Source organism: Hyperoodon ampullatus, assembly GCF_949752795.1.
Source record: "Hyperoodon ampullatus genome assembly, chromosome: X".
NCBI classification, from domain to species: Eukaryota; Metazoa; Chordata; class Mammalia; order Artiodactyla; family Ziphiidae; genus Hyperoodon; species Hyperoodon ampullatus.
The window spans coordinates 132,028,026-132,080,108 of record NC_136913.1 but is presented as its reverse complement, the minus strand read 5'-3'; the positions used below and the strand labels follow the sequence as shown (position 1 = coordinate 132,080,108).

Sequence of the window (52,083 nt, the reverse complement as noted above, 5' to 3'; positions counted from 1 at the left end):
AAGTAGCAGACAGTGCTGGGCAGACCTAGGTCCACCCCTACCTTGACCCCCACCCTGTGCTGGAGCTAGAGATGGTGGCTACTGGTCTGGTCCCCGCACTGCAGAGGACAGTCCATCCAAGAGAACAGACCAAGGGGGGCACAGCCTGTGGATCCACGACGATGGACCACCCCAGGCCCCAAGGGTCTAAAGGACAGGAAAGTGCCACTGTTACTACCCCGGGGGTTGGCCAGTTGCCCTAGGTTCAGGGTGGCCATCGCTGGAGACTCTACCCCTCCCCCCAGGGCAGGCAGGACTCAGTGAAAAAAGTCAGGTCCTGCCCCCTGGCCCACCACTTCTGAGGCCATGCCTGCTGCATGGGGGGTGAGGGGGGTAAGCACACTCTGGAGGCTTCTGGCAGCTGCTCAGCTGGAGAAGTCCAGCCCCAGTTGGGGGGATAGAGGTCCCCCCCAGGCACCGCCTTCTCCCCTCGGCCCACCAGGCACCCCTCCCGCCGACTCACCCAGAGCCTCCTGCCTGCTCCCCGTACCAGTCCGCCAGGAGGAGACAGTCCTGTCTCCCATCCTTTCCGAACCCTGCCTGCTGGACGGGCCCCCATGGGAGAATGGCCCCAGAGCCAGGCTGAGCTTAACCAGGAGGCTCCGTCCCCGCCCCGGACTCCTCATCACACCCAGGCAGCCATGAGGCACGCTAGGCGGCAGCGGGGGGAAAAGATGCACCCTGGAGGGGGGAAACAGGACCCTGACGACAGCCCTGAGGACAGAGGCCGCAGGACAGACCAGGCCTGAGCCTGAGGCCCGCCCAGGGAGGGGTCAGGAGGGAGCGAGACTGGGGCGCCATCCCTGCCAGGGCTTCTCGGGGGGGGGGAAGAGGCAGACGGCACCAGGAAAAGGATCACCGAGACCCCATCCTGCTGGGGGCAAATGGCTTGGGACCTGGCCCCACTGAGCAAATCCCCCAGAGGACGCCCCAGCTGCTAGGAGACAGGGAAGTGCGAGGCCTGGGCCTCAGCCAGGTTCACACGCAGGATGTCCAGCCCAGGCCACCCACCCAGAGCCAGCAGGGGTGGTGGCCCAGCTCCAACAGGCCCCACGCCCACGCCCGAGCCCCGCTCACCAGCAGGTGCCAGGAGCAGAGATGAGGTCCCAGCCACACGCCTTCCCCCTGGCTGGCCCCATCTCACCTACTAAGTCTGGGGAGGGGGTGGCTGGTCGCCCCAGTTGGGAGCAGCCCCCCATCCTGCAGGTCCAGCTGCGGGCAGGGCAGGGCAGGGGGATGGTGGAGCTGACCACCCACACCCCACGGCCAGCCTCCACCCCTGCTCTGGCCACACCTCTGCACCCAACCCTCCCTGCTGCCCGCTCCCCCAGGAGGATGGGAGGGACCCGGCTGAGGAAAGGGGAGCACCGGCCCCTCAGGATGGGACTGCCGCCCACCCGACAGTGAGGGAGCCCCAGCACTTCAACAAGGGAGACAGTAGTCTGAAGACCCTTGGAATTCCCGTGCAGGCCCCCAGCACAGGCGGCCTCACCCAACTCCAGGGCACAGGGCCAGGGCCCTCCAGGGCAGCCACCTCCACACCCCCCAGGAACCCTGATGAAGGCAGTGATGGGAGTGTGTGTGTGTGTGGAAGGTCCCCACAAGCCCAGCGAGGCCTCAGCCAGGGGAGCAGGACCGAGGAAAGCGCTAAACAATGGGCGGGGCTGGGGGACTGCCCTTGGGTCAGAGCACCTACTGAGGACGGGCCAGGTACAGACGCCCGTGCTCAGCGGGGGAGGCACCCAAGTCCTCGGGCGGGCGGAGAGGGTGAGGGCCAAGGGTGAGCACTGCAGGTGGCGGTGGCTGGATGGGGACAGGGCCTGGCTGCTGCCCTGATTATGCCCATCACAGAGCGGGCTGCTAGGAAGAGCCCCCCCGGGCAAGGGAGGACCAGCGCCCACGCAGTGCCCTGGGCCCCCGTGGGCAGGCCGCCTCAGAGGGGAGACTGCAGGGAAGCCGGGCCCGCCTTGTCGTGCCTTCGGCCCAGGGCTGAGGGACTGGAAGGTGGCTCTACTTAGGGGGACAGTCAGATGGCCCAGGAGTGTGGGGCTGCAGCGGGCCCGAGCATTTCCCGGAGCCCCAGGACCCTGCGGCCCCACATCCCAGCCCGAGGGTGTCCCTGGCAGCCACCACCACAGCCACGAGGCCGGGCCCAGCAAGCACGGCCTCGGCCTCGGCCTCTGCTCCTGGGACGGAGACAGAGAGCCCGGCTCTCCCGACACCCACGGTCCTGGGGTTCAAGAAGTGCATGGCGGCCTCGGACGGGGCCAGGGAGCTGTCGCCAAGGGCCCCGGCGTTGCCCAGCAGCGAGACCCAACAGGAAAGGCACTCACCGCCCCCAGAACCTGCGTGACGACTTCAGAGCCACCAAGCGTGTCATCAGGGAGTCACGTCCGAGTCCCAGGCAAGAAGGATGCGGCGGGCACCTCTCCCTTGGCCACAGTGGGAGCCCCTTCCTGGGACCAAAGGGACACTCGGCTGCCACCCCGGGCTGGCACCTGCCACTGCTGAGCCATCACAGCCCAGCCCGGGGCTACCTGGCATGGTCACTGAGGACAAGGGGCTCGCCAGCCTGCACCCTCACAATGGGGCCCACCCCTCTCTGCTCCCTGCCCCTACCCACTTCCCAGCTGCATGGTGGGAGGCTGGCGGGGTGGGGAGGGGAGCGGGGAGAGGAGGGCCTGCACCTATGGGCACAGAGAGGCCACCCCAGCAAGGTAGCTGCCCCCACCCCCACCCCACTGAGAAGGAGAAGGGGTGGGGACCTTGGAGGTCGGAGAGCACTGGGGCCCAGGCCTGGGTGAGCACTTGCATGGCCCTGGCAGTGGATGGGCTGCTGTGATGAGAAAGCGCTTCCGGCCCCCGTGCCTACGGCAGCGCAACTAGCCGGGACTCCCACCAGGGCTGCAAACTGCTGGGCAGAGGGCACGCACTGCTGGCTTTGTGGGCCACGCTGGGGTCCTGTCACATGTTCTTTCTTTCCTCTGGCTTTTTTTAAAAATTTTTTTAAAAATTTTATTTATTTTTGGCTGTGGTGGGTCTACGTCGCTGTGCGTGGGCTTTCTCTACTTGCGGTGCGCGGGCTTCCGATTGCGGTGGCTTCTCTCGTTGCAGAACACGGGCTCTAGGTGCGCAGGCTTCACTAGTTCAGGCTCGCGGGCTCAGTAGTTGTGGGTCCTGGGCTCAGTAGTTGTGGGTCGTGGACTCAAGAGCGCAGGCTCAGTAGTTGTGGCGCATGGGATTCGCTGCTCCGCGGCACGTGGGATCTTCCTGGACCAGGCTCGAACCCGTGTCCCCTGCATTGGCAGGCAGATTCTTAACCACTGCGCCACCAGGGAAGTCCCTCTTTCTCTGGCTTTTTGTGTGTTTTGTCTGCAACTGTTTAAAGGTGAAAAGCCACTCTGCCCTTACAAACACAGCCCTGCCTATCTCGGTCCTGGGCAGGAGCCTGTCACCCCCCGCTCAGACAAAGGACGCATTCCCAAGGGGCCTGTGCGGACCAGGAGTCCCGCCCCCAGATTCAGGAGTGAGGACACTCCTTGGAGCCTTCCCATCCACCATGAATGCGAACAAGCTACGCCCTAGCGGGTACCGTCCCCTCCTCCACTGTTCCTGGGTTGACCCGTGTGAGCCATAAAAATACAGCAGAGGTGAGGGTTGTCACTTCGAGGTGAAGTTCTTAGAGAAACACTGCGGCCTTGATCTCGGGGCTGCTCTGTCCTAGGTCATGGGCTCTGGTGAAGCCCCTCCCTGAGCGGCCCTAGGGACAGGCCTGGTGGGGAGGCCCGAGGCCCCACCACAGCCAGGAGCCATGTTGGAAGCAGAGCTGCCCCCGCCCATCCCCACACCCTAGGCAGACCAGGGGGCTGTGGCCCCAGCGGAGGCCTCGACTGCAGCCTGTGATGGACCCCAACCCAGAAGCCCCCAGACAAGCCTTCTAGAATCCTGTCCTTCACACATGCAGGAGATTACGACGGTTGGCTGCGTTAAGGTGCTACGATTGGGGTAATCTGTTATGCAGCAACGGGTAACTAAATACACGATGATTTTAAATGGAGAACACCACTCCAAGTCAGTCTGAAGCAAACAAACCGGCGAGCATCCCCAGAAGCCATTAGGAGAAGCCTGGAAAGTCTGATGACACAAACCTTAAAATTGTATGCCTGGCCAAACACAAAGCCCAAACCACAAAGTCAAGACACAAGTGACAAAGCGGGGCAAAAAAACAGTAGCAAGACGTGAGTGACCCAGGGCTCATACCGTTAACGCATAGAGAGCTTGAACCTGTCAACAAGGAAAAAAGCCCAACGACGCAAGGGAAAAGGGGGTGCAGGAGGGGACCGCGGAAAATGCAGGCCAAAGGTTACCACCCCCCCCCATCTGATCCCACAGCCAGAACGTGCTCGGGTGTTGGGGTCCCAGAGCTGCTGGTTCCGGGCACACATGGTGGCTGGTGACTGGCACTGCATTTGCTCTGCGGCTCCAACTAGAAGGCGGGCCGTCCTGGAGCCGAACCAAGACCAGCCACCGCAAAGACTGGCCAAAACGGTGGGTGGTGGCGCTGGGAGTTGAGCCGGTCTGGGCAGCATCACCCAGGAACTGGGAGACCCTCTTGGTGAGGAACGTTTGGCAGGAAAGGCGGCGGCGGCGGCTGGAGAGGGCTGGCCACGCCCACAGACCAGACAACTGTCAGGGCAGTTCCCCGGGCAGACAACCCCCTTTCTGGCCTCCACGCTCCCCCAAATCCACACTCTTGGTCTCAGGGCCCGTGCTCCTTTCCCACCTCTGAGCTCGGCGGTCAGGTCTTTTTCCTCTGCCTCATCAGAGAGTTCTTCCCATCCCCACGCCCAGGCCTCCGCCCCTCCCTCCTAAGTGTCCAGATGTTATCAGCCCCAGTCGGGGAACTGCTGAGCACCTGTACAAACCTGACAGCTGATCCTGCCGGGGGCGCGGGGGGCGCGGGGCGGGGCGCTGTGGACTACATCCTCAGGCAGGGAAGGGTGAAGGCTGCTCAACGGGAAGCCCCAGATCTCGCGAGAGACAGCACCCTCCGGGCGCTTCCCAGGCCCGTGGGGACCCTGCAGAGGAGCCAGTCTGGGGTAGGGCAGGGGGCACACACCTAGGAGTCTCAGCCCTCTAGAGCAGTGCTTCTCACAGTGGGGTCCCTGGCCAGCAGCGGCATCGCCCAGGATTGCCGGACTAGCAAATTCGCAGGCCCCGCCCCAGGTGTGCAAGATCAGAGCCTCTGGGGTGGGGCCCTGCAACCCAGGTTTGAACGCGCCCTCCAGGTGTTCTTACGCGCCTCTCAGCGTGAGAACCACCACCGGGATGGACGGTTCCTGATCGCACCCTCTTCTAGAGAAGCCGTGTGCTTTCTCTCTCTGCGGGGCTCACCTTGACCTCCCAGGTGAGAGGCAGGCAGGCAGGCACCCACAGGTTGTCCTGTTGAACAGCCATGCTTGGGCAGGACTCCTTCCCAGCAGGCAACACGTGTCAAGTGACATGGGGAAGACTTTGTTACTTCGTGCCGTCCCCCGCCTCCAGCAGCATGGACAGACACCCCTGGCCGACACCAAGTTTCCGCACACGGCCGCAGCTCTGCCCACCTCTCCCTGGATACCACGTGTGTGTGGAGGGGGGCGGATCCGTGCTTCACAGGGAACCGTCCGAATCACACTCAGGGGCGCTGCAACACAGTGGGCCAGGCAAGGGGTGGGGTGGCGGGAGGGTGGAAGTTCCCAGGATCGCGGAGCCAAGGCCGCCCTCAGAGGCCAGGACTGGGGGGAGGGGCCGCAGACGGAGTGACCGTGCCCTTTGCCATCCCGGTGGGGTCACCGCCCTCCCTTCCCCCCCACCAGGCCCCTGGGGACCCCCAATACACTGTCCCTGGCCATCTCGAGCGCCAGACGCCCTCAGGACAGTGCGGGGAATCCTGGCGGGAGGGGCGCCCGACGGAGCCCCCGAGGTCTCCAGGGGCCTGGACTCGGTGGAGGCCTCTCCTCGGCCTCTCCCCGGGAGAGGGCGTAGGTCCCCGGGGACTGTGGGAACGGGGACTCTGGCCAGGCCCAGGACCCAGAGGGGCGGGGGACGGAGTCCGGGGAAGGTGGGCGGTGACCACAGGCCGGGGCGTTGTCCCGGCGCGTCGAGCCCCGCCCTGACCGCCCCCGCACCGGTCTCCTCACTTCTCCTCAGCGCGCCCACCGTAAGCCGCGGAGCACCGCCTCTCTGCCCACCCCTTCCAGCTGGCTCCGCCAGTCACCAAGCTTGACTCGTGACGAGACCCGCCCCCAGGATGCCCGGTCCGTCTTGTGTGACGGGCACCTCCGTTGCCCAATCAAAACAAGCCGAACCCCTGCGCGCCCCTCTCGGATCTGCCCCGCAGCGGTGTTTCCTCAGGCGCCGATCGTGTCGGCTGCGGGTCTCTAGGTGTCCCTGCCGGGAGAGTAGGGACTCTCCGTGCAGAGTCGCGCGAGTGGTCCGATGTGTACACGCTAAGCCCTGCTTGTGTGCTTTTGGTGTGAACTTGTATTCTGAAGGAATTAAGTTCACAGGAAGTTACACGGAAACGTCCAAGAAGCCGGAGCACCTCCCGCAGTTCCCCCAGCGTCAGCCTGTTGCACAGCTAGTGGGACCGCACACCAGGAAAGGGCATTGGTGCCAGCGGAGAGCTGCTCCGGGTTTTATCCCCGTGTGTGTGTGTGGACTCAGGTGACCGCCACTGCCATCAGTATCCAGCCCGTCCCCTCACAAGGACCCCTCCTGTAGACCTTTCGTAGCCACAGCCCCTTCCCTCCTGCTCCCAACCCATGGCAACCGGATTGTATTCTCAGCTCTGTAATTTTGTCATTTGAAGACATTACATAAGGACTTCCCTGGCGGTCCAGTGGTTAGGAGTCCCCACTCTCACTGCCAAGGGCGGAGGTTCCATCCCTGCTCCGGGCCGGAGCTAGGATCCCGCGAGCCACCCAGGGCTTTTTTTCACTCACACACTGCTCTGGAGATCCATCCATCGGAATGGTTGCAGGTATCAATAGTTAGTTCTTCCTTTGTATTGCCAGCTGTCGTCCTTGGTGTGGATCAGCCACAGTTTGTTCAGGCCTTCACCCACTGAGGGACATGTTGCCGATTCCCACTTTTAGGCTTCCACAAATAAATCTGCTATGAATATTCGTGTACAGGCTTTCCTGTGGTCAGAAGTTTCCATTTCTTTGGCATGCCTGCCCAACAGTGCAACTGCTGGGTTCTAAGGAGGTGGAAGTTTAGCCTTGGAAGGAACTGCCAATTTGCATTCCACGGTGGCTGGACCATTTTACACGTTAGCAACCCACATATATTTAAAGCACATAACTGAAAATGTTTACAAAACATTATCTTAAGCAAGACTGTTAACAGTTCTGTTTCTCACTTCTAACTATGTTCTTGTATGCAATCACCAACATGGTTATACTCACACAGTTTTAAAAAACACAAACCCTGTACATTCAATTGTGAGTTTCTTTTAACTAGCAATAATATAGCTTCGAAATTCTTCCATGTCAGTACAGAAACATCTAGCTCATTTCTTCTCTGGCCACTCGGTATTTGATAGAGTACACGTCCTATAATTTACATAACAAATCCCCAACTGATAAACTTTTACCTTTTCCCTTCTTCTTCTTCTTCTTCTCCTTTTTCTTTGTTTTTGCTACCTGCTCTGAACATGTGTCAATGTCACCCTAGAATAATTACCTCTAGGTGGACCTGCCAGGTCAAAGCCTATGGGCATTTACAGTTTTAATGGACACTACATAATTGCCTCCCCAAAAGACCCTGCTTGTCATACACTAGGGCTGTTAGTCCTTTGTTCCATGTGTTGTAAATATTTTCCCTCAGTCTGTCTCTTGTCCTGAAAGACTAGGCTGGCTGGTTTGGGCTGTCAAGAAGTGATACAATTTTATATGACCAAATTTATTAAACTCTCAGTTGATGATTTCTGGGTTATGTATCTTGGGCACAAAGGCCTCCTCCCATGTGTGAGGAGAGTGATGCGACTGCCGGGGGTTGGGGGGGGATTTCTGAGTCCCTACGGCAAATTCCTCATTGACCCTGGCTGGCAGGTCGGCCTGCTGGCCAATCACTCTGGGGGGGGGTGGGGTATGCGCGCGCGCGCGCGGGGACAAATTGGGGGGAGGTGGTGTTTGTCACATGACCCCACGCTGTGTAGACCGGGATTGGGGACAGTGCCTCTCAGACACCCAGCCCCTGCCCTCCAGGGGTGCCATTCCACTTGGGGAGAAGACAAGGAAATGTGTAACAAGAAGAGTTTAGCTGTATTATTTAAATGCATAGGTGGCCCGCAGGGGAGCGAGGGAGATCCGTGGGGGAAACCGCAAATGGAACCAGTGGGGTGGCTGGGGCCGAGGCTGGGGCTGCAAGAGGAGCTGCGGGCGGGCTTTCCGAGGGACTCAGAGTTAATGGGCCTCAGAAGGTGAGACAGCAGAACTGAGAATCCGCCTGAAACCAGCGCTCCTGAAAGGTCACCTGCGCAGTGACAAGGAAGGACAGGGCTGTAAGACGCAGTGGGTCCATCCCAGCACGGGTCTGAGTGAGCAGGAGAGGAGCCCCCTGCCCCCATCATCCACAAGCTGGGGCTGCCTCCCCTTCCCCCGCCGCAGACAGAGGGGCTTCAGAGAACCGCAGGCTGAGAGAGAGGACGCCCACCGCCCCCCATCGTGGTAGTACTGCTGGGCTCCCCGAAGAGCAGCCGCTCCCTGGAAGGGGACACCTCACCCCCGGCTTCCCCCTCGGGACTCCCAGAGGCCCAGCCGAAGATGGGTCTGCCATCTCAAATTGAAGACACCGCCCACCCTCATGAAACATCGGACGACTGGCCCTGTCAACGTCCTGTCCCCAGGGCATCCCTGTCAGAGGCCAGGTAATATAGTTTTCGGTGAGGGCTGCGAGTGTCGGCTCCGTGCCTGGACTCGTCCATCCCACCCTCGCGGTGGCCCTAGGAAGTTGGGAGCGTGTCATCCCCATTCTCCAGATGAGCAAATGAGGACAACACGACACAGAAGGGTTGAGTAGCTCGTTCTGAATCACTAGCTAGCAGGTGGCCGAGGCGAGGTGTGGATCAAGGACACTGGCCTCTAAGCCTGACCTCCTTTTGCGGGCTAGGTGCTACATCTGGATCGCTCCCTCGCAGGGAGGCTCCTGGGCCCTGGTGCGTGTGGCACATCAGCTTGTCCTGAAGGCATCAGAGGTGAGTCCTGGTGACTATCCCCGCCCTGGCCTTGGGCCAGCCCATAAAGGGAGGAGGGTGGGAAAGAGAAACCCCTTCTACTCTTGTGCTTAATGCGGGGGGGGGGGGGCTTTGAAACACAGACTGACATTAGCTTTGGATTCTCCTGAGATCAGAGAGCAGTTCTCATGGGTATTTACAAGTCGTTTGCATTATTGTGCTAGAAGGCTACTCCAACTCCCCAAATCTTCAGCAGCCTCCAAGACACAAAACAAAGATACCAAGGAAGGAATCACAAAGATAAGACTAATTTTAAAAGCCCAGGCCGAGTTGAAAAAGAACTTTAGAAGTTAAAAACAAAGCCACAGTCCTTGAAATAAAAATCTCAACAGATGAATCAAACCACAGATCGGATGCCACCGAAGAAGGAACCAGTGACCTGGGAGATAGGTGGTGCCTCGGAAATCACCTCCTGCCCCTCCTGCCCCGTTCCCCCTCTTAGCCGATGCTGTTGCTTTCTCCTTCCCTGAGAAACTGCAGCAGCCCCTCCTCAGAGATCCAGCCTCTGTTCTTCAAGGCCCCTTATCCTGGCTTCTAGGCTTCAGATGACGTCAACACCCTCCCTTTTTCCCAGGCTCTGGGGGTGGGGGGCAGCTTCTTCCTGTACCATCTCTGTTCCTCCAGCCCTCCGATCCCTCAGTAACCAAGTGGGGCTCGAGGCACCCGTGACCTGCGGGGGCCTCACTACTCATCAAGCTCTCCCCTGCGGTTGACTGGGATGAAGGGCCAAGTGCAGCAAGTGCCCGGGGGAGCCGCAGCGGCTGCTGCCCTGAACTGTCATGGAGGGGACGCTGGGGATCAAGGCTGTGCTGTGGGGTGACTCCAGAGTGTCCCCGGGAGTGCACAGAGAAAAAACTGACAAGGTCAGATTCCTTACCTCTCAGCTCAAGGCACAGTACACAGCCAGAGCACTTCCATGGCAGCCCTAAAAATTCTCTTCCTCCTGTACCTGCAGGGCTGACGGTGCTGGAAATCAAACACTACAAACACAAACAAAACCTGCATCATTGTGCGGGTTGCAGAATCCCAAAGTCACCTGAATTCCCAGCCTCTCCATGTTTCTCGTGTGAAAGGTACGGCACTGGCTGGAGGGGCGGGACCCTGAAGCCTAGAATCGGGGCATCTGGCTGCCCTCGGTAGAGGCTGACAATGGGGAAGCCCCGGTCCCCTAGAACCTCCCTTGCGGGTGGAGGTAGCCTGCCCTCCCATCTCTGGCAGGCAGCTGTTCTCTCCCTTGAGGACTGTGTCATCACCTCACCTGGCACAGATGCCTTGCAAGGGGACACCCACTGTCCTCCACACCCTCTGCCACCACACCCTGTTGCCATCAGACCCATAACTGAGGCCCAATCACAGCATGATCCGGGGGGACAGACCAAAGCCTGACCCTATAGGAAACAGCTCATACGTCAATAAATATTTTCCATAAGGATATTAAAAAAATATTTTCCAGACTTCACTGATATCTACCAAGTGAACTGTATTTGAACATTTGTGGTAGTAGGTTCTCAGGGTGTGCGACTCAGTAGGTGAGGTGGGCCACTCGATGGGGTGGATTAACTGATAGTGTATTTACTAGAGGTTCCAGATTAAAAGTATTAGGACAGGGACTTCCCTGGTGGCACAGTGGTTAAGAATCTGCCTGCCTAGGGACTTCCCTGGTGGCGCAGTGGTTAAGAGTCCACCTGCCAATGCAGGGGACACGGGTTCGAGCCCCGGTCCGGGAAGATCCCACAGGCCACGGAGCAACTAAGCCCGTGCGCCACAACTACTGAGCCTGAACTCTAGAGCCCGCGAGCCTGCGCTCTAGAGCCCGCAAACCACAACTACTGAAGCCCGCATGCCTAGAGCCCGTGCTGCGCAACAAGAGAAGCCACCGCAATGAGAGGCCCGTGCACCGCAATGAAGAGTAGCCCCCGCTCGCCGCAACTAGAGAAAGGCCGCGCGCAGCAACGAAGACCCAATGCAGCCAAAAATAAATAAATAAATAAATTTAAAAATAAAAAAGTATTAGGACATACAGCTGGTGTGTAGTCTAGCACCTCACATGCTTGGCTTGGACCTACTACTGACCTGCATTTCACGGGTTTTGATGCCAGAAATGCCCTGACAGGAGGTGCAGGACAGAATCCATAAGCTTAGGGAGAGAGGAATTTGAGAGTAGATTCATCATATCTAGCCTGAACACTCCATCCCCCAACTGTGTTCCAGGGATCGGTCCAGAAGCAGCTCTTTTCAGCGAGGCGCTGAGAGAGCCATTAGAGCAGGAACACTAGCGTAAGGACTAAGGACCAGCAAAAGCGAAGGCCCCGACCCAAGGAGCAGTCTGGCACGTTCCAGGAAAAGCAAGAATGGTGGGCTGGAGCCAAGTGAGCAAGGCGCAGAAAACGAGCCTCTAGGAGGGAAATCGTTGGGCAGCCTGCTACAGGACTGCTTCATGCGTATAACCCTAAATCCTCTAGTTCTGGGAGCAAAAACCTGACTTGAGTTGCCCCCGTGGAGAGTCACACCTTCTCACCCAGTTTGCAGACCCAGAGCCCCCTGATGGAAGGGGAGGCCGTGTTCCCTGGGAAGGACCTTGTTGCAGCATTGCTGGAAGTGCACACCGCAGATCTTCCCAAGCCTTCCTAAAGGACCCATTCACTAAAGTGAAAGGTCGTCCTGGAGAAGAACAGGTGTGTCACACCTGTCAAGTGACATGGGGAAGACTTTGTTACCTTCTTGCTCTCCCCACCTCTAGAAGCGTGGGCACCTCGGGCGGATACGTAGATCCCTGGTGGTATGGGTACTAGCTCTGGACACTTCTCTGGATGCTATTCTCGGGCGGGCAGGGGAAGGATCCGTGCTTTATCTTAGAACATCTCAGAGACACACTCAGGAGGCCTGGAATTGAGTGGGCGGGGAAAGAACTGTGTGCGGGGGTGGGTGCCACACTCTGGGCCCTGGGAGGGTGGAAGCTCCCAGGAGTACAGATCAAGGCAGCTCTCAGAGGCCAGGACTGGGGCCCAGCCGGACAAGGAGTGACAGTGCTCGTTTGCCCTCTGGGTGGGGTCGCCACCTTCCTCTTCCCCTTCTCCAAGTCACCCTGGGGAGCACAACGTCTCTTTTCTCTGCCGGGTCAGGGTGGGCCCAACGGTGCTCACGGGATCTCCTGAGCCCTGGATCTTGGGGGCGGCTTTTTCTTGGCCTTTCTTGCGGGAGGGCGCAGACCGCCTGGGGCCGATGCAGGCCCCAGGTCTCCAGGAAAGGAGGACTTCGCGTACAGCTCGCAAACAAGAGGACTCAGGACTCTTCGGTTATGGCCGGGGTGGGGGGGGTGGTGGTGGTGGTGGTGGCCTGCGGAGGCGGGGCCTATCTTTAATTTAATTTACCTGGCAGGTATTTTCTTCTTGTATTCCAGCCACATGGTTTACATTCTCAGAGTGAAATTAAGGAGTCAGCTCAGGGCTGGCTTTTCAGGCTGTATACTGTCCTCTAGTGGTGCATCTCCTGCCCGGTACCATTTCCAGGGCTTGTTAGGGGACATGGCTCTCTGCTGGTTTAGATAACAGCTCCTTCCTCATTTAGGATTTTATCAAGGAGAAACCAAATTACAGACACAAGGCACAAATGCAATAAAGCAGGTAGCCGGTTTTTAATTGCTTTATTAACATTAACCCTAACTAGCATGCTTAGCAGATGAGTACAGCTGAGATAACAGTTTGGTTTGGTCACTAGGCAAATGAGACATTTCTGAGATCTCATAGGAGAGTGCAGTGTGGAGACTAGAACGAGTTGTGTCCTCTCTTCACAGAACTGTCACCGCAAGCAGCACAGGACATACTAGGAGCTTTCCCTGCTGCTCCACAGCCTCCTCACAGAATAGGGGAGATGAAGGCAAACACCAGAGGAAATTTCAGGGCAACTGCAGTCACACAGTACCTGGGAGGCCACAGGCAGGACGGCAGCAGGTGAACTGGACTGGGACAGCAGTGCGCAGCGTGGTGTATAGTGCTGCCAAACCTGGGCAATGGCGGGCTACAACTCAATTCGCATTTTCTTTACTTATGACACACATTTAAGAAACTGTTACCTTATGTTGGTCCTCAGCCCAGTTATCTGTAGTCTCATCAGAAAATTTATTAGGTGGTTGTTTTGTTAGCTATTCTGTCACTTAAAACCTTATCTTATAACCCATATTTATGAGTCAAAGGTGAAAGTTACTCTTGTATACGTAGTTATGGCTTAACAGGAAAGTAGTTAACTGGCTTTGCTTTTAAAAAGAAGAAAGTGCAACAGTATAGATTTAAGTAATGGTTTGTCAATAAGCATAAATGAAAGGTAAAGAGGCCAGTCTTTACCTGACCGAAGCCAACAGCTATTTTAATTCATTAAAATACACTTCACAGCCACTGTGATGTTTCTGGCACTGATTCCAAACATACTGAGCAGCTCACTCGGCCTTCCGCTCTGAGGCACTACTGGCACTGCCAAGTGGTAGACCTGGATGTCAGGCTCCATGGATACCGCTGCACAAACAGCCTCCCCGATGCCACCTGGAGAAGCAAGGGACATTAGGCCTGCTCTGAAAACAGCTGGTCAGCCTTAAACCCCCTCACATAGACGAGGCCTTTGGATTTGTGGTTCCCGTTGATTCATAAACAACCATCCCCTGACTGCCCAGAAGCATCTCGTTCAAAAGTGCGAGTCTCCAAGTTGCTCCCAGCCTCCCTTATGGCAGGGGCTCTGTCCACTGGGGTTCCATGGATGCAGGCGTCTGTGGAACTCAGATTCTCAAAGCTGTCAGGAACCTACGAACTGGATGCCGGCTTCGGAAGGGCCGGCTTGCAAGGCTGGCCCCGGGGTGGTGCCCGGGCAGTGGGCTGGTGCGAGTGCCCTGCATCGACAAGACACTTTCCCTACTGATAAGGGTGGTCCCTGTGCCTGGACTCTTGGCACCACAGGGTGGTTTAGGGGGCGCATGTGCTTTCCCCTGGGAATCGGGAAGTTTGGCATGTGCCGGGCAGCGACCAGCCCTCAATGAAACCCGGGGTGCTGAGTCTCAAGTGGGCTCCCTGGGTCTCCAGGGAGGCATCTGTCACTGCCGGAGAAGGGAGAGTGCTCGGCTGGCCCCTCAGGGGAGGGAGAGAGGAAGCTGAAGGTGTGGGGTTCTCCACCCCCGACCCGCGTCTTCTGTCCTTGGGGGTGCTGGCGTGTGCCCTTTCCCTGTCATCAACCTCAGCCGGGAGGGCACTGGAGTGCTTTCCTGCAGATCACGGGGGTGCTCTTGGGGCCCCTGACACGCGAACACATGAAGCTCCCCACTCCCTCCTCTGCCTCACCTGACCTTCCCTAGCCAAACACTGCCCAGCCCCCTCTCCCTGGCCACACTTTTCCCACGTTTGCTGTGTTCTCTGCTTGCAAGGCACTATTGCCATTTTTTTGTGGGGGGCAAACTATTAATCATTCAATACTCAAGAGCAACTGTGAAGCTTCTTATGACGCCTCCCCTCACAATGCCAAGTTAGACACTCCTCTGCACTGCCACTGAGCCAGCTACCCGGGGACCAGGCAGTGCACACTGTGCTGAGCACACACAAACGAGGATGGGCACGGCTCCACCCTCAGCCAGCCAGTGTAGGCGGGCGTCGCAAAGAGCAAGTAATACAGGTTGCTGGGTGAGTGGTTGGCTGGAGGTGCTGCCCACGATCATGGCACACCTCTGGTCAAGGAAAACAAAAACACGCTGCACCAAAGCAGGCTTTCAAAGTGGTCCCCAAGGCCTGCACACACCTTCTAAAGAGTGATCCTCCACTGTGATAATCTGGCCACCTGTGGCTTTTGCGTTGGAGATGATGGTGGCTGCATCCAGGGGTTTAACAGTAAACAGGTCGATGACGCGGATAGAAATATCTGGAGAACAGAGATAACCAGATTGGTGTATGAAGCAGACTTAGAATAAAAGACAGATTGGGGCACAGAGGCAGCCCAAGTCCTACCACTCCCAGCTTGAACTTCAGCATTCAGCAACAACCAACTGACCTTGCTTAGAAAGATCATCGGCGGCTGCTAAGGCTTCATGCAAAGTCACTCCAGCTCCAACAACTGTGATCCTGTCGTTGACACCATTGCGGACGACCTGGTGTTGCAGCCACAAAACAAAAATGCTGTGCTTACTCCACACAGAGTGCGTCTCGAAGCGGAGGACACGCTACACTGCTCTCCGGAGCCTCTACCAATTTCACTCCTTAATAGCTCACTATAAAAGAGGCCGAGTCAGCACACTGACCAACAAGGACATGTTCTTTTTAATAAGCCCCACTTCATGTTTGTTTAACAAATTCACCTACTTTTCCTCAGGATTCAAGATGCCAAATTACTAAGTTCTTTTACAATACATATGCAAAATGACCCTTTAGCAAAGCAGGTGGATTTCCAACGGGGATGTGAAAGGCTGAAGGCCAGAAGCGAGTTGTACAGCCCATCTGCTCCACAGCATGGACTCACACCCACCAAGGGATCTGAAAAGGCACCACCTCTGGACTGCTTGCATATCTTGCTGGGGCACTGACACAGAATGGACTCTGATCATGAACATGCTAATGGGGACCATTTGGGGGCATTTTTGAGGTGCTGCCCAAGTGCCCTGTGAAGCCCGTGCATTAGTGGGCCCCTTCTGTGGCTGTGGAAAGCAAATCTCAGAGCAGGAGGAACTCGCCCAGGGAAGGGCTAAGACCAGCAGCCAGGCCCATCTGCCTTCAAAGCCCATGCTCCCAACCACTCGCTATTCTGTAAGCAGACAGGGTTCTCTGCTCTTTTTTTCATCGTTTTGTTTCCTCCAAAGTCACCCAACCAAAGGCATCTGGAAGTCTGCATTGCATTCCTCTGTATAGCTTTTCCTGTAGCTTAAGAACCACTGCTGATTACGGATATTCAGGGCTTCAAATCACCCATCCCCATTCTTCGAGAATGTTCTAGCGTTTTCACACACACACACACACACACATATACAATGTATAGATACATACATATACACATATACATACACACACCTACGTCCCCCTTTGCAAACCCAGCCCTTGAATTATCCATGGCATGCATATTATCACACACGTTTTAACTCACATCAGGAAGTTTACTTCATTTTGTCAGGACAGGACAAACATGGGGGGGGCAGAAGAGAGATATGAGAAAGCTTTGAAAACCATATGACTATCACCAAGACACACTCCCCACCACCCCCGGAGGCAAACATATAGCTTTGAGTTAGACGTGGGAGTCCAGGGAACAATAGTGTGAACGTGTAGTTCACACTGAAGTGAACAGTACAGCTTTTCCATTCGGCAGAACGGAACTATGGGGGACTGTTAAGTGCTCTGGGTACAGCTGCTCTACTGTGGCGCTAAAGGCATCCAGCGCTCATCCACTCGTTCTGAGCACTGGCCACTGTGAATTGTGGAGCGGCCTAGCCCTTAGCAATCAAGTTGGGAGTCACCTATTGCTCTTCAGGAGTGGCTATCAGTCTTTCACATGCTTAAGGGGAGTATTAATGACGTTCTAAAAGGCTTGTAAGATAAAGACAGGACATAAAACTTTCCTATGCAGTATGATCTCAACTAAGATATACACATATATATACGTGTATATAGAAAAAGCCAGGAAGAAAACGCGCCCAAATGTCTGTAAGCACTGCTCTCTAGGTGGTGGGCAGTCACTTATTTTCTCCACAGACGTTGCTGGTTTTCTGCATGCACAGCTCCGACAGGCAGGCGCACAGACGCCAGGGTGCCGTGGGGGCTTGAATCCTGGGCTTCCTGAACACCTTCTCTGGCCCTCATCTACAAAACATGGCTGGTTGCTAACAATCTGTGCTTCTAGGGCTTTCTCAAGGATACAGGAGATAGGAGGCACCTTGCAATGCCAGCCTTTTATCAGCAGGCCTGGGGGTGAGGCCACAATCCATGTGCAAAACCAACCTCAGGGTCACACAATGGCCAGAGGCAAGATGGTTCATATTTGTTTGTTGTATTCCTGGCCTTGGACCTGCAAAACCAGGACCTAACAGATATACTATTCATTTGAAATGGGTTGTATCATTTTGTTTAGCTTGAGGCTGTGATAAGGTACAGCAAAGCAAATCAAAAGCCTTCAAGTTGTTACCAGCTTATCTTTAAGGGCGCAACAAAGAGGCTCCTTTCAGAAAGGAGAAAAGTTCAGTTCAGGCTGATACTGGCAGAATGTTCCTTCCTGAAGAAAAGCAGGCAAAGGTCATGAATTTTTTTTAAACTAGTGCAAAGAAAGAATGAAGCGTCAACTGTGGATGTCTCTAGCGCTGGCTTTAAGAACAGTGCTCTCCACATGAACTGATACTGGAAGACACTGGAGAACTTGAGGCCTTACCTTGGCCTGTCCAATCTCAAAGTTTTCTTGTGGGGTGTAAATAACTGCAGTTTCTGGCCAACTGATCCGAATGTAGCACATCTCCTAGGGTGTAAATGAACACCAGAGCCACAGTTTAGAAAATCAAACTAAATTTCCAACTAATAAACCTCAAAAAGAAGCGGGGGAGGACCTAACAATTCTTTGTACTAAAAAAAAAATGTGCCTTTTGGAGTGAGGGCCAGCTGTCACGGGGTCAGGTTACCACGAAGGACCCTGCTGGGGGCCCTGTGACGAGCTCTCCACACTGCCCTGGCTCACCCATGTAGGAAAGCTTTCTCAAATATAAATCGATCTGTTGTGTCTCCACAGAACATAAACGTGGGGCAGGAGCACTGACTCACCTTGAATAGAAAGCCTATAACACATGGGAAACAACTTTTGTCACAACAGCTTGTAATGCTCCATCCTTAGAAGTACCTTAGACACCGGAATATAAAATGACTATTTCTCCAACAAAAAGATGTAAATATGTTTTTTTATCACCTTGAACATATAAACAGGAATGTAAATGAATACTCCAATGTCTAGAGTGTTTGTTAATTTACATACATATTTAAATCATACATGATAAACCAATACATTAATTTAGGAACACTGATTCCTTTTGTTCATTTACATGTTATGAACTAGTTCCATTCGGTATATTTTTACGAGGTAAAATTTACTTAAGTGGAGCACGCACCGAATTCCGATAAGTTATACACCATGTAACCATCTCCTGAGTCTGGATAGCATTTGCACCTGCCCAGAAAGTTCCCTTATGCCTCTCTCCTGTCACTCTCCCCACCCAAGAAGCAACCTCTATTCCGATTTCCATCACCACAGCTTTGTCTCTTTTGAACTTCCCACAAATAAGATCCTGCAGCACACGAGATTGCACTGTACATGCAAGGACATAAAACAATGTCTAGGATATAGCAAGTAGAAAAATCCAGGACTATGTGTGAGGCCACTTAGGTTTAAAGGAAAAAAGTCAAAGAAACTCGTCTCTAACACGTTGGAAATGCTTGGAACGGAACCCGCACAACCCACCCCAAGTGTGCCTAGGGTTGCCTGTGCAGGGGCATGGGTGCGTGCAGGGCTGGAGGGTGAGGTGAGTCTGGTGGCCGCTAGCTAGAGTGGTTAGAAAGATAAAGATTCTGTCCCCTAACCTCTGCTGCAGCTGGGTTCTGGACAGGAGTTAGGTTGTGTCCATCTGATGCCCTTGGGTGAGACTTCAGAAGGGGCAGGCCGGGCAGAAGCCAGACTTGTACCCTTCTAAGCTGTTTCTGAGGGCGGGACAGGGCTGGGGACCCCAGGGTTTGTCTGCAGTGGCCTCCCACTGGCAATTGTCCAGTTTTCTGATATCACGAGGTGGCAGCTGCACGGGCTGTGTCTAAGGCAGCATATGATGGCTTGTCGCTGGAGCCCACTTCCGTGGCCCTGCCAAGGGCTCCCTGTCTCAGAGTCCCAGAGCACCCCCTCTTCTTGACCCAAGTCCCACCCGATACAGGTCATCAGGGGTTCGAAATTCTTCTGCACTGTTTTTTACAATGCGCATGTATTCATGTTCTTCGTGGTTCATCACCTTTTTTTGGGGTAATGGTTCTACTTTTAAAAGGAATCCTACAACCAAATTTCCTATAACGAATATCTATTTTCTTTATGCTGAGAAAAAAATGGGGGGAAAAAATCAAACCATCAGTACCAAACTAGCATCAGAGCCCAGAAACATTTTCTGCCTGCACCAGTGTCCCCTTAAAAATACCTTGGTATTGGCCGCCAGGAACACAGCATGCTCCGTTGAGATGGCATCGCTTGGATAGAAAATAGTGCAGTTCGGAATCGCTCGGAACATGGCCAGATCCTCCAGGACCATCTGGGAGGGGCCGTCTTTACCTGAGAAAGCAAAGCCATCGCCCAACAAAAAGATGAGCCTGCTGTCAGTCAAGCAAGAGTGCTGCCATGGCGGCCACCATCGCAGCACACGTCACTGCCACACTCCACGTGAGGCTCCTAACTGACATCACGAGCAACATGGCACAGGCCTCCTCTTGGCCCCAAGCCTCGCCAACACCTGGCACACAGTCATAGTGCTGCTGCCCTAAGTGACCCAACACTCCTCCCTGAGCACCAGGTCTTTGGCCCTGTTCTCTTCTCCCTAGGAGGGCCCCCTCAGACTCTTGTCATTTCTTCTCTGCTCTTCTACCTTCTCCATCAAGACTACAGTTTTCAGACTCAAATGGTCTCATTCATTTCTCATGGCCTTCAAAGTAGCTGAGCATTACAGAACATAACCTTTGGGGTGCCCTTGGGGTGCTGCTGGAACTCAGGGGGCCTTCGTGTGTGGGGGAAAGAAACTCTGTGGAAAGAGAAAGCCCAATGTACACCAGGGTGGCCTAGCTCTTCCAGCTAGGAAGGGAAATGTCACCATGTACACTGCCTGGCCTGGGACCGCTGTCTCTCCTCAGAACCCCAGCTCCTCTGGGCTGCACCTGGAGCCACTTCTCCGCTTAGCTGAGTTTACAACTTACTCCTCACCCAGCCCCAGGCAGAGACCCCAGACCTCTGTCCAGGCCCTCCTGTCTCCTTGCTCTCTTCCCCTGCATCTGGCCCATCCAGAGACTTCTTAGCCAGTCGTGCTCTCCCAGGAAGTCCCCAAGACGACACCCAAACATGCACTTCCAGCCCTCCCCTCCAGTATTCTGGCAGCAAGTGTAAGCTGTCACATCTACCTTGACCTGCCCCGCCACAGGAATGTCAGATGCCCCATCTTTCTAGACTCCCCATTTCTGTCATCCACGAACACGACTCCTGGATGTTTCCCAGGCAAGAAACCCCTGGGGGCTGGGGTTTTGCTGTTCTTGCAGCCTGAGACTCCTCCTTCTGTCAGCAATGTTGAAATCTTTCTTCAGGTTCTCACAGATTTGCCCGATTTTCTATCCACTGCTAACACACACCTCGGTCCTCCTCCTGGCTCCCGCGTTTCCCACAGTCTCCATGTAGTCCATCCACGGTTAGTGCCCACGTGTTGGGCCCCTTGAGGTCTCCCCTTCTGCCCAAGCAGGCTTCTCGTCCCCACTTAGACTAAGGCAACCAGAGAGCAGTAAACAATTCGGTGATGCCAGGGTGACCCAATCCCTACCTAGTATGTGGCTTGACAAAGAAGAGGCACTCAGGACAGATAATTATTTCTCTGTGACAGAAAAAATGGGCACTTTTCAGTAATAACAAGAGATCGGCTCAAAAGTTACCCAGAATGTCTGGAACTTCTAAAACATGACATGGCTTTTTTCAAAAAGGAGGTATGATAATTAAACATTATGGAACCTTAAGTACGCTGGCAGTTCAACCTCTTACAGGCTAATCTTTCTCTGTAAAGGAGGAAGGCGATTAAGATGACGGCACTGAGGACTCATACCTATGGATACACCGCAGTGGGACCCAATAAGGTTGATGCTGGTTTGAGAGATGGCTCCCAGCCGGATCTGATCAAATGCTCGGGTCAAAAAGGCAGCGAAGGTGCAAACAAAAGTAACCGTCCGACCACGGGTGGCGCATCCAAGTGCCACGCTCACCTGCCACACAAAGAAGGTGAATCAGAACACTCCCGGACCCCACCGTCCCTTCCGCTCCCCAGCACAGAGTGTGGGGATCTCAGGGAAATCTTGACTCTGCACCCTCTCACCTTGCCACCCCTCCCCCAGGCACCTACCTGGGAAACCCCCAAACCTGGCACATCCACGGTGTCCCCTGAATGCTGCCAGAAAAGAGAGGAACTGCAGTGCTAACCCTGCTCCTTCAAATCCAAGATGTGGAGGCTCGGGACACTCAAGGCCGCCCTGCAGTCCCCGTGGGTCAACTTCCTATTCTCTTCCCCTACCTTCTGTCCCCTCTCTCCCTGCCCCTTTGCATGCTTCCCCTGGGCACTTCCGGGGAAGAGAGGTGAACAACGGAGGCTCTCCCATCCCATCCCCACGTCCCCAGCGTGTCATTAGCAGACCGGTACCTACCTGAGGCCCACTTGCCCACCCAACTGATCCTCATCCTTCTCTTGCTTTCTCAAAGGCATCTCTGACTGTGCAATTATGCCCGCCCCCATGTTCCCTCAGTTTCTCCCTCTCTGATCACTGAAGTGTGTGCTAGTATCTTCCATCTTCCCCCCTCACTTTCACCTTGTCCTCCCGCTCCAGGTGCTGCCCTTCGTCTATGTTCTCCTTCACAAGAAACTTCGCACACTTCCTCATTTCCCACTTCCTGCCCGTTTCCCTTCATCTAGGCTGCCATTTCCTGTGAGGGACCCAGAAGCTGCCAGATGCAGAGGTCACCTGACCCTGTCTGCATCATATCTGACCTCTCAGGAGCCTCCAGCACTACAGACCACCCGTCTCACTGAACGCTGCTGCTCCTGCCCAGGCTGGTTCTGCTGGGCGGTGCACCTACACTGAGTCCTGGGGCTCGGGCCACACTCCTCCCCAACTGCACCCTCCACGGGGAACCAGCATATGGTCCCATTGTGTCACTCTGATGTGCTTGATGCTAACCACCCCTCTCTCTCTCTATTCTTCACCTCCCCTGGAACGCCAGGCTCACGTACCCTGACAGGTTTCAAACTAGAAGATGAACATCTTGGGGGTAAACAAAGACCGTCCAAGGGGCACATGGCTGTGGCTGGTCTCAACGTCAAGATCCTTGACCCCCACGTCTGTCGGCCAGCAAAAGGGCCCAGGGCCTGCTTCCTGCCGTCCCCCCAATAATCGCCTTCCAGTCACTGACTGGCAAAAGGCGCCCTCTCACCCACACCGGGTCCTTCAGTCGGGCAACATCCTGGAGTGTAAGAGCTCCGGATCAAAACAGAAAGGACAATTCGAAATAATCATAGCAGCCTTGAGAAACTACAGAACTCAAAAGATTGGATAACAAATTCGTTTTTAAGTCAGGGGTTTTCCAATTCTTTTAACAAAACTGAAAGAGAACCTAATGCAACTGTCAACCCTTTACAAATAATTTTCCACCAACAACTTTACATGAAAGATCACTGTGTGGTTTTGGCTTATAACAGGGAAGGAATTCAGATGAATTGAATGATGTTGCCACAACCAAACTCTTTCCCTTCCCATCACCTTATTTATGTAAACAAGGTTTCTTGGCACTTACATCATTAAAATACGAATAGATTTTGTTCTGAAACTTGTCTCATTCTAGCTTTAAGTGTACTTAACCAATGTTACACAAGCTAATAATTATAACTGTAGCTCAATCCAGAAGAAAAAAAATTGCAATGCTCCAAGGCCTATGGACATAGGAAAATTTTTAAAAACTATCAATGTATATACATATTTTTATTGCAGAAAAGAACTGTCAATAAAAGGCTTTCATGCATAAATATATTTGGGGAAGCAGAACGGAAATAAGAATTCAAGTAGAAAAACGGATTTAATTTCTGACAAAGAGAGCCTTCATGTAATTGGATGATTTGAGTATTAAAGTGTCACAAATTTCAATATACGGGAAATTATATCCTTTGCATCTACTTAAATCTGTGATGAAAAATTTAGATGTTAACTTAAAGCTAGGCAGAAAAAGATCTAGTTTAGAAAAACACATTCAGCAGTTTGGAAAGCAAACACATTTGGAGATAAATGACCTATCCTCTAACCTACCTGGCACCCCCATCCCCAGTCTAACAGGTACCCTGACCCCCTACCCCAGGGCGCAAAGAGAGCTCCATTCCTCCCCCAGTCTTGTCCATGTCAGGAAGCGACACTCCTCTGCTCCCAGGTGCTCTGGCCTATGCCCTAGTGCCAGCCTTGGTTCCTGCCCTGACACCTGCCCCATGGCATCCTGCCGACTCTCCTGTCAAAGCAGATTCTGGATGAGTCTGCTTCTCTCCAACCCCACAGCTACTGTCCTGGTCCAAGTCGCCATCTCCTGTCACCTCCCCCACTTCCCCCAACAAACTATTCTCCACACCGGCCCTTCCTTCTGCTCCCTAAACAGCTCAGATTTGGGCATGCCACAGAGCTAGCTGGGCCCTCTGCTGGGAATACTGTCCTCCCAAGATCTACGCATGACTGACTCCTTGTCACTTAAGTCTCAGCTTAAATGTCACGGCCTCTGAGACCTTGCTCCTGACTGGCCCTAGTCACGCTATCACTGTAGTCACCAGTTGCACCTGGTAGCACTGGATAGTACCCACTTGCTGGCTGCTTCTTTATTCGTTTTTTTTAGTTGCTGACTGAAAGAATCAATGAGTTAGGAAGCAAGCTTTTTGATAGGCGGCTCAATTCAGAAAATTATGAATTGTATTTTTTTCCATTCAAAATGGAAACAGCTTAGCTTAATGAGACGCACAGAAAAATGTACATATTCTTACAATTGCAATGACCTACTTTACTGAACAGGGGTCTTAAATTCCAACACTGACAGGGCCAGGGAAGCACCGTGAACAAATGAGCGGGCCAGCAGGAGGCAGGGACATGGTGAGCTGGCTGTGGATCCCCATCTAAATGGGGCCCCTGCTTGGCCCCAGCTAACTGGTGGCAGGAAGGAAGGAATGTCGTCCCAATGCTGCCAGATCTTCCCAATCTTCAAGAGAATCCAGAAATCTGGATTCCATATAAAATTTCCTGACTTTTAAAAGCTGGCAGCTGGGACTTCCCTGGTGGTCCAGTGGTTAAGACTCCGTGTTTCCAACGCAGGGGGCGCGGGTTCGATCCCTGGTCGGGGAACTAAGACCCCACATGCCACATGGTACAGGCAAAAAAAAAAAAAAAAAACGACAACTAATTTAAAATATTTGTAAATACTACTTGTTCCAAATACAGTATCTCTGGTGGTCACGTAAGGCCTACTGGCCCATAGATTTCTGGCCAGTGCTGTTTTTGGCCTCTACGATGTGAAGGTACATGTGCACTGGCCTCTGCACTGGCACAGAGTTTTACAAGTCAAGGCGTTTACTTGCACAAACTCCTTTGTCTCTCTTGAGGGGAGTGTGTGCGGATATGTGCATGCATAAGAGACTCCTGCATTAATGTCATCCTGGGAAGAGACTGAAGCACAGATAAACAGAACAGCTCTACCTAAGGCCACAGCACTGCTGACATTCTTGAGGCTGCAATTAGGGCAACACTTGAATATCTAGGATATATTAGGCCCCATGCAACAAGGTGGAGAGAAAAACCACAGTCCCTTGTAGCTTTCAATCTATTGGCCTCTGGGATGTTGTAGGATTGCCTGGTTGTGGGATGGGCAGGGCAGGAAGAGTGGGGTCACCTAGAGCTACCAGGGAGCTGGGCATGCTTTAGGCCTGGAGACCTGAGGGCAGATGGCTGGAGCCCCTCCCTGCAGTCCTGGAAGTCACCCCTCAGACTCTGCCTGGCTGCTCTGTACTTGTTTCCCCCGACACTTTTTCCCTCCAGTTCCTTTGCTTTTATAAGTGGAAAGAAAAACCGTAACACAGCGCAGGCCTCCTATGTCTGTCAATGAGAAGCCTCAAGGTGGGTCCCCAGCATACATACCATGTTTTGCTCAGCAGCAGAACACTCAATGAAGCGCTCAGGGTGCTCCTTCTTGAATACATCAGAGCAGGTGGAGTTCTTGCTGTCACCGTCCAGCACAACGACTCTGTCATTTGCACGGCCCAGCTTAGCCAGAGCCAAACCACATGCTTTCCAAGTAGCTACCTGGAAGTTAAACAGTAGAGTTTCTTAGAATGGGTTTAGAAGGAAGGTGAATTGGTAGAATTATAAATTGTCATCTACCTTAATGAAGAAAGCAAATTTGTGATTCACCAATAATCTCCTTTTGGGTCATAAAAAAGGACTGCTAGCCAATTTTAAATCCATACTTGGCTCACTGGGTATCAATTTCCCCCAAATAAATTTATTCTTCTGTCTCATTCCTATAGTTGATTTAAAAATTTAAATTTCCCAAAATGCAAATGCCTCTGTGAGTGTTTAACTATAAAACTGATGATACTCACTGTAAATATTAAAATGTAGAACTTCAGAAACATAATACAAATAATAAACAATTCCATTAGGAAATTGTTTGAGATTGGACTCAACCTATGGATTAATTTAGGGGAGAACTGACATCCTTACAATATTGAGTTTTTATATTAAAAAAAAAACAAGGTTTGGCATTTCCTCAAAGAGTTAAACAGAATTACTACGACCCAGCAATTCTACTCCTATAGGTATATACCCAAGAGAAAAACACATCTATACGAAACGTTGTACACAAATGTTCATTGCAGCATTATTCACAATAGCCAAAAGGTAGAAACAACCCAAATGTCCAGCAACAGATGAATGGATAAATAAAACATAAGATACACCCATAAAATGGAGCACTGCCACCACATGGATGAACCTCGAGAACACAGTGCTAAGTGAAATAAGCCAGACTCAAAACTTTGCATATTATATGATCCCATTTACATGAAATGTCTGGAATAGGCAAATCCACAGACACAGAAAGTAGATTAGCAGTTACTAGGGGCTGGGTGGGAATGGAGAGTAACTGCTAATGGGTATAGGGTTTGTCTTTGGGATGACGGAAATGTTGTAAGATTGAGTGTGGTGATGGTTGCACAACTCTTGTCATTCAATGCTAAAAACCATTGAATTGTACATTTCAAATGGGTAGATTATATAGAAATCCATAGCTTTATATATCTTTATTATCTCAATAAAGCTGTTATTTAAAAAAACAAGGTTTTCCTCCTCATTAATTTGTCTTTGTTCATTCATCTAAACACTCTTAAAAATATTTTTTAAAACAGGCAATTCATGTAGATGAGTACGAAAGTCAAGTTATGAAAGAATATCGAGTGAAAAGGCAATCTTCCTCCCACTCTCCCAGTTCCTCTCCCCCGAGGTAAGGGAAATGACAGGTTTGTGTAGCATCCTTTTGGCAATGGTCTACTCACAAATACTTGGTAAGCATCTCATGCATACAAGGCATGTGAGCTTCTTTTAGGGCTATAGTTTTATAAGTATCTTAACATAGACCTTATATACTTAAGTTTATTTTTAGTTATTTTAGTTTTTATTGCCATTGTAAAAGGGATAATCTCTCCATTTTATTAATATAAGAATCAATCTTTGGATATTAGTTTTGCTACAAGCTCTCTTTCTGGACTCCTCTTATTTCTAACCATTTTCTGTCGATTCTCTTGGGCTTTCCAGACATACGACTCTACCACCTGCAAATAGGCTTGCCTTTTCATTGTCAGGACCGAGTCTTTTATTGTTAATGATCATAATTCCCCCCTCCTGATACTGGTGAACGATATGCATTACTAATTTGAACTTCACTCATTCATATACTTCTTTAAGGTACTGAGTTGAGACCAGTGAACATTTTATTTAGAATTTTTACATCAGTATTCATAAGTGAGGTTGGCCTGTAGTTTTTTCCTTTGGGCCAGCATTATAACATTTCGGCTTCATAAATGGCTTTTTCCATAGTCAAGCAGGTTTGAAATAGCCTAGGAATTAACCCATTCCTTGAAGGTTAAAATTAAGTCACTCTTGCAACTTAGTGAGCCTGGAACTTTGGAGGTATAACTCTTGGACAGTTTTCTCAAATTTTTCTATGGCTGTTGATCTACTTAAGTGTTTTGTGTCTTTTTAGTCAATTTTGGTATTTTATGTATTCCTAAAAGAGGTCCATTTTTTTTTACAGGTTTTCATACCAATTAGCATAGTTTTCTCAAAATTCTCTGTTTTCTGCATCTGTGGTTATCTCCTCTAGTGACTAATTTTATTCATTTATGATTTTCATCTCTTTAACTAAGCTAGATAATGGTTTGTCTACTGTATTAGTAATTCAAAGAGCCAACTCTTTGATTTGTGTATTAATGTGACTTCTTGTTCTTTAATTCATTAACTTTTTACAAACTGGCCTGTTTCCTTAATTTTTCCTGTTAGTAAAATATATACACTTCTTTCAAAAAATGAAAAGCTTCCATAATCCCACCTACCTTCCAGACATAAACACTTCATCGTAATCAATGGTGCAATTGACATTCATTCTATTCTGCACACTTGCACAGGTGTTTCTGTAGGATAACTTCTTGTGAGTTGCACTGCTAGTTTTGAAGGGTATGAACAGCTAAAGTGTTAACACATATTACCAAAGTAGCCTCTGTTATATGTACTTTTCCCTTATTAAGAGCATTCTTCTGCTTTTAAATTTGTTTTCTAATTTCCCAAATAGTCAATTCATTTATTTTAAACCCATATTACCAGGCTAAGAAAACGTAGGTAACACTCAAAATGTCCCCAAATAAATAAATATTTCCTTCCTCCCAGGCTTGCCACCTTATTTCCTTAGGTTGTGAAGACCCTGCATACTTTGAATACAAAAGTGGTAACAAAAAGCAGAAAGGCTTTATGTTCAGGGTTTCGCGCCTAATTTGTTTCCTTTTCGAAGAACTGGTCTTTGATGAATTGGCGTGTTTCCTTGTGTAATCCAGGGAATAAGCCCAACAGATAAATCCAGCCAGGCCCCCATCCTTTGAGTAGACACAGAAGCAAGCAAAAGTTGCACAGCACTGAACACAAATAAGCAGCGACTGACTGGTAAGAAAATTCAGACCTGAGTTAAGTTTGAAATCAAAGAATAAATATCAGAAACAGTAAAGGAGAAGGTAATCCATATTTATTGCTTATAATCTTTAGTTAAATATCACATCACCTAACAATTTGTTCATTCCTGGAGATCAGAGTAAACAGAGTCCTCTGTATTTAGGAAAAGCAGAGAAAAAAGCAGTTTGCCTACCATGTCACCAACAGCGTAAGCAGGTGGAGAGGTCATTTCTATATCTGTGATGTTGATTTGAGGCGAGTCTTCAACAGGGGGTTTTGGGTTAAGCTTCTTCTTGGTCTGTATCTGGCTCTCAATTAGTTTGATAATTGCATCCACTCTTTCTTTTGGCATTGGCCTTTCATGCCAATTTTCTGCATCCTCAACAGCTGCAACCCAATGGATAAAACACATTAATTCCCTAAGTATCTAATGAGCTCCTATTTGGTCATCTGAAAGACATCCGGATGGAGAAGATGTCAGCCACAGAGTAAAAACCTGGCACAGGGGGCCTGACATAGTACTACAGTCGCAGGAGACGGCCTTGACAAAGGCCGAGAGGCTCTTGAGGGGGCCACTGGCCCATGTGCTGGTGAATGGAGGGGAGAGAGGGAGATGAGGCTGGACAGGCAGAGCAGACCATGGAGGATCCTATGGGTATAAGGAGTTTGAGTTCTGTCCAAAGCAAGATGGGAAACCACTGACGGGTTTGGAAGGGGGATGGTGACTGATCAGATCCATGTTGTAGCAAGATCACCATGGCAGTCATGTGGGGGCTGGCTTGGGGAGACTGCAGTTAGGGAGAGATGACTGGGCCTGGGCAAGAGAGATGGAGAGGAGCAAACAGACTTGAGACGTACGTCAGGAGAAGAATCAATCAGAATCGATGATAGACTGGGTGTGTGTGTAGGGGGCACATAAGGGAGAGGTGGAGGCAAGGACAATACCCAGGTTTTTGCCAGGAGCAAACTGGTCCAGTCGACATTTACTGAACGGGGGTACCAGAATAAGACTGTATTTTGAGAAGGAGTCATAGAAGAGTTTTATTCTAAAATGTCAACACTAAAAACACACCAGGGATCACACCTACTGCAACTATTTATACTTGAGATGAACAACTTCAGATGTCCCCTTTGAAAGCTGCAAGAAGTTAAGACTTTCAAAACCCCCTCCCTTCCCCGACCCTCAGTTCCACAGTTACCTTTCCCAGAGGCGCTGCTTTACTAGTGGCCTGTGTGTCCTCCTAGGTAGCGTGGGAACAGACTAGGGCGCTTGCAGGCACGTACACTCACGTTTACGTATCTGCCACGCTCAGCCCCCCTCTGGCTCTGCACTCCCGTGGTGATGGCTCCCTGCTGGTCCTCTGATGGACTATCCTCTCAGCCACTCCCTTGCGCTCGCTTGCTGGGGGTCTGGGCTTCCTCCCCCTTGCCTTAACCAGATCTACTATCTACAAGCATGAAAAAGAGCAAAAGCGCTGGGCGCACGTCACAGGCGTAATCACCGTGCATGAAGTCAGCTGTCTGCCCAGCTAGACTAAGCCTCTCTCCACCTCATACGCTAGGCAGGTTTTTGACAACCACAAGCAGAAAAGCAACACTTCCTTACGTGACATGCCGTGGCCCCTGAAGGTCTTGGCAACTACAGCAGTGGGCTTGCTCTTCACTTGAGCCGCCTGCTGGAACACGTCGCACAGTGCCTCCACATTGCGGCCATCCACCATGAAAGTACTCCACCTGTCAACAGAGAAGTGGGCCAGGTTAGAAGGCGAAGGGGGGATGGGGCGGAAAGAAGGTGCCACAAAACAGGACAGTTACCCAAAGGCTTCACAGCGCTTCTGAAACAGGTCTGTGCAGTGCTTGAGGGGCAGGGTGCCGCTGTGGCACACGCGATTCACGTCAAAGATGGCCACGAGATTGTCCAGACTGTAGTGGGAAGCAAAGGCCATGGCCTCCCAGACGGAGCCTTCCGATGACTCGCCATGTCCAATGAGGCAGAAAACCCGGTAGCTGGGGCAAGCCAAGAGATGTTAGGACCCTGCCTGGGGCTCCTCTGGGCAGCTCGAGCAAATGTATTTCATGGAGAGAAACAAAGGAGGAGACTGAAGCAGCTGCTTCAGACCTAAGACAATTTTCCTTGTCAACGCTGCCCAAATTCCACAGCTGAGGAAACGCAGCTTTAAAAGCTTGGGCCTCACGACATGGGCTGCACCTTTGGCTAGTCTTCTCATGCTAGCTGTAAAAGTAATTTCTACGTTCTTCTGCCACTTCTCTGAGCCCAACGAATAAGAGTGGATGGGGAGAAGGCAGCTCCCTTAAATGCCCAAACATTTACATATATGGTTTCTTGATAAGCTCCATGTTAAGCACTGCCATCTTCTATTTCTGATCTTACAAATTTATATACAATAATAACAATCAAAACATCCGACCTCAGGAGCATTTGTTCTGTTATAAATATTAAACTCCTCCACAGCAGAAACATGAAATGTTTAAACCACTAAAACACAACCCAGACCCCACAAAAATGCTATAAATGAAGTATAAAAAAAGTGATTAACTACAGGATAGGGACTAACAGAGGCAACAGTGAGAGATGAAAAGGTCAACTGTGGAGGAAGCACAACAAAGTGCCTCCAGAGGGGCCACCTGGGCTGGAACCTGGGACGGAGGGGCTGCAGACTCAGGCACCCTGGGTAAACCATGGGAGTAGAACATGCACACCATCATGGCCAACCCTGAGCCCCCCAGGATCCCCCATCTTGCTGCTCCTACATCAGCAGCACCTGGGCACACACCCCTGCAAGAAAGGCATGGATCTGTCTTCAGGAAGGTGGACCATTCCAGAAAAAGAGACCTTTGATTAACATGTAGGGGTCCCCAATGGAAAGGCAAATACACCATCTGTTCACTCTATAGTGAACCTCACTGAGATATGGGAAACAGGAAGATGTCTCTTAGTAAAAACTTGAATCCTAGGACTTCCCTGGTGGTCCAATGGTTAAGACTCCATGCTTCCAATGCAGGGGGCTCGGGTTCGATCCCTGGTCAGGGAACTAGATCCCACAATGCTGCAGCTAAGACCTTGCATACCGCAACTAAAGATCTCGCATGCCGCAACTAAGACGCGGCACAGCTAGCTAAATAAACAAACAAACAATAAATAAACTGTTTTCTTTCTTTTTAAAAATATTTATTTATTTATTTTGGCTGTGCTGGATCTTAGTTGCAACATGCGGGATCCTACAGTTGTGGCATGTGGGCTCATAGTTGCAGCATGCGGGCTTCTTACTTGTGCATGCATGTGGGATCTAGTTCTCTGAACAGGGATCGAACCTGGGCCCCCTGCATTGGGAGTGCAGAGTCTTACCCACTGGACCACCAGGGAAGTCCCTAATGAACTGATTTCTATACTGCAGGCAGCACTTAGGACCCAACAGGAGATGCTAGAACAGCTTCATGAAATATGATTTCTTTTTACTCCTTGAGTACTTGGTAACCTGAACTTTTAACACAATCACTGTCTTCCCAAACTAATACGCGATAAATAAAGCCAAAGTGCTGGGGGAGGGGGTGGGGGGAACGGTTAAGTGGTTTCTGGGTAAGCGCCTTACCTGGCCTTGTCAAAGTACTTGCCAGTATATGCCATTCCACATGCGATCCCCAGTCCTTGCCCCAGCCATCCAGTTGCCACATTAACAAATGACAGTCTCTGTAAGAGAAGGGACCAAATGAATCTACACACCCTCACGCACCCCAAAGTGTCAGATCAACGTCACAAAGCCAACAGAGTCACAGGTAATCCAGCTGGTGAGGGCAACTGGAGCTCTGACAACATAGAAGTGGGAAGCTTCTGCACACAGCAGCCTAAACAGAGCCCAAGAGCAAAGCAGAAAAAAACATAAGCACAAGTCTTGCCATTTCCACAAGACCTTTTATCTAGTTGTATACAGACCAGATGTTCAATGTTTTTGGAGAATATAGACTCTTAAACAGAAGCTAGAAACACTGAAGAAGATTTCAATTTCCCTGGTTTGTAAAACTCAAGTCAACTGAGATTTGAGAAGTGGTGATGTAGGAGGTTATGCTAGAAATAAATCACTTTCTACCACTGCTCCATTTATCCCCACTGACCTGCTTGTATGCACAGGCTATCACTGTCCCACGGAGAGAATGTGGCCCTCTGAGGGCCACAAGGTGGTGCCAATGCCAAAGGTCTGCTGCGCTGAGGCCTCACTCACTCCCAAGCTTCTGAAGAGATATCAAACTTATTCAACACTTCCGCTGCCACCATCTTGGCCTAGCCACAAACATCTCTTGCCTCTGTCAGAGCAGTGGCCTCCCTGCTTCCCTCCACAGTCATTCTCAACACAGCCACCAGGCGGAGCACGATAAAACCGAAGTCCGTCCCCTCAATCGCTGCGGAGAACTGTCCAAGGTCTTGTCATCTAACGTCAAGTAGAGCTCAAGTTCTTGCAGTGGCCTGTTCACTCCAGACCCCCATCACCTCCCACTGCTCCGGGTGCCTGGCCTCCTGGCTGTCCTTTGAGCACACCACGCACATGCCTGCCTCAGGGCTTTAGCACGTGTGGCTCTCTCTCCCCCAAGTGCTCAGTGCTTGTGCCTAAATAAGGGCACAGCTTACTCCCTCACACCGTCCAAGTCTCTGCTCAAATGCCAACACCAAGGCTTTCCTGGACCATCTCTTTCACCTAGTACCTGCCCTCCACTTCCCTTGGATCTAGGATACTCAGCTCCATCTGACATGCTATTTCTGGGTTTGCCTCTTGTCTGCCCCCTCCCTCCATTCAGATGTCAGCTCCATTCAGAGGCTGGTTTGTGTTGTCACTACCACGGATGAGTGTACGGTACCTGTTAGTCTCAGGTCCCTCTCCTGTCTTGCTCCACCCTACTGTTCTGCTCTTCCTGGGGCTCCTGAGCTTCCTGAACTTTCTCTACGTGCTTTGTGCCCTCACAGATTCCTGTTTTGCATCTCTAGCCCTGAGAACTGTCCCACTGAAGTCTCTCTTGACAACATCGCTAGCTTAGTCTTTCTCCCTACAGCTCCTATTTTACTCCTGTAACAAGCTCTGGCTCCCAGGTGCCTTATGTGCCCTTGGAGTGAGCCTGCGCTCTACACTCAGACCAACTCCACTTCCCCCCAGCTTTAACGCAGGGGACAAGTAAGCCCACTTCCATAAGGCTTTGCTCTCTGGGTATGATGGTGAGGAAAGCCCCGTTCAGGAAGCAAGAGGCTGTAGGATTAATTGAGAAGATTAATGGGGCATCAGCATGATGTCTGGCATGGTGGAAGCATGCCCACATGGGCTCCCTTTCCTTTCCCAAGAATCCTTTCGCTGTGGGGGGGACACTCACAACTGAGGGGCCAAGAATAAAGATGCACACAAGCTGCTGAGGGCACCCAGGAAAGAAAGCTTTCTCTTCCAGGTGGTACTTCTCATCTTTGTTCTGACACAAAGTGTGCTTCAAGAACAAATTTACAAGAAGGCTTTTTGGTTACTTCCCAGGCCTCCTTGGCTAAAGAAAACAAATGAGCTGATAAAATAAAAACTAAGGCCTGGGTGGTGGACGGAGAGATCATGAGCACCTCAGTCAGTGCCATGGCCAGGCCTTAGCAAGCGGCCTCCTCATGCAGCTGTCTACATAGATACTCCTGCCCCGGGAGCACAGATTACGGAGACCCTGGCTTCTCGGCCTCTAGCAAATCCATTTACTCCATTCCCAACCAGAGCCAAGATGGACTATGCTCCTGAGTGTTTTTTTAAAAAAACTAAATTTATTTATTTTATTTATTTTTGGCTGCGTTGGGTCTTCCTTGTTGCGTGCGGGCTTTCTCTAGTTGTGTTGCACGGGTTTCTCATTGCAGCGGCTTCTCGTTGCGGCGCACAGGCTCTAGGCGCATGGGCTTCAGTAGTTGTGGCTCGCGGGCTCTAGAGTGCAGGCTCGGTAGTTGTGGCGCATGGGCTCAGTTGCTCTGCGGCATGTGGGATCTTCCCGGACCAGGGCTTGAACCCGTGTCCTGTGCATTGGCAGGCGGATTCTTAACCACTGTGCCACCAAGGAAGTCCCCTGAGTGTTTCCTCTTGTCTTCAAACTTTATCTGCTGCGTAAGTCTGATGAACACACAAATCTGGCAAATGAGTAGTGCCCAGCCTGAGGCTACACGCCAGAAAGTCTCTCTATCCCTCTAAGGCCAATGACTCTGATTATACGATAGCAGCAGTTACGGGATAGTCTAGGCATCTTTTTTTTTTTTTTTTTTTGGCTGTGTCGTGCGGCTTGTGGAATCTTGGTTCCCTGACCAGGGATTGAACCCAGGCTCCCAACAGTGAAAGCGTGGAGTCCTAACCACTGGACCACCAGGGAATTCCCACATCTTTCTCTTTTTTTAAAGTAAAGCTCTAAACACCCATACTTTGTTTGTATACCTACAGTTATTCAGTTTTTATGATGAAGGAAATTCAAACTTACAGAAAAGTTGTACGAATAGTACAATGAAGTTCCATATACTCTTTACCTAAATTCGTTGACTATTACTAATGGACTCCGTTTGCTTCATCTCTCTTCCTCTACACACACGTTTTATTTATCCTTTGCCAAACCTCATTTGAGATTATGTTTTAGACACCAAGACAAGGATCACAACTACGGCTCCAGGTACTCTGCCTATACTCTGCCTTTGTCTTTACTTCCCGCTGCCCAGATCTGGGGTTTCTATTTGCACATGTCATTCTACCAGTTGAGCTTTAAATGCTTTGCTCAGAACACAGCAAACTTTCACACAGCATCAAAAGAGCTGCTTGTTCTTCTAGATTGACCTTGCTTTTAATATTTCTTTTCTTTCCTGTCCCCCAATGTCATGAGGTATCTCGTACTATAGCTAGCCTAATGAGAAACTCCTTATTGGTATCAGGTCAGATACACAGAGAAATGGAAGAGAAAGCTGACTGACGGGTGGGATGTCCCTCCAAATCAAGCTCAACGCTCCTCGAGCTCAACAAGTTGGATTCACTCACGTGGCCCTCCTCTATCCAGGTGGCAGAGGATCGGAGCAGCATGACCCTGACAAGGGGGGCTTTAGTGGGGTAAAGTGAGGCACCATCAAAGGAAAAGAAGGACTGCCAGCTGCCGCAAGTCTTCCTTCCCAGCACGCAGTCCTCACTAGAACACCTTTAGATCTTTATGAGGTGCCATGGTCTGAATGTGTGTGCCCCCTCCCCAAAATCCGTTATGTTGACAACCTAATGCCCAAGGTGATAGTATTAGGAGGTGGCGGTCTTTGGTTAGTGATTAGGTCATGAGGGCAGGATCCTGAAGAGGGGGGTTAATGCCCTTATAAAAGAGAGACCATTTCTCCTTACATCACACGAGGATACAGTGAGAAGTCTGCCACCAGGAACAGGGCCCTCACCAGAACATGACCATGCTGGTGCCTTGATCTTAGACTTCTAACCTCCAGAACTGTGAGAAATAAATTTCTATTGTTTATAAGCTACCCAGTCTCTGGTATTTTATTATATCAGCCTGAACAGATGAAGACATGAGGCAAAGAGAGAAGCACCAAAAGGATAAACAGAGGCCATTTCAGGTCTTGTTGCCACATGGTGGCTTTTAAAATGAGTTCAGGAACCAAGTGTCTGAGCATGGGTTCCTACGCCAGCTTACCTTGGAGAGGATGAATCTGTCATTGTTCGGGTTCTCCGGGTCCATCTGTTTATACCTCATGATGTAGAACAACAGCACGGACATGATCTCAGAAGCACTGCTGCACAATGTGGGGTGGCTGAAAGACATGGCACAGGTCGTTTCTCACAGGCAAGTGACTCACCAGGGACACACACAGTGCACGAGGAGGCCTTTCAGCACATGGTCTCCTCAAACTGGAAGCAGCAGTCATTTCTCCCAGCCCTGAAAGAATCCAGCCAAGGGAAAGGGATGCTGGGCCACTGCCCGCCAAGTTCACAGCTTTTAAGGATGCTTTGAGGCCTAGGAACCTCACAACTCCTCTCCCTGTAGGGAGCAAGACCTCACAGACCAGCCCCCTTCTATCAGTGGAGCACTGGCATACTTGGGGAAGTTCGCCTGGTGACTCTGTAGGCATTTGAGTGTCATTTCACTTGTATGAATTCATCTGTGATATCATTAATCAGAAATTTCACAAAGCAGAAATAAACCCACACGTATGTGGTCAACTAATTTTTGATGAGGGAGCCAAGAATACTCAAAGCAGAAAAAACAGTCTCTTCAACAAGTGATACAGGAAAAATTGGATATTCACATGTAAAAAAATGAAACTGGACACCTATCTTACACCACTCACAGAAATTAACTTGAAATGGATTAAAACTTAAACCTAAGACCAGAAACCATAAAACTCCTAGAAGAAAAACATAGGCACTATGCTACTTGACCTGAGTCTTCGCGAGGATTCTTTGAATCGGACACTAAAAGCAAAAGCAAAAGCAAAAGCAAAAAAAAGCAACAAAAACAACAAACAAACAAAAACCAAGTGGGACTGAACCAAACTCTTCATGGCAAAGGAAACCATCAACAAAATGTAAAAGCAACCTACTGAACAGGAGAAAGTATTTGCAAATCACATATCTGATAATGTGTTTACATGGAAAATATATAAAGAACTCACACAATTCCATAACAAAACAACAAAAAATCCACTTAAAAATGGGCAAAGGATCTGAATAGGCATTTTCCCTAAGAAGACATAACAACAGGCACATGAAAAGGTGTTCAACATCACTGATCATCAGGGAAATTGCAAGTCAAAACCACAATGAGATATCCCCTCACACCTATCAGAACGGCTGTCATCAAAAAGATGAGTTAACAAATCTGGCAAAGATGTGGAGAAAAGAGAACCCTTGTGCACTGTTGGTGGGAATGTAAATTAGAGGAGCCACTATGGAAAACAATATGGAGGATCTTAAAAAAAAAAAAAACCACCATATGATCCAGCAATTCCACTACTGGGAGTATATCTGAAGAAAATGAAAACACTATGGGGAAGAGATATCTGCACCCCTACGTTCACAGCAGCACTATATACAATAGCCAAGCTATGGAAACAACTGAAGTGTCTGATAGATGAACGGACAAAGGAGATGTGGTACAGATATATAATGGAACATAATTCAGGCACAAAAAGGAAATTCTGCCATTTATGACAACATGGATGGGCCTTGAGAACATTATGCTAGATGAAATAACTCACAGAAAAAGAAATACTGTATTATTACACTGTGGAATCTAAAAAAAACCCCAAACCCAAACTCATAGAAAAAGAGATCACCAGATTTGTGGTTACCAAAGGTGGGGGTTGAGGGGAGGAGGAACTGGATGAAGATGTCGAAAGTTACAAACTTCCAGATATAAAATAAATAAATACAGGGTTTCCCTGGTGGCGCAGTGGTTAAGAATCTGCCTGCCAATGCAGGTGACATGGATTCGAGCCCTGGTCCAGGAAGAGTCCACATGCCGCAGAGCAACTAAGGCCATGAGTTACAACTACTGAGCCTGTGCTCTAGAGCCCATGCTCTGCAACAAGTGAAGCCACAACAATGAGAAGCCTGAACACTACAATAAAGCCCCCGCTCGCCACAACTAGAGAAAGCCGGCGTGCAGCAACGAAGACTCAACACAGCCAAACAAACAAACAAACCCACAAAACTCCACAAATAAGTAAATAAATTTTAAAAATAAATAAATACTTGGAATGTAATATATAACAAAATGACTATAATTAACACTGCTGTATGACATATTTGAAAGTTGTTAACTGGATCCTAAGAATTCTCATTGCAGGGAAAAAACATTTTTCCATTTTTTGGTATCTATGAGATGATGGGTGATAAATAAACTTATTGTATTTATCATTTTACAATATATGTAAGTCAAATCATTATGCTGTATACGTTAGATAGTGCTGTGTGCTCAATTACATCTCAATAAAACTGGGAAAGAAAATTTAAAAAAAATCCAACAAGGAAAACGCATTCTATTTCCTAAAATGAATTTCTTTTAGGAAGTGAATGGTCCGACTGAGAAGTTCCTCGTTGTGGTGTAACTTGAGGCCCTTATAGAATGAAGTAACTGCTGCTCTTAGAAAGCAGCCTGCATGGGAGTCCAGGCAGTCTGCCATTAATTAAGAAGGGGAGGAGGTGGCAGGGCAGAGGACAAAACCAACTCCCTAGAGCCCTGCCATGCCCCAAAAGTCAGAAGAGTAACATTTTAAGCCCAGCTCATGTGTATCAATAATCTCCCCTTTCAAGTTTCACAATACAGAAAATGGAGAGTTAAACCTCTTGCCTTTGCAAGTATCCCAAGTGGATAATTTGGATTTAAAAGCTGTTACAGATCTCTTGAGAAAACGCAAACTGTTATTAGTTTTGAAGGTGAAGGGAGCAAAATGAAAATGTAAAAAAAAAAAAATCCAAAACCATGCAGCTCTTAAAACTCATTGACATTACCTTTTTAATGTTATAGCACAGGCTGGAGAACAAAACTTAAAAAAGATAACACGCAAACTATTTTATCTGACCAGGACAGGGTGAAGTTAGAAGTCAATAATAGAAAGAAAATGGTAAAATTCACACATTTGTGGGAATTAAACAACACACTTATAATAACTTTAAATGGGGTATAATATGTAAAAACATTAAATCACTATATTGTACATGTGACACTAATGTAAGAGTCGACTACACTTCGATTAAAAAAGAAAACAACCTTCCCCCACAATGCACTTAAACGAACAATGGGTCAAAGAAACTTCAAGAGAGTTTTAAAGTATTGAGGCAAATGAAGAAGAAAACATAAGATACCAAAATTTATGGGATGTGGCAAAAGCAGTGACAAGAGATAAGTTTATAGCTGTAAACGCTTGCATTAAAAAAGAACGATCTTTGGGAATTCCCTGGTGGTCCAGTGGTTCGGACTCGGCGCTTTCACTGCCGTGGGCTCAGGTTTGATCCTTGGTTGGGGACCTAAGATCCTGCGATCTGCACAGTGCGGTCAAAATAAATAAATGAATAAGTAAATAAAAATTAAAAAAACAAAGATCTCAAAGAAGAAAACCTAACTTCGCAACTTAGTAACTAGGAAAAGCAGAACTAAATCCAAAGCTACCAGCATGGAAAACGTAATAAATATTATTGCAGAAATAAATAAAAGACTAGGAAAGCAATGTAGAAAATGAACCAAAACAAAAGCTGGTTCTTTGAAAAGATTAACAAAATTAATAAATCTTGGGCTTCCCTGGTGGCGCAGTGGTTGACAGTCTGCCCGCCGATGCAGGGGACACGGGTTCGAGCCCTGGTCTGGGAAGATCCCACATGCCGCGGAGCAACTAAGCCCATGCACCACAACTACTGAGCTTGCGCTCTAGAGCCTGTGCTCTAGAGCCCGCGAGCCACAAGTACTGAGGCCCGTGTGCCTAGAGCCTGTGCTACACAACGAGAGCCCTGCGCACCACAATGAAGAATAGCCCCCCCGCTTGCCGCAAAGCCCGCGCGTGCGGCAACGAAGACCCAACGCAGCCAAAACAAAAACAAAAACAAAAGCCTTTAGCTAAAGTAAGGAAAAAAGAGAAAATTACTGAATTTACTAAATCCAATTTGAAATTACTAATTACATTTCAGGAATGAAAGTACGGATATAACCACCAATTCTACAGACATTAAAAAGGACTATAAAGGACTGTGAACAATTGTACGCCAACAAATCAGTTAACCTAGAAGAAATTTTTAGAAATAGAAAATCTGAATAAACCTACAATAAGGAGATTGAATCAGTAGTCGAAAAGCTCTGTGACAAAAAAAAAAAAACTTTGAACCTGATGGCCTCACTGGTGAATCCTCAATCCTCCTCCAACTTTCCCCCCAAAACTGAAGGGAACACATTGAAAACTCACTCTGGGAATTGCCTCCATACTAAAGGCAGACAAATACCTTCGGGGAAAGCTAATGGCTAACATCTCTTACGAATGCTGACGCAAACATCCTCGACGAAATACCAGTAGAACCAACAGTCCCCTTTTGCTCCGATTCTTACTCGCCTATTACTTTCTTTTAGGCTTTATTTCCTGGAACTCCTCGTCCTGGGTCGGGACCCTGGCGTCGAGGACAACCACTTACACGGAAAACGCCGGGCCGCTCCCACTCCCAGTCTAGCCGGTCGGACACAGGCACTCCGCCAGCCGGCCCATGTCCTGGCTTCTCTCCGCTAGCAGGAGAGGCCAGAGGCCCTGGGCCGCCACTGTTGGCCGGCCGCGGGCCAGTGAGGGGCGGCTGCCTGAGTACGTGGCCAGCGGCGGCCATGAGTCTGCGGGTGGCTGCCAAGCCCTGAGGGCCTGAAATGCGGTCACTAAATAATGGAGCCCACCCCGCCCCCGATGGCTCCGTTCAACTCTCTCCCCGGTCGTCGCCGCAGGGCCGGCCGCTCAACGACCGTAGCTTCGACCAGGGCGCCTTACCCAGAGTCTGAGGCACAGAGGGACCTGATGGCGTGGAGGCGCAGGCGACTAGCCATGTCTTGGAGCACCTGCAAGATGTCCTCGTCAATCTTGGCTTCTTCTGCCATCACTCCGCTCGCCTCCCCGTCAGCCATAGCTGCGATCTCGCCCGCGTCTGAGGAGCAAACGGCAGGAAGCCTCCTCAGCTGGCCGCATGCGCGACGCCCCCTCCGCGTGACGCCCCCGCCGCGCGACGCCCCCTCCGCGCTACGCCCCCTCCGCGCTACGCTCCCTCCGCGCGACGCGTCTGCGGAGCAAATGGCGCGAAGCCTCCTCAGCTGGCCGCATGCGCAACGCTCCCTCCGCGCCCTCCAACTCCGTGGATTTTGAACAATTGTTATTCATATGTTGCACATTATTCGAATTAATTTAATTCTTTTATATCTGCCCTCGTCCTATCAATTCAAAGAGGGCTGCCTCCACGCAGGACCAGGTCTACTTTTGGGGTGATAAAAAAAAATTCTGGAACTAGATGGTGTGATAGTTGCGCGACGTGGTAACTGTAGTAAAGGAGGGCCGATGCATTCACAGGCTTTAAAAGAGTTATTGATACAATAGTGCAGTTTGTTTTGCGCACTTCCTCACACTATAAAAAAAAGCCACGCTGGAATCTTCCCCTTTGCAGCCGCCTCCTTCCAGCCCCTTAGCAGCCCAGCCCCGGGCAGTGGGGGTTGGGAGGTCTTCACAGCAGATGAGGCGGCCTGAGCGTTCTGAGGCAGTGTGGCAGTCTCTGCGCGGACCTTCTTTCTCTTTCTAGAACTTTCTGGATGGCCAGCCCCGCCTTACCGTTGAGGTGGCGTGAGTCCAATGCTAGGCTACAGCTTTTCCGGGAAGCCTGACTTGAGTGGGCTTCCATTAACTTTCAGTCTGAAAGCCCCCATCACCAAGGCCACAGTGTAGTGTCGGAGCTCATCCCTCCGACCCTGAGATGCTTTTCCAATGTCCCAGTGGCACCGTCCCGCAACTCCACACCCTCACTTCACTTCAGCCACTGGGGAGTTTCTTAGTTCAAAGCTGTCGCCCTCCCGAGAGACCCCCAGCTGACCTGAAGTTGGCCGGGGGCCCACGTTCTCGCCGGGTTAAAGGCTTCGTGCATTGACAACGGCGCAACGAAACCCCGAACCTCTGTGTCCTCCTACCGCAGATATGTGAGTGAGCCTTTCCCCACGTCCTCATCACCACCCGATGTTAGTCTTTTTAATGTGTGGCATTCTGATGTATGAGAACATCTTTTTTTTTTTTTTTTTGCGGTACGTGGGCCCCTCACTGCCGTGGCCTCTCCCGTTGCGGAGCACAGGCTCCGGACACGCAGGCTCAGTGGCCATGGCTCACGGGCCCGGCCGCTCTGCGGCATGTGGGATCCTCCTGGACTGGGGCACGAACCCGTGTCCCCTGCATCGGCAGGCGGACTCTCAACCACTGCGCCACCAGGGAAGCCCGAGAACATCTTTTTTAATCATTTGATTTATGTCTGCCTGATTTCCTTGCAGTTGCACACTTTTTGTATGTTTACTGGTATTCATAGTTCATCCTTTCTGAACTGTCTGTTACTACCCTTTACTGTTTTTATGTTTGATGATTTGTTTTTAGCTTCCTAACTTGTAGGAGTTCTTTATATATTATGTTGATTAGCTTTTTATCTCTTAGAGATAATTGCAAATCTTTTTTTCTTATTCTGTTGCTCTTTAAAAATGTTAATGGAGATACTTTATTTTTAAGAAGAAGCAAGTGTTTGAACCAAAACTGAAATGTTGCTTCTTAACTTTATGCTTCCTTCACCATAAGAAGGTTTAAAGATTTTTTTAACTGTAGTACAATATGTAAATCTTTTCCTTTATGGCATTTTGGTTTGAGACTTGTTCAAAAAGGTGTTCTCCACAGAGAGATTATAAAAACATTTCCTATTGTGTCCTTCTGATACCTTTAGAGTTTCATATTTATGTTTAGTTCTCTATTCTATCAAGACTTTATTATTGTATATGATGTAAAGTAGCACTCTAACTTAGTTTTTATTCAGATAGCCAAGTATCCCAAGACCATATTTATTTTTCATTCCCAAAATTTCTTAGCTATTTTTTGCATTTTGGAATTAGCTAATCTAACATTCATAAGACATTCCCATTGGGTTTTTCACTGTTATTTCATTGAATTTATAAGTTAATATGTAGAGGGCTGACATATTTACAGTATTGAGTCTTCTTAAGAACATTGTATATAGTCATTGATAATCACATCTTATTGCCATCCTATTTTGTATTTTCTACTTAACCTGATATCTCATTTCTTTTTGTTCCTCCTTTCCTTCCCTTTTTTGGATTAATCAAGTTCCTTTTTTTCTGCCCTTGATTATTTGGATGTTATCTACCTGGCTTTTTTCTACTGGTTGCCTTGAATTTTTTTTCACCAACATATTCTTCTGTCAGTTTTGAGTTTTATATGATATCTATAAAATTCCTCAGTAGAACAAGTCATTAGCAAATTTTAACTTTCCCTATTAACTACTTTCTTTAAAAATACTTAGTTCTTTCATTTATCAGTGCTATGTATGAACATTGTTTAAAGCAGGGGTCAGCAAACTGTTTCTGTAAAGGGCCGTATAGTAAATATTTGATGCCACATGTTCTCTGTTGTAGCTGCTCAACTAGACCTTTGTTGTGGCACAAAGGTAGCCATACACTATATGTAAATGAATCAGTGTGGCTGTGTGCCAGTCACACTTTGTGGACACTGAAATTTGAATCTCATATAATTTTCACATGCCACAAAATATCCTTCTTCTTCTGATTTTTTTCAACCATTTAAACATGTAAAAACCATTCTTAGCTCACACCTGTACAAAACCAGTCCATAGTTTGCTAACCCCTGGTTCAAAGAGTTAAATGGTTCTACAAGGTTTATTACAAAAAATAGCAATCTCTACAGGACTTCCCTGGTGGTCCAGTGGCTAAGGCTCTGCACTCCCAATGCAGCGGGCCCGGGTTCGATCCTTGGTCAGGGAACTAGATCCCACATGCCGCAACTAAGAGATCGCATGCTGCAACTAAAGATCCTGCATGCTGTAACTAAAACCTGGCACAGCCAAATAAATACATATTTTAAAAAAATAGCAATCTCTTGCTTCCACCCACAGTCCTCTATCCATTCCCCAGAATCAACTACATTCAGCCCTTTTAGCTGTTTCTTTTGGCATTTACCTCTAGTTCTGTAAATAAATTGTTTATAGTGCTGTTTCTTTATTTTTTAGATTTTGGGAATTATTGATTGACTTCTCAGAGTAAAAGATGATGATGTAGCTCTTACACCACCCCCATCCTTCCAGTATAGTATACAATCATCTGCATTAGATTTTTCTTTGGTGTTCACGTTATCCAGTCTACGGCAACTCTGATGACTTTTCCTTTCTCTCCTGATGTTTTGTTTTCCTTAGAGTTAACACTTGTCTCTCCCCACTCCATGTTGCTTGTTCTCTACTACTTATTATAGGTCAGCACTTCCCCAAACTGGCTATATCTCCTCTCCAGCTGCTGAAAGATGTCCTGAATATTTCATTCACTTGGAGCACTCTCTCCTGGAGCCTTTTGTCTTGCCCTCCAGGCCCACTGCCCAGCTGCCAGCCTGGGTCCCCTTCCATCATCCTGGAGATTGCACTTGCCTTTCTTTTAGCTTGGGGCCCCAGTTTCATAAATCCCATCTCTACCTCTGTCTTAGGTTCCTCTCTGGTTTTGGTGGCATGTCTTCTCTGGTAGCTTCCAGAAAAAGAATGCAGAGGAAGTAAACTATTTGAGTTCTTTCATGTTAGAAAACGCCTTTAACCTAAAAATTGACAGTTTGGTTATAGAATTCTAGGTGAGAAAATAGTTTTTACCCCAAATTTGGAAGGCATTACTTCACTGTTTTCTAATTCTTAGTGCGTCACTGAAAAGGCTGAAGACATTCTGGCTTCTGATTCTTTGAATGTGACCTTTTTTTTTTTTCTCTCTGACAGTTATTCTCTCGGCATATCGAAGATATCATTCAACTCTTCTGGATTTCATTGATGCCTTAGAGAAGGCAGCTTTCAGTCTAAAAGTCATGGTTTTAAAGGTAATCAGCTTTTACAATCTTGCTGCTTCTAAGATCTGTGTCTAGGTGTGGATCTATTTCCGTTTTATCCTGTTTGGGATATCTTGGGCTTCTTCTTTTTTTAATTAATTTATTTATTTATTTTTTGCTGCATTGGGACTTCATTGCTGTGCATGGGCTTTCTCTTGTTGCAGCGAGAAGGGGCTACTCTTTGTTGCAGTATGCAGGTTTCTCACTGCGGTGGCTTCCCTTGTTGTGGGGCATGGGCTCTAGGCACGCAGGCCTCAGTAGTTGTGGCTCGCGGGCTGTAGCGCACAGGCTCAGTAGTTGTGGCACACGGGCTTATTTGCTCCGCAGCGTGTGGGATCTTCCCGAACCAGGGATCGAACCCATGTCCCCTGCATTGGCAGGAGGATTCTTAACCACTGCACCACCAGGGGAGTCCCTTGGGCTTCTTGAATTTGTGGATTTATGTCTGTCATCAGTTCTGGAAAATTCTTAGTGACTATCTCTTAAAACCTTGCTGTTACCTTAGTCTGTCTTCCTGTGGCATGACAGTTAGATTTTTTGTTAGACTTTCTCATTCTATCTTCTGTGTCTCCTATTTTTCAATTTTTTCAAATTTTATATTTCTTTGTGCCTCTGTGCTGCATTCTGGATGCTTTCTTCGGCTCTGTTTTACAATTTACTAATTCTCCAGCCATTTCTTACCTTCTTATCTTATCAAGAGATGGATTAAAACCATCTCTTGAACATTTAAAAACTTTTAAAAATTGTGAAATCCATGCAGAGAAAGCTTTCAACAAAATTCAACACCCATTTATGATAAAAACCCTGCAGAAAGTAGGCATAGAGGGAACTTTCCTCAACATAATAAAGGCCATATATGACAAACCCACAGCCAACATCATCCTCAATGGTGAAAAACTGAAACCATTTCCACTAAGATCAGGAACAAGACAAGGTTGCCCACTCTCACCACTCTTATTCAACCTAGTTTTGGAAGTTTTAGCCACAGCAATCAGAGAAGAAAAGGAAATAAAAGGAATCCAAATCGGAAAAGAAGAAGTAAAGCTGTCACTGTTTGCAGATGACATGATACTATACATAGAGAATCCTAAAGATGCTACCAGAAAACTACTAGAGCTAATCAATGAATTTGGTAAAGTAGCAGGATACAAAATTAATGCACAGAAATCTCTGGCATTCCTATACACTAATGATGAAAAATCTGAAAGAGAAATTAACAAAACACTCCCATTTACCACTGCAACAAAAAGAATAAAATATCTAGGAATAAACCTACCTAAGGAGACAAAAGACCTGTATGCAGAAAATTATAAGACACTGATGAAAGAAATTAAAGATGATACAAATAGATGGAGAGATATACCATGTTCTTGGATTGGAAGAATCAACATTGTGAAAATGACTCTACTACCCAAAGCAATCTACAGATTCAATGCAATCCCTATCAAACTACCACTGGCATTTTTCACAGAACTAGAACAAAAAATTTCACAATTTGTATGGAAACACAAAAGACCCCGAATAACCAAAGCAATCTTGAGAAAGAAAAACAGAGCTGCAGGAATCAAGGTCCCTGACTTCAGACTATACTACAAAGCTACAGTAATCAAGACAGTATGGTACTGGCACAAAAACAGAAATATAGGTCAATGGAACAGTATAGAAAGCCCAGAGATAAACTCACGCACATAAGGTCACCTTATCTTTGATAAAGGAGGCAAGAATATGCAGTGGAGAAAAGACAGCCTCTTCAATAAGTGGTGCTGGGAAAACTGGACAGGTACATGTAATAGTATGAAATTAGAACACTCCCTAACACCATACACAAAAATAAACTCAAAATGGATTAAAGGCCTAAATGTAAGGCCAGACACTATCAAAGTCTTAGAGGAAAACATAGGCAGAACACTCTATGACATAAATCACAGCAAGGTCCTTTTTGACCCACCTCCTAGAGAAATGGAAATAAAAACAAAAATAAACACATGGGACCTAATGAAACGTAAAAGCTTTTGCACAGCAAAGGAAACCATAAACAAGACGAAAAGAGAACCCTCAGAATGGGAGAAAATATTTGCAAATGAAGAAACTGACAAAGGATTAATCTCCAAAATTTACAAGCAGCTCATGCAGCTCAATATGAAAAAAACAAAAAACCCAATCCAAAAATGGGCAGAAGACCTAAATAGACATTTCTCCAAAGAAGATATACAGATTGCCAACAAACACATGAAAGAATGCTCATCATCATTAATCATTAGAGAAATGCAAATCAAAACTATGAGATATCATCTCACACCAGTCAGAATGGCCATCATCAAAAAATCTACAAACATTAAATGCTGGAGAGGGTGTGGAGAAAAGGGAACCCTCTTGCACTGCTGGTGGGAATGTGAATTGGTACAGCCACTATGGAGAACAGTATGGAGATTCCTTAAAAAACTAAAAATAGAACTACCATACGACCCATCAATCCCACTACTGGGCATACACCCTGAGAAAACCATAATTCAGAAAGAGTCATTTACCAAAATGTTCATTGCAGCTCTATTTACCATACCCGGGACATGGAAGCAACCTAAGTGTCCATCGACAGATGAATGGATAAAGAAGATGTGGCACATATATACAATGGACTATTACTCAGCCATAAAAAGAAAGGAAATTGAGTTATTTGTAGTGAGGTGGATGGACCTAGAGTCTGTCATACAGAGTGAAGTAAGTCAGAAAGAGAAAAACAAATACCGTATGCTAACACATATATATAGAATCTAAGAAAAAAAAAGAAAAAAGGTCATGAAGAACCTAGGGGCAAGATGGGAATGAAGACACAGACCAACTAGAGAATGGACTTGAGGATATGGGGAGGGGGAATGGTAAGCTGGGACAAAGTGAGAGAGTGGCATGGACATATATACACTGCCAAACGTAAAATAGATAGCTAGTGGGAAGCAGCCACATAGCACAGGGAGATCAGCTCAGTGGTTTGTGACCACCTAGAGGGGTGGGATATGGAGGGTGGGAGGGAGGGAGACGCAAGAGGGAAGAGATATGGGAACATATGTATATGTATAACTGATTCACTTTGTTATAAAGCAGAAACTAACACACCATTGTAAAGCAATTATACTCCAATAAAGATGTTAAAAAAATTGTGAAATCCAGCATATTCATATAAAGGTGCAGAAAGCATCAATTTTTAGTTTAGGAAGTAATGATAATGTAAACACACATTTAACTGCTATTCGGATCAAGTACACTAGCTTCCTCATGTCTCCCCAATCACCATCCCCTTCTCCCACTCTAGTGGGAACCACTATCGATATTTATGCTACTGAAGCCCGTGCTTTTCTTTCTTTTTTTAAAATTAATTAATTTATTTATTTTTGGCTGTGTTGGGTCTTCATCGCTGCGAGTGGGCTTTCTCTAGTTGCGGCAAGTGGGGACTGCTCTTCGTTGCAGTGCACAGCCTTCTCATTGTGGTGGCTTCTCTTGTTGCAGAGCATGGGCTCTAGGCACGCAGGCTTCAGTACTTGTGGCACACAGGCTCAGTAGTTGTGGCTTGTGGGCTCTAGAGTGCAGGCTCAGTAGTTGTGGCACACGGGCTTAGTTGCTCTGTGGCACGTGGGATCTTCCCAGACCAGGGCTCGAACCCGTGTCCCCTGCATTGGCAGGCAGATTCTTAACCACTGTGCCACCAGGGAAGTCCCCATGCTTTTCTTTACAGCTTTACTTCCTGTGTATGCATCCCTAAACAACATCATTTCATTTTGCCTGCTTTTGAACTTTATATGAGTAGAACCATATATAGTATGGATTCTTCTGTGTTTGGCTTCTTTTGTTCAACATTATGCTTGTTCATTCATGTTTTCAAGGCTGTAGTTTATTTTTATTGTTGTATAGCAGTAAACTGTTGAATATATTACAGTTCACTTACACATTCTATGATGATAGGCCAGGTGGGTTGTTTCTAGCAGTTGGTTATTGAGAGTATTATTGTACCTGCCTTTCAAGGATATATCTAGGAATGCAGTTGCTGGGCCATTCAGTATGGATGTCTTCAACTTTATGATATTACCAAATGCGTTCCCAAAATATTTGTACCAATTACTCTCCCACCAGGAGTGATTGAGGGTTCCTGTTGCTCCATATCCTTTCTGAGATTTATTATAGTTTAAGTTTTGCCAATCTGCTAGGTGCATAGTGGTATCACATGTTTTTTTAAATATCAAGGAATAATTTGCATAGAATAAAATACACAGAATCAAAATATCTATTACACTATAATCACTCCTTGCTTCCCACTGGGAGAGCATTTTCAGATTGAAAACAGTAATGAAGGGCTTCCCTGGTGGCGCAGTGGTTGAGAATCCACCTGCCAATGCAAGGGACACGGGTGCGAGCCCTGGTCAGGAAGATCCCACGTGCCGCGGAGCAACTAGGCCCGTGTACCACAACTACTGAGCCTGCACTGTAGCGCCCGTGAGCCACAGCTACTGAGCCCACGTGCCACAGCTACTGAAGCTGGCGCGCCTAGAGCCCGTGCTCCACCAGAGAAGCCATGACAATGAGAAGCCCGCGCACCGCAACGAAGAGTAGCCCCCGCTCACCACAACTAGAGAAAGCACGCGCGCAGCAACAAAGACCCAACGCAGCCAAAAATAAATAAATAAGTTAATTAATTAAAAAAACAGTCACGAAGGTGCTTTTAGTTAAAAAGTAGAAACAACAGAGGCTCCACCTGTCCTGACCTCACCTACCTCTCCTACCTCATCCTTGTCCACTCTACCGTGGTCTCCGGTGTTCCAGTGAGGCTGCTATGTCCATCTTTATTTTGGAGATGAGAAAATCGACCGTCTGAGCGGTTTATTAACTTACTCAAGGTCTCAAGAGTGGTAGAGTCAGGATTTGAACTGGGCTCTATCTCCAAGGCAGTGCTTACACCAGGTCCCCAGTGTCTCTGAGACCTGGAGGCGGAAGTCAAAACTCCTTGCCAAGTGCTCATTCCGTCCCGGGACTGCCCAGGGCTGATGGCAGGGGCGGGGATCAGTGGGGTCCCCTCTGTCCTCCTTCAGAGTCCTCAGCTTGAGCCCTGGCAGGTCCAGGGACGCCCCCTGTGTTCACCGGAGGCCGGACCCTCACACCAAGGCTTTCACTGTCCCGAGACCCCCAGGGGGAATATATGCACAACACATCAGGCCACCAAGCCCAGGGCTTCCCAGGGCTGAGATGATCCCGCGGGGGTCCCTCAGCGCTCCCTCGGTCCTCACTTTCCCGCCCAGCTCGTCTGGGCGCCTCCCTCTTCCCAACTGCCTTTGGTCCCCTGAGACCCAGGCCCTCCCCTGCCAGGACCCCTGAGAGGGAAGCGGGGGTCGCGGGTGGCACTTATACCCACAGCCCTGCCGGGGGTCTCTCGGGGCTGACGGCAGGGCCGACCTGGATGCCTTGCGGCCTCCGAGTCCCCCTCACGGTTGTACCTTGACTCCTGGTGGGGCTGGGCTCCTTCCCTCTGCCGACCTGGCCCCGGCCTCCCTGACCCAGGCCCTCGCCTCCCCCTCCCAGGGGGATCAGTGCGCGTCCCATCTGCACAGCATGCCGGGGGGCTCCCAGGGCTGTCGGGAGGGCCGCAGATGCGCCCCCTGGGGGCCCGCAGTCCTCCTCTGGTCCTCACCTCGGCTCCAGGCAGCTCCTGGGCCCCTCCTCTGCCCACCTGAGACTGTGCCCCTCAGACGGAGCCTCTGACCCCCCGAGATCCCTGAGGACTTGGGGGCGGCGGGCGGGGATGGGCAGCCTCACAGCCCGGCCCGGGGTGCCCCAGGAGTCCCAGTATGGGTGGAGTTGCATGCTGGGGGACCCTCTGTTCCGGGCCTGCTGGACCCCTCCATCCTCACTCAGGAGGGTCCTCCTCAACCCCTCAGAGAAAGGCTGCAGTCCCAGCACAGATGCTGGATGGGGGGCTGCCACGCCCATGACCGTGGGGGGAGCACAGAGAACCGCACACCTTCCCCTCGGGGCTCCTCACCAGCCACCAGACTTTGGAAACCTGTTTTAAGAAAGGTTTAGTTTTAGCTGAAGAAGCCTGAGCAGTGGCAGGTGATTTAGGGGAACGCTTGGTTTGATGATTAGATCGTATTACCTGTTGGGGTTACGTGATTGTCACTTTTTCATCGTGATTCATAGTGAGTAATACATTTTACATGTCTGTGTAGTGTAGTGTGTGTCCTATATATATATCTATATATCTATATATATATAACGTGTGTGTAGAATATATGTGTTTATAGACACATGCATCGACACACCACATGTATGTATAGGGAATGCGTCATGTATGTTCCAGTACCCACACTGAGGTCATCCACAGGGCCCTGAAGGGCACAGACACTCAGGCCCCGTGGGGATGCTGAGAGTCCTCCAGCCCGGCCGTCCCCGTGCTTTGAATGCAGGCTTGCCGCCTGCCTGACAGCCAGTGTGCCTGGGGAAGTGAGCCTGCAGGAGAACGTGGGGCCACCACGCCGCTGGGAGAGAAGGAAGCAGAGTGGGCAGTGGAAGGAGAGAGCAGGGCCCAAGCCTGAGCATAAGAGCCGCCTTCAGAGGGCCTTGCCTCGGACCCCCACGTCCAGGACCCTTCTCCATCCTCACGCCCTCAGTCCTAGACCCTCACCCTCTTCCCTGGCCCTCGTGTCCATTTCATGAGAGATGGTGACCTGATGGGTCTGGGGAGGCCACGGAGGAGAGAACCAGGAAAATGTCACCAGATACTGGACCCGCAGAGAAAAGCAAACCTCAATCCTGCTGTCCAGACACCAGAGAGCACCCCCAAACTGAACACCCGCAGGCCCCTGGCAGGGACCGTCACCTCCACACCTGTGCGTCTCAGGACAGTAAGGGCTCTTTTCAGGCCTCTGACCTGGGCGTCTGAGGGGCTTCACCGGGTGTCTGCTAGGTGCCCGCACTGTGCCGGGGGTGGGCTGTCTCCTGTCATCGTTTCCTGCTGAGGGGACTCAACTGCTCAGCCAGGCCCAGGACGGAGGCGCCAAACACGTGTTGGGCGGAACATCGCTCTCGTGTCCCCACGCTCTTTATTGCCCTGCAAGGTTCTGGCCGCGTTACCACCTCCATGTGTCTGC

The 52,083-nt window shown here is 49.4% G+C and overlaps 1 protein-coding gene across 1 annotated transcript; it reads right to left on the bottom strand.

The window, feature by feature from the left end:
• Positions 1–13,681: 13,681 nt before the first annotated feature.
• On the bottom strand, positions 13,682–40,956 carry TKTL1 (transketolase like 1; the record flags this gene model as incomplete). Its single annotated transcript, XM_079727449.1, has 13 exons — positions 13,682–13,854; positions 15,092–15,211; positions 15,341–15,437; positions 17,699–17,782; positions 19,488–19,618; positions 21,141–21,297; positions 25,240–25,404; positions 28,511–28,704; positions 29,924–30,051; positions 30,133–30,324; positions 31,929–32,026; positions 36,001–36,118; positions 40,823–40,956. The coding sequence occupies 13 exons, from the start codon at positions 40,954–40,956 to the stop codon at positions 13,682–13,684; spliced, it is 1,791 nt and encodes a 596-aa protein (XP_079583575.1).
• Positions 40,957–52,083: the final 11,127 nt, after the last annotated feature.